This window comes from Lycium barbarum, chromosome 8 (genome assembly GCF_019175385.1).
Source record: "Lycium barbarum isolate Lr01 chromosome 8, ASM1917538v2, whole genome shotgun sequence".
NCBI classification, from domain to species: domain Eukaryota; kingdom Viridiplantae; phylum Streptophyta; class Magnoliopsida; order Solanales; family Solanaceae; genus Lycium; species Lycium barbarum.
In genome coordinates, this window is record NC_083344.1 from 5,382,648 (window position 1) to 5,447,849 (window position 65,202).

A 65,202-nucleotide genomic window follows, 5' to 3' on the forward strand; every position below is an offset into this window, starting at 1 on the left:
TTTTCCTAATAATTAGGTGTGGACTTTTACTGTGAGGACCCACAGCTGGGCGCTGACCATGCTGTGAACCTCTGGGTATCTGACCCCATAACTGACTGCTGTGGCATCTGCGTGCAGCTCAATTGGTGAAAGTCGTCTCCTTCGGGAGGACAAAAGGGGAGAGGTCACGGGTTCGATACCAGCCGCTGCAGCGTATATCGAATTGTCTGTGTTTCTTGCTCATACAATACCTGAGTATGTCATGACTAGTCAGCAGGGCGCAGATGCCACAGCAGTCAGTTATGGGGTCAGATACCCAGAGGTTCACAGCATGGTCAGCGCCCAGCTGTGGGTCCTCACAAAAAAAGGCGACTTGTGTTTGAGGATCCGCAGGTGTAACCCATGCATGCTGCGGGTTGCCCTCCATGACTTGCTCATGTACACTGCATTATTGTGGCAGTGAAATCACACCAGTTCGCTGCGCCCTGCAGAGCTTCGAACCCGTGAGCTCAGGCCCTTTGTCCTCCCGAAGGAAGCGCCTTTTACCAATTGAGCTGCAACTCAATTGGTAAGAGGCGCTCCTTCGGGGGACAAAGAGCTTGAGGTCACGGGTTCGAAGTGCTGCAGCACGCAGCGAACTGGTGTGATTTCCTGCCTACAATAATGCAGTGTACATGAGCAAGTCATGGAGGGCAACCCGCAGCATGCATGGGTTACACCTGCGGATCCTCAAACACAAGTCGTCTAAAGTAAATGTGAGGACCCCACCGCCTGGGTCGCCCAGGACCGGTGAGTAGACCCCTTGCGGGCCCCCTCCATGACATGCATGCTTGACATACTGGGGTATTGTAGCAAGGATACACGTGTCCGCACGATAAACCATCTTCACGCTGCAGCGCTACTGGTATCGAACACGCGACCTCCAAGCCCTTTACATTCCCCAAAGGGAATCGCCTTCTAAAAGTGTATTTTCTAACGTGGTATAGATATATAGCTATTAGGATTGTTGGACCACTGTAGAAACGAAAAAGGAGTAATTTTATTTGGCAAAATTGTGAAAGTACCTTTATGATTAATATAGTATGAAGCCTGGGTATAATTTTTCATGTTTTAATTACGCCATGTGCGGTAGGAAAAATTCAATATTTTCTTTAAAGACTTAAAATAGGTGCTCTAACTTACCATTATGATAGGAGTAATGATTGAGCAAAATATATTAGGGTAACGTATGGCTTTTGGATCTGCATATTTTTTTATGGAGATTGTGTGCACTATGACAAAGTGATCCGGTACATTTGCTTTATATTTCATGTATTTGACTATTATTCTCTTCTTGATAATTAAAACATGCTCAAATCTACTTTTAAATACTTTCAAACAGGACCTTCCGCTAAGCAAGAAAAAAATAAAAATAAAAAATAAAAAGATAGGAACAGTATACAATATGGAAAAAATCAACTGGGAGAAGTTATACAAAATAAAGCATTGTTACTAACTCCCAAATAATTTCATATGGTAGTGTTTTTGTTAAAGTTAAGGATTTATGGTTCCTTTATATTGGATTAAGGGTTGCCCGCTGTTTCTTTAAATAATAAAAACTACTTCTGCTTTCGTCGATCACTGTGTCCAAAAGAATTGCTTCTGGTTTCGTCCTTCACTTAGTGCATTAGGTTGCAACATTAAATTTTAATAAATTAGATATATATAATTGCATATAGGTGTATTAGATTATATGAACAATGGTATTGTAATTCTTAAAATTTTGAGGTATGAAAAATGGTATTGTAATTCTTAAAATTTTGGGAATTGAAGGTTTTGAGCCCTAGCCTTAAGAAGGGAGAATTAATGATTTGAGAGTCCATTATGGATGAAATTGACTAATTTTCTGGATATATGACCCTTAGGTTATGGGTGGAATAATTTTTCAATAAAATTCCAATTTTGCCTTTGTGAGCCGAGATCACTGTTCAGGGTACGTTTTGGGGTTTCGAATATAAGTATAGCGTTATGGGTGTTCTAAGATTCGTATTCTAATGTAGATTATATATTTGATAGACTTTGTCCGTTTGGAAGCACTTCAGAAGGGAAAAGTTTTGGCGTGAGAGTTCGTGGAACCTGTTCGGCATTGAGGTAGGTTACGGTCTACTTTAGTTAGACTCTGATTAGAGAATCGTATGTAGTTGTAGAAAGTGACAGGGATAGCATATAGGCCTTCAGGCATGAAGTGGAGGTGGATTCCAATTAGGTTGGCTCTGTTAGCTGTTATGTGGGCCTGTCGCCATATGTGTTATTTTATGTGATTATCACATGTTTGTATCTCTGTCATATACTAGCTCCCTCATCATATGAAAAGGAATGATAACATTAATACGACTTGTATTTGTTGATTGTACATTGGTGATATTGTTGAGACTGACATCATGTATGACATGCTTTCCATATTACTGTTGTGATGATTGGTGAGGTGAGTGATTGAGAGACTCCGAGGTCTTTGTCGGAGATTGAGAGTGATTGATAGCCTCCGAGGTTTCTGTCGGAGAGCACGAGTGGTACATGGACTTCGCGGGTCCCCCATGGGTCATGGCTTCGAGGCACTGCCCTTAGCATGTGTGTACGAGAGTGGAGTGAGAGAGGTGACGACTGCATTGCATTCATTCACTCATATATTTGACTAATCATCTGGTAAACTATATCTGTCTTGGTTGATTTCATGATTCCTTTACACTTTACTTATATATGATACGTGACCATACCTGTTTGCTCTATGTGCTACTGGTTAGTTTCCACTTCTTCATGCGTTATCTAATCATTGTCGGCCTATGATGCTTATCGGTACTAGTGTTGTACTGATACTACTCTTGCTGCATTTTTTGTTGAGTGCAGAGTACGACCTAGGTTCCAGTTCTACATCCCGTGGCTGATACGCGAGGGTGACATCTTTCAGTCATTCAGGGTGAGCTACTTGGTCATCCGTGGCCCCTGAAGGACCTCCTCTATTTATTTCTGTTTTGTATTTGACAGACAATATGTAGCCTTCAGGTATTTTTAGACTTATACTCCGTACTATGTTAGTACTCTTGTACCCTTTGACCAGATCTTTGGGGTGGTCGTGATATTTCTAGTTGTGATAAGTATTTAAGACTTGATAACTTATTCTTATTTAATTTTTCGCTTATTTAACTTGTTATTAGTAATGTGGTTCGCCTACTCGAAGGGATAGTGTAGGTGTCAGACGACTCGCGAATTGGGTCGTGACATTTAGAGGCACTAAAGCTCCAAGGTTTGCACATATTCTTGAATTTCCCCTTTTATTTAGTTGAAGTATTTTGAATATCTTAAGCTTGGGTAAAACTTGTTTTTACTTTAATTTGCTATTCTATTCGGCTGTTGCTAGTTAAATTCTTATTTCGCTATGTTTAATTGAGTATGAATACTTTGAGTCACTCGGCAACTTTGAATATCATTTGGAATACTTTTGTAAGACAAACTAACTAGACCACCTACACAGATTGCTTGAGCATTATTGCATTCTTGTTAGGACTTTGTCCTTCTTGTGATAGTGACTATGTCACTTATATTGGCATGCCTCTTGATATTATTCGGATCTTGTCTCATCTTGACTTTGGATTCACATTTCTTCTTAATTATGGATCTTGGTTCTTGGTCCATCTTAAATATGAATGGGGAAACCACTTTCAATATGATTCTTGATTCTCTTGATTATTGGGTGGCGACCCTACTTGATTTGGGACTCCGGTCCTTCTTGTTATTCGATTATGCTTTGATGTGATTGCATGATGTATGTGTTGGGAGAAATTAACCAAATTGTGAACTTTATTGGATTTGCTTTGGAAAGCTTCTTAATATTTGAGATTTTGAATATTGATATCTTGAACTATTTTATTATTTGATATTTTATTCACTTCAAAAGTTTGTACCTTCATTTAGTTCTTGATGGTGATTTTGATAAGCTTATTCCTAGAATTTATTATTGTACTCCTTACACATATATTTTTATATTAAGTGTTAGTTAGATTTATGTGCCACTAAGCTTTATGCTTAGCAATAGTTTGTTACTATCGTAGGTGATGTTCCGAGAGAGACTTGAGGATGGCCATTTGACGTAGACTCTATGGAAGCTTAGATAAAGATCACAGTTGCATGATCATGTTCATTTTGTATACTTTTGGGGACTTGTCCGTGATCCATGTGATACACTTAGATATGCATTTTTGAATGAAATTTGGGTCATGATGCTAATATTTTGTAACTTGGTTTTGATGAATGATTTGACTATTTTGGGAGTGTCCATGCCCAAGTCTTGTAATATTTTAAATTCAGTACTTGTGTTGAACTTGAGAAACTTAACTAGTTTGTATTTGAGATTGGAAGTTGAATTTCATTCTTGGTATGAGCTTTGGATGTTGCAGCATGAAAAATCTTTCTCTACTAGTGTTTGATGAATTCTAAAGCATTGATTTAACTCATAATAGGTGTTATCCATTTTTATGATTGAATATTTCTATCTTTTTTAGGAGTTTGTTTAGATCCTACTATGGTGAGATGTTGTATTTTGAAACTTTTTCACATGGGCCTATTTCCGCTATCACCTGATAAAGTTATTGTTTTAAATTTATTCTTCTAAATTTTGTGGTACACTCGAATTACATATGTATTTATTATTTTGTATATGTTATGAAATAAATTTTATCCTTAACTTTAGTTATTAGTCTATTTTGCAAAAATAGTTTCATGGTGAATATTTAAATTAGTTAGTATGGATTAATTTCATTAAGTAGCATCCCCTACCATATTGCTACAATTTCATTTGAAACAGAGCCGCCCCACCCAATCTTCTTCCACCATCTCCATTTTTCTATCATCTCTTCACTGCAATAAACTATCTCCACCATCAACATTTTCAATTCATGTATCAGGAATATAAAAATAGAAATATAAAGTGAAAAAGACAAAAGCAGCAAAATTAATTCACTAATACGTAGTTTAAACAGAGATGGGTCCAATTTCAACATATTTTTGCACTCCAACCAAATTTTAACTTGAACAGAACCATAATTAAATACACTAAAAATTTAACTTTATAGGAAGATCAACAACTCAGTTTGAGAGTTGAAAAAAAAAAAAAACTTATTTCGATATGGTGGATGGAGTTGAAGCTTGTTAAAAAGTCTGGTGGTCATCCTCTCACGCTGCTCCGCCAACCAAGTGGTTTTTTTTGCAGGCGGCATGTCTCCCTCATAACTCTGCCACCTAAAAATTTATCTCTCCTGTACATTTAACAAGAAGAAATTTCTGTATTAATATTGTGTGAAAGTATTATACAATGTTGTTGTAGTTGTATTAAATTCTCAAAAACCTAATATGAACTTTATACAAAGTTTATAAAATTATATACATATTTCATACTCTTTTTATACAATTTTCATATATGTAAAATGTGAGGATTTAAGACTTGAGCAAGATATACATATTTCAGATTAATTTTCATACCCAAAATATTGAGTGAAATTTTTAAGCCTTGAGCGAGATGTACATATTTCATACAGTTTTCATACACAAAATATTGAGCAACATTTTTAAGCCTTGAGCGAAAATTTCACATATATTTTTATAAGAAATCTATTGATATTTTTTGTAAACTGAAAAATATCGTCATCTTTTGTAAATATACTCTATTCTTATGTATATGTACATCATTCTCCCTATTAGAATTGCTATTGATAGTTACGTGTTCTTGAAACTCTCTTTAACACGATGCTGTAGAAAAATTATAAACTATCTTAATGCACATAATATAAACTCTTTCTCTAGCATTTGAGAATGTTGTAAACTAATAGATTAATTATGGGATTCTTTAGTTTATTGCTTTTCAGCCAAACTTAATTACCGGTAGTAGCTCATATGTACAAAACTTATACGCTGATATGTATATCATATGTATATATGTATATTTAAGTATGAATATATAAAACCTATACATTTGCTGCCTGTTTTGTAAACTCGATCACCCAAAGGTATTAAGCTGTAAATATCCCATTAATTATTCTTTTTTCCTTTTCTTTCCACTGTGCTCAAATGCTTCTAATTAACTTTATATTTCTTTGTACATCAGACTCACCGACGGGTTTGAACCCTACTTGTTCGCTATTTCGACTTCTTCCCTTAAAAAGGGTCATCGTTTTCCTTGATAAATAGTGTCATGAACTAAGCAAAGATAGTATTTTTAAAGGAAAGTGATGACGGGTCGGTCAATCGCATTACATTAGAGAAAAAAGATATTTCTTAACCACAAGTGCATGCGCTATTAGATTCCATCCTAAATCTCACTAAATTTGGATCCCAAAGTCTCTCTCTCTTCTTTACCTTTAAATAACTTGGGGGCGACAAAGGATATTTCTTCTCTATGACGTCGTCTCATTAATGTACTTAAATCGCGAAGCCAACCCTTTTGTGCTTGTCAATCCATATCTTATTCTTCAAGTATAATTTTTTATGAGGAATGGAGAAGTTTTGCGGAAAAATTCTTAAGTTATTCCACTAATTGACATACTCAATACAAATCTGAATTAGTCAGACTCAATGAGCTTCAAATATATATATAATGGCTAAACAAAAGAAGTAAAAAGAACATCAAGAAAGAAATTTGAGAAAAAATAAGATGAACAAGAAAGTTGCCCGCAAGTTTTAGAGACAATGTCTACTTACAAACATGGACAGGTGAGCTCTTTAGTGCGAATTAGGCCCAATATAGTTGTAACACAGCCCAAATTATTTATAGAGAAAATTACGTGACTTGTCACCTTTCTAAGAGTTTGAACATAATTAGCACAACTCTTAAAGTTCCACAAAAATAGCAAGTTTTATTACTTTTTAAAAAATATTAGAAAAAAAAACGTACAGTTAATTGAAGATTTAAAAATTGCATCCCACTAAACTAGGGATGTGGTTATATTTCTTCATGGTTATCATATTTTCTCTCTCCTCTTTAACTGGTACACTAACTCTTAATCACTATGAAGATAATTCATCTTAATCAGTATATATATTCTATGCATACTAATGTTTTTATATACGTGGTATAATTCAATTATAAGATAATTTTATTGAGGTATAATATAATATACATGGTATAATCCATTTTAGAGGTATACTGATATATTTTATACATAGTATAATTCAACATATACTCTAATGGTATTAAGGTATAATATTATACACCTGATATAAATATAATATACGTGGAATAATTCATTTTCTGATGTATATAGATGTATTTTATACATAATATAATTCAATAAATATAATATATAGCAAAATCAGATTACTAAAATGGAAAGGAAGTAGGAACACAATTGTTGGTGTGGAAGATAATTTTTTAGCAAAAAGTAGAAAGATAAGCAAGGTTGTTAATGACTCGTCCAACTACATTCCTTTAATATAGAGGAATCCTTAGGATAGGTAACTCCTAATTGCCATTCAATGTTGATTAGATAATTCTGCTAAGATTTTGTAAATATTTTTATATAATTGTACAGTTATGTTTTTTCCCCTTATTTATAAGGAAAGATGGGCACAAGTCACAACCAACTCACTAAGTTGGGCTATGATTAGTGGACTGTAATATTTGGAAAATCAAGACTATACACCATATGTACTCTACAAGACTATAAGGTTTTGTTTCTCATGCAATTTTACAAAGGAACCTTAATATATTTAGCCAGCGACTACATAGTATTGTCACCCGCTTAGCCAAACAATTTTTACTCATCGTCAATGTATATATAATGTATAACAAGTGTATAATGTATGCATACTGATTATATAGTGATTATACCCGGTATACCGACTAAAATTAATACAAATAAATATTAAAATTTCCTTCTCCTTTTGGTATGAGCTTTCTTAGGTTGCTATTTAATGTAAAAACGCCTTTTACAAATTTCTCTTATTTGAAGATTTTGAAGTGTAGTAGGTTCATAGATAAAGGAAGGGGAGAAAATAGAAGAAAGGGATGTGTTTGGTTAAGTTCTTAATTACAGAAGTACATATTAGTTAATTCATATCCAAATATTTATAATGAATTTGAAAGTATATTATTTTGGGACATAGAGGGTAAGCGAAATCGGGTCGTAAAAGGATGCAATAGATGTCTTTGGAGATAAAAGACTTTTAATAAATCAATCACTAGGCTGTAACTTTAATCCGTTTATACATTATAGTTCGTATTTTAACAAGGGGTTCAATTTATGTGCTCTGATGGTGGCCTAATTATTTTTATCCTAATTCGTAACATGAAAAATCAACTAAATAAACTATTACAGTCAGTTAAAATTCATTGATAGTGTACAAATTATTTACTCATCTTGCTGGTCAGATTCCTGGAAACAATAATTGAGTCATAGAATATGATGACATTATCTCTTAGGAGTACCTGAAATTGGTTGATATTTCATAATTTGGGCTTCACTTGGTTTCTGTTTTGGATTATCAAATGTGGCAATTTTTGTACTCTAGAAAAGGCAGAAATTTCATGTGTCCACTTGACTTGTGGCCTAAAAACAAAATGTAAGTTGGTGGTCCAAAATTGAATTAATGCCTTTAGTTTTTTTTTCTCTCTCTTTTGGATAAATTCCTTTTAGACAGTACATCATAATTTATAGTACAAAAGAACGTGCATGAACAGAGTTAGTGGTCACATGTGACTTGTTAACTTCACACGACAATGAACACATCATGACATATCAAGAGTGTCCATTGCATGTTCAGAGTCAATTTTAGGATCTAAAGTCAGTGCATTCAACATGAGTTTGATTTTATTATACATATATAGTTCAGAACTTATCCATACATAATCCGAACCGAAAGAAATGATTTAGAGTGTGTCCGGCCGGTAGGTTAGGAAGAAAAATGTTTTTCAGAAAAAATAAGTAGGTTTCTTACTTATTTTCTTGTGTTCGGTGGGTAAGGGGTATTGGTGGGCTAAAGATGAGGTATGTTAGAGGATGGGGAGGAGATAACCAATGTGGAGTGTCACTTGTGGAACTTATTTTGCCTACTTCCATTATGGAAGTTATTTTCCTCAGTTTTAAGGAATTTAATTTCCTAAAGAAAATATTTTCCAAAAATTTTGACCAACCGAACATGAAAAAACTAAAAAAAAAAAATCAATTTTTTTTCCTTCATACCGAACACACCCCTAGTAGGACACATAAAATTAGCCCTAGACTGCAAAATTTAGAATCCAAAGTCATGAATTCAATACGAGTGTGATTTTGTTATACATTATATAATTTAGAGTGTTTTTTTTTTCCATACATATATAATTCAAGGCGAAAGAAATACCTAAGTTGAAAACAAACTCGTCCAAGATCTATCTTTCAATTTCTATCGAACTAGCTAAATAATATCTGCTTTATGAACCAATGTTTCCACCCCCTAAGTTGCAATAGTTAACTTGTGGATAAATGTCACGATCCAAGTTCATTGCACGTATTGCTCATTTTGATTTAATTGACTTTACATATTTATCCTTCAGGCCATTCCATCATCGGATTTGCGCAATGTGTAAAAGGAACCGTGGCCTTTCTTTAGAAGCTTCCCAGCGTAGAAGCCTTTTAGTCCTTCTCTTTGGCACGCACTCATTAATGATCTGACCTCCATCATGGGCGTCACATACACCCTATATAGAGGTAATGTGTCTTCGTCGAGGTTTGTTCCACCAATATACTGAGAAAGTGCTAAGCTCTACATATACCTTAGTTGCCACGACCGAAGTCCATGACACATATTGTCCGCCTTGGCCCTACAAACTTCACAGAGTTGTCCCTTGGGGTACGCCATCATTGATCTCAAAATTAAGCGCGTATCATGTAAACTTGTGCTATGCTTTATAAATATCTTCATTTACTCTCCCTTTTTGATGTGCTATTCGTCAAAGGTTTAACATGCATATTTTCTTCAAAAATTTGCCTACCTAGAAGCAAGTCCATCATTCTTTTTGGCACACTCCTCTTCATGGGCGTCACAATAAACCCTCATTCATGACTTTAATTTATTAGCTTTTAAAATTATTTTATACTAATGGAGTAGTTCCTTCAGGTTCTCTTGAGCCGAGGGTCTTTTAGAAACACTCATTCATGACTTTAATATATTAGCTTTTAAAATTATTTTATACTAATAGAGTAGTTCCTTCAGGTTCTCTTGAGCCGAGAGTCTTTCAGAAACAGCCTCTCTATCTTCTGAGATGGGGATAAGGTCTGCGTACACTTTATCCTTCTCAGACCTCACACCGTGGGATTTCACTGGGTATGTTGTTGTTGTTGTTGTTGTTGTAGAGTAGTTCCTAAAAGTTTAATCAAGTATAAAATTAATCTTTTGACTTTAGCTCTCTTTCCCAGTACGACATATAAATATTTTAAAAAGAATAAAAAAACAACCTAAACATCGTAATAATGTCAATAACAGCGAACTATGCAGTTAAAAAATTCCTTAGTTATTTATTAGTGTCATTAATTGATTAATAATGTATTATCTGTTCACATTACAAACTCTTTGATAATTGTTCACCTAAATCTTTTTTAATTAAAAATTCATTGACTGATGTGCCCTTATGGTAGCCAATATCACGGTGAAAACGTGTAACTTCCACGTTACAATTTTGATTCATTCCATTATTAGTGCTTGCTGACGCAACTATTCACACAGAAATTATATAACGATAAAAGCATCAATTATCAAAACTTCTTTGATACCCACCCTCATTTGTTCTAATTTTAAAAAAGGTAATTTACAAAAAGTAGACAACATTCAACTTAAAATAGTCTGACCGCCAAAGGTCGTTGCGGAATAGATAAGAATCTCTCCATCTTTAATCAGCCATTTTGAGTTAAGTCCTGAAAAATAAAATTATTTTGGTAAAAAGTGTTTCCCTTTTCATAGGCTTTTTGGTAAAAAGTGTTTTCCCTTTTAATAGGCTTTACACAACGAAAATCTAGATTAATCGAGTTCTAAAATAGATATCCAGACTAACACCAGACAGATAACAAAAAAATAAAATAACAACAACATATTCAGTGTGGTTTCCGATAGACATCGGTTCAAGTAAACAAACAAAACATAAAAATAAAAAATAGTTTGAAAATCGCTTAAATTTAAGTACTTTTCTTTGATGGCTTCTCATCTGATGTCCGATATCCTTATTGAAATCCAATTAAATATGAATTCGCACCGGGACATGTCCGGTATCCATATTGAGACTGGATTAAACACGAATTTGCATCGGAAAATCCCACATTGAGGGATAAGCGCTCCCAACAAAGACAACTCTAGACCTAGAACTCGAACCCGAAACAGATATAAAGATAATGCTTATCACTTTTAACACTAACTTTATTGGTTATATTAAAGTACTTCTGATAATGTAGTACTAGAGTACTGTGTTTTTGGGACCAAACTTTTTTGAATTTTTTCTCGCACATGATCTCTTTCGGATTTCTCTGTATGAATTATTAGTGGTAAGTTTCCTTGTTCACCTAGGACATCTTGTTGTCTTATTTATTGTATCATCTTTTTGGATTTGACAAAGTCCTTTGAACACCAACAAAGATATTTTATATTGACTAGATAGACTGGATAAAGTCGTGTGGTTATTGTAGATCGACGAGGATAGATCATGGCACATTCATTGGTATATGTCTTTTATCTAGACATGGTAAAATAGATAAATCATCTATATTAAATAAAACGTTTTGGATTTGAGTCATATACGAATGAAGGAATTTCTAATATGAAACGCTTTTTATTAAAGTTCTATACTTATGCAATTTATCAAACATATATAATGCATTTTCTTGTTAAAATTTCCCTTTTGGGAAAGTCTGCCTTAACTTAGCTTCAATTTGAGGGACTGTTCAAGTTCTCCATACTCAAGTTCTCAAAAAATCTTCTACGATACCTTCATCTTTTATACATATACTGTGATGGTATCGTGGAGGACTGCTCCAGTCCTTCAATGAGACACTCCTCAGTCCTCCGTGATACCATCGTGGTACATAAATATACTGAGATAATATCATAGAGTACTGTTTCAATTCTTCTCGATCTTAGTCATCAATGATATCATCATGATATATAAATATACTGCGATAGTATCATGAAGGAAGGGTTTTGGGCGACAGGGTACTTGGGTAAATATTTTCGGCCGGTTGGGTAAGAAGCAAATTAGTTTAGAATGAGGCATGGACGGGTAAATATTTTACATTTTAGGGATATTTTGCGTTGTTTTCCCTAAATGATAACCATGCAAAACAGCAAAATTAGTAGGATATTCTAGAATAACTAACCAAGAACTTTCGATCTTTAATTCAAATCCAAATTCAAATTTTGACACGTCTTCTTTCTTCTTTTAATTAGTCCACGTATCAGGAAGGAAAGAAAAAATCGTCGCCGGGTAGCAATCATGTGTTTATTTTCTTATGTTGCCACTATTTTATTTTTATTTTTTGGTGCGTCCTTGGTAATTGCCAAGAGACAAAGAAAAAATAAAAATAAGTTAAAGATTACAAACTTCAAGCTAAATTTAGAGAACGATTTCCTTTTCTGGGCATGTTACCTAATCATGTTAGGTACCATTGCTTTAAATAAAAATATGAGGACTTTTTTGTTTTTTCTTTTATTATATATTTCGTAGATTTATAATTAGAATGGAACAAGCACCAAATAATAGAGAAAGTAGACTAATTTCCATTTAAGACTTATTGACAAATCCATAACATAAAAACAATTCAACGTATTTCATGATAATAACGTAACATAACTCATTAAAGCACAATCTTCAACCCCTTACACTTTTTCCATTTTGAGCATTTTTTTATGTTATGATTATAGAAAAATAAGGCTAGTTTATTTTTCTTATGTTTGGCTATATTTATGTGAAATCTGAAGAAAACCCAATTTGACCATGAAATTAATCCAAATACTTTTTTTCCACACGAAGTATGTGATCATTTTTACCCCTTGGTGTACACTATTGAAAACCCAATTTTTACTTTAGGTAGCTCTTACTGAAAGTTAAATTGACGTCTTATCTACCACAAAAAAATATGATTTTGTAATAACAGCGAGAATTTTCTACAAAGTGTGAGTTTAATTTTTACGGTCACTTCTTTTCTCTTCCCTAATTTCGATTTTTTTTCTTTGAAGTCGTTGTTAGAATTTATGAATTTGCACATATATTGTATTGAGAATAATTGTATGTTGTTTGTTATCGTAAAAAGTTTTGCCCAAATTAAAAGTGGTAAGCTATAGTTTAGACTTGAATGGGCCTAAGACATCTCATAGAACTTTATGCAAGTTTTTGCACCGATTTTACAACTATATAGAAGCATGGGTTTGCACCCATGCTTCGTCGTCCGTTTTCCGCTATATTAAAAAAAACAAAAGTGTGGGCCTCAACTAAACATCAATCAATATTAAAAAAATAAAAAATGAAACTCACTATCTCCAAACTCATGAAAAAAAATGGACTCATATTAACAAAATCAAGCAATATATAAAAAAAATGAATCCCATATTAAAAAAACAAACATGTCAAAAAAAATAGTGCATCCCATATTAAAAGTCAAACAATATTTATGTAATTTCCAAAGTATCTCATTAAATCAATAATGATGGATTCATTGCCACATGCGTATCAATCCATTAGTGGGAGCAAATGAAATTATTGTACAGCAACATACTTAAAATACTTATATATTAAAATAAGATAGAATTTAATTACTTTTTCATTTTTTTCTTACTCTAATAAATGTGAAAAGAGATTAATGTCATAAAATAAAAAATAATATTAAATAGAGATCAAATAATTAATAAGGTAAATTAGTGAAATTTTAATTCTAATTGACGTTTCCTTAAAAAAACCGTGCAAAAGAAAACATGACAAGTAAAATGAGTTAAACCAAAAATATTTACCAAAAATTAAAAAATAGTAGTTCTTCATTTAAATAGAAAATCAAATTTCTACTTTGTTTCATTTTAAACATGTAAAATTAATATAATAATTTGAATTAGAATTATCCAAATCAATTTGATAAAAAATAATAGGTATTGTTTAGGCCCAATCTACATACATTAACAATAGAATATTTTATACCTTTAAATTAATCGAATTAAAATTCAAAGTATCAACTGATGCTTAAATATTGCTATTGTTTTATCTCAAAGGGAAGAAAATGGTTTCCTTTTAAATAAGTCTATTAATAAATCTTTGCCAATTTTGTATTCGTACCAACACTAATATAATAAAGTTTTGGATACAGAGCACAAACTACAATATTATATTAATGTTGTTTTGAACAATATATATATTACTTTACTACTATATAGAAGAGCCGGTTTATAAGCAAGATCGTCGTCCGTCCTTTGGTCCCACTTTTTATTTAAGGGCAAAAAAATGACATTTTATACTTTATATTACCAACTCTTTTAAAAAGTAGATAGAAATGCTTTATTATATTTCTATTTTTCTACTATATAAAAGCATCGGTTTACCCATGTTTCGTCGTCAGCCACTCTTAAAAAAAGATGCATCTATATAGTTTAAAAAAACAAAAAGAAAAAGTGGACCCACCCTCTCCAAACTCATAAAAAAGGTGGACCTCACCCTCTCCAAACTCATAAAAAAAAGTGGACCCCATATTTTAAAAAAAAAAAACTGCACCCCATATATTAAAAAATCAAATAATATTCATATATTTCCTAAAGTATCCCCATCAAGTCAATAATAGTGGATTCATTGCTACATGCGTATTAACCCATTAGTGGGAGCAAATGAAATTATTGCACAGCAAAAAACATGGATCCCATATTATTGTTTTTCTTTAAAAGGTTTAGTAGGAAAATACATACAATTTCTTTTCTTTTATTATATTAGCCTGAGATCTAATCTAGATATTTAATTGTTGTATTTGCTATTCCGCCATGTCATTTATTTGCTATGATTACTAAAATAAATATACTTAAAATATTTATATTTTAAAATAAGATAGAATTTAATTAATTTTTCATTTTTATTGTTACTCTAATAAATGTGAAAAGAGATTAATATCAAATGGAGATCAAATAATGAAGAACGTAAATTAGTCAAATTATAATTCTAATCCACGTTTCCTTAAAAAACCATGCAAAAGACAACATGACAAGTAAGATGAACTAAACCGAGAATATTTACCAAAAATTAAAAAATAGCATTTCTTCGTTTAAATAGAAAATCAATTTCTACTTTGTTTCGTTTTAAACATGTAAAATTAATTTAATAATTCGAATTAGAATTATCCAAATCAAAATTTGATAAAAAATAATAAGTATTTTACACCTTTAAATTAATCGAATTAAAATTGAAAGTATCAACTGATGCTTAAATATTGCTATTGTTTTATCTCAAAGAGAGGAAAATAGTTTTCTTTTAAACAAGTCTTCTCTTTTAAAAAGTATTAATAAATTTTCGTAGCAAACACGAATATAATAAAATTTTAGATACGGAGCACAAAACCCATGCTTCGTGTGTATATATATATACATATTATCACTATCCAAACACAACTACATATACACAGATACACTATAATCTTGCGCACGGGCATAGGCTATCTCGTCCCTTCGGACGAATTGGTCTTTAATTTTGGCTCCTCGTATATGTGGTCTTTAATATTTGCTCTTGCAGCTCATTTAATGAAATTTTGTGGACGAAGGTACCCTTACCTTTTTAGACCCGCTTCGCTTGACATAAGTTTTGTAACATTTATGGAATCATTTTTATCTTTTGAAACTAAACTTTTACTCCGCTCGACATAAGTTTCGTAGGAATTTAAGTTATACTGCATAAGTTGTGTAGCATTATCAGAATTTGTTGTAGTGTTAAGAAATTGGAGTTATGCTTTTGTTCTTTATCCTTTTTAGAGAAAAAAATTTGGTAGCTAATTTGGGATGGTAAAGACTAGAGTATATGTATGAGTCTGTGTGTTGTGTGTTGTGTGTGTGTGTTTTGTTTTTTGAAATACATTACGCCCTCCCGACATAAGTTGTTTAATATTTATAGAGTTCTTTTTAATCTTCTGAAACAAAACTTTTTCTTCGCTGCTCGGTATAAGTTCTCTAGGATTAAGTTATGCAACATAAGTTGTGTAATATTTTCAGAATTTGTTGTAGTGTTCCGCAACCGAATTTCAATGCTTTTTAGGGCATATGTTCTTTATCATTTTTTTGAGTTGAATAACATGTCTATTTTTGTGGAGTTTGATGCATTTTTGCCATTTTTGTGTTGAGTTTTAAAAGTTTTGCCGTGTCACGGCAAAACTTGTGGGATATTATGATGCGAAAATATAAATTTATGCCTCGCGAAAAGTTGTTTGTTATGTCGGTGTCAGGGGTACTTTTGTCCTCTTATTTTTGACTTAAAGTGTTGAAGAGCAAAAATTAATTACCATAGGTTCGAATGGCAAAAATTAAAGACCACCCTGAAACAGGGGCATTTGTGCGAATGACTCGCTTTTATGTATAGATATCCAGATGTAATTTCATATTTAATGATGAGCTAAATTAGAAATAGAGAGACCATGTGCAATTATAAATACTAAATAGGCTTATAGCCAATTTAACATTGAGTTCTTTCCTAATATCTCATAGTTGGAAAAAAGAGTTGTATTTTGTAAAATTTCTATGTCTGGATTTGGAAGATTTAAACCACAAGACTGAAGGATTTCAACCGCTCTCATTAATTTAGGTATTCTTCCGCATCTGATCTATTCTCTACATGATTTGGCATGAAAGGTGAAAGATGATTACAATATTAATCTATAATATTTAATAGCCATGTGGATGATTAATTAATTGTGGTACGACTCTTGTTATCCCTTTTTAGTTCTTTTAGAGACGTAATGTGTTGGCGTTTCATTGAGTTTTTAGGTCGCACTAGTTTAAGCACGCTTAAGAATTTTTATTTAAGCTAGCAAACAACAACTTGTTGGAGTTATTCTCATTTTCCTTTATTTTTAATAATAATAATGCAAAGCCAAAGGTTTGTTGTGGGTCATTTTCTTTCGCTACAAAAAAGGAGTAATTTGTGGAGGTTGAAAATTGCAATTCGCGGAGATTTTAGCCTCCTTTAACAACTAGCGGAGGCTAAAACCTCCGTTGCCCCTTTTTTGTAGTGTTTGTTCATTCGTGTTATGTGAAAGACACTTTGTCCCTTGTTGTTGTGGAAAGAACTTTCTTGCTCATTATATTGAATTATGCATTGTTGGGTCTGTAAAGTGATAGTAAAAGGTCGTGGCCTCGCGCACATGACGACAATTCCTTCTCATTCTCTTTTCTTCTCAACTTATTTTTTGGGCAATTATTTTTGTGCAACTCCAAACTTCCAACCACGAGTGCACATATTTGGAAGTATTTGTGGAATCTTGGGGAACGACCGACTAGAACGATTTGCGGATACATCCCTGTCGGGCCGAAATCCCTTTCAAGACACTGGCTTATCATGACGCAGTGTTTATGATAATTTATTTACTGTTTTTAAGTTTCTTTCTGGTATCAATATTGTTCTATTTTTACTAGCACACTAACTGTCTCTTCAATTTTAATTAAACATCCACGTTCCTAATCACATGACATGATTGATGGAAGGATTTTTAGTTAGTACTTTAAAATATATGCGAGAACCAACTAATATGTTTCTACAATTAATTAATCAGCCACATGGCTATTAATTATATACTAATGACTTAATGATGGAATCTCTCCAAGCAATTGTATAGCACATCTGAGCAGAATCATACCGCATTTTCTGTTTTCTTCCTGATCGTTGCCCTCCTTTTATACTTTTTTTTAAAAAGAGTACGTTTTGATGTATACACGCAAACAAAGGTAATTTAATAATTAATTTTTTCACTATTATTGCAGTTTAATAAGTTATAACAAGTTATTGCTCTATTAGGTAGTAGTGTATATCACAATTGATATGGATAATTAGAGCTAAGTTGTTATAAGCTCAACCAATTCAATTGAATCTTTTTTGTTGAAAAATCGTACTATGTGACTACTAAGGCATCTTTATTTTCCCACTGATTTCCTACTGAAAAAAATGTTCAATGGCTATTTTTCATTGAATGTCGGTAGGAAATATTAAAATAGTAGTGTTTTCACACGGAAAAAAGTAGGAAGTTTGTCAGCGTTTTAATGAGAATCTGTTTCCACCATGCGTTTTCCCAGTAAGTTGGTCCAGTGGAAAATTATGAGATGAAAAAAATCATGTTTTATAACACAAATTTTTCACTATATGTCAGTGGGAAAAACCTGTATTTTTAGTAGTGTGTAAAATAGAATAAAATTAGTTTTTTCATATATCCATAAACTCAATAGGAAGTCCCTCGATCAAGGAAAGTTTTCATTGTAGTGACAAAAATGGTAGTTCAGAATTGCTTTAGGTCTCAGGTTTGAATTCACTTGTTAGAGCCTGTTTGGATGGGCTTATGCCTATAAGCTGCAAACAGCTTATAAGTTAAAAAAAATAAGTTGGGTTAGTCTAACTTATTTTTTTTTTGGCTTATAAGCTATTTTCAGCTTATAAGCTGCTTTAGATAAGTTAAGTTAAATGGGCCAAATTATTTTTTTGAGCTTATTTTAAGCACAAAATGACTTTTAGCTGGCCAGCCAAACACTCAAAAAAGCTGAAAACAGTTTATAAGCAACTTATAAGCCAATCCAAACGGACTCTTATATTCTTGAATTGGCCACTGATTATAAGTCAAATTAACTAATGGTGTGAAAAATTCTCTATATTTTGCCAGGTACTTGCTCGCCTGGGCCCTGGCTAATTCGAATTCGTGCGCATGGCTCATCAAAGAAGGAAGCTCGCTGACCATGATTTTTTCAATTTATCGGATTCCAACCTCAGACCTTTAGTTAAAGGCGGAGAAATTCTATTAATTTCATCAAAATCCTTGGTGGTGCAGAATATAAAGACTTTATTTTAACTTTTAGAACTGTTTGCGTTATGGGAGGAAAGGGAGCATGTCAGTATTAGGTGAAACACAATATATTATGCATGATATCACATTATAATTCAAGTACTCACTAACCTCGTTGCTACAAGAATTTGATATGGCAACTTGCTTAAACCTGCGTAATACTTTAGACTTTAGAGTTACACACGACATGACGTATCAAAAGCTATAATAGACTCATGGAATGCTATTCAATCGTCAATAAACTTTTACAAATACATTTGTCATCATCAGTAGCATACGGAAAATACAAGCAATATCGTTTGTCTTTTATGCACCTCGTACTCCAAAGTGTTACTTATAATTTCAAATTGGTGTTTCTTTACATTGCGTTTCTCTGTCGGTGAAAATACAATAAAAATACAATTACAATTGAAAAATAAAATAAAGAAGTAAAAGTATCTTCAGGCTGAGGCGCGAATATCTCGCTCTGTTTATGGAGATTCAAGCCCACTACAACAAATCTTTACCGGTCCAGCAGTAATCTTCCTGACTTGTCCCTTCCAGGATACAACAACCCGACCACATCATAAAACTCAACAAACTCTGGACAAGATGTTGAGTTCAAAGCTCCACCAAAAGAACATCTGACTTCAACTAAATAAGACTCTTTTTTTTATCTCTCTTTTTCATGCACTCTATCTTTTTTCTCTACCCCACAAAGTAAGGATGACTAACTATTTATAGCTAAGAAAATCATCGTTAAATTGAATAGAATATGAATGGGGTAGTAAAGTGGGTAGATAATGGAAGAATTATTATTTAGAGGTCACATAAATTACAAGAAGAATGTACATGAATAATGAGTTAATGGAGAAAAAAGTCACAAAAATATTATTGCCACATTCTTCCACTAAATGAGTAATGAAGAAGTGGTAATGACAATTGCAAAGAGCAAAGAACGGCCACAGCTACTGCACAACGAATTGGATAAGGAAGCAAACAAATGCACTTTAATATAATATTAAAATGCTCAGTTGCTCACCATGTCCATCATTCTCAAACAGTGTCTATTATATATTGATCTTCATAGCCGAATAAAAACGAAATTTTGGGGTAGGGACTAGGGAGTAGGTGGGGAGGAGTATTCAAGGGATTAATTAGTACAGTATTAATTAACAAGGGGGACACAACCCTTTGTGCATGGAAGGATCATCTTATTAATTAACAAACTTAATGCTTAGTGAATTTTGTATTTTACGAGTATATCAATATCAGATATACATACATACTATGAAGTTTACATTAATAATAAATAATCGCTCGTGTCGTTGTTCTTTACTTGAATAAAACGCTATGATTCCTATTTGCATGTCATATTCAAGATGGAGCAATATAAACTAGTTATTTTTTCTTTTTCTAAGAGCAATGAACTCCTATGCATTGAAATAGAACTAGTCCACCCATTGTTTCCAATTTGTAGCATATATATTTACACCCACTAAGCAGCAATCTCTCCGCACCACTACCTCTATTGCACCAATCTGCCTTTCTTCCTCCTTTGAACCCTGTGCGGCTATACACATGCATTAAAATAGTATTTATATTGCATGTTCAAGTCGTTTAGCCCATTCTTTCACAGTGGTGTTGGAAGGCGAAATTCACGGGTTTCCAATGATCTCAAATTAAAAGAACAAGAAAGAGAAAAGAAAGGCTTGCATGATATGATTTTCTGTATAAAAAAGGCAAAAAACAGGTTAATTATGGTGGCCGAGGGATTCGAGCCCTTGTCAAGGAGGCAGTGACAAAGCTTAATTGGGTTCCACCTTTACTACTAAACCAACAACATACACTTTTGTACTGGCTTTCTAACTAGAAATTTGTTACTCCATCCGTCCTAATTTGTTTGACACTTTTCGCTTTTCGAGAGTCAAACGAGTTGTTGTTTGACCGTAAAATTTCATGTCTCTTAAATATTTTAAATTATTAATATGGTGACTTATAATACTGTGTATGTAGTTTTCAAATATGTAAATTTTATCTCGAAAAATTTAAAGATTCTATGTTCAAACACATGATCAAAATTAAAAAGTTTGACTGTCGAAAAACGAAAGTGTCAAACAAATTATGACGGAGGGAGTATATGTTTAATAGATTCTAAATATAATACAGAGCTCGTCCAAAAGTTACTGGATTCGCGTGAATCCACACCTCATACCCTAAATGCGTTGTGTAGGTGGTGATGGGATGACCGAGAGAGAGAGAGAGAGAGAAAGGAAAGGGGAAGAGAAATGATGGTGGTGGAGAGTGATAAGGAGCAAGGAGGAAGAAAGGGTAATTGGTGGCAGAGGTAGTAGTGGGAAGAGAGAGGTGGAACGAAACAATTTTAAAATTCAAAATTGGGTGAAAGAGTCAAATTCGCCTTTAAACTATGTGAAAATGTCAAATTTTCCCCTGACCCATGTGAAAGGCGAGAAGACAATATAATGGGGTCGGGTTAAAATAGAGACATGGGTAAATCAGGTAATTTAAATGAAATCAGGGAATTGAAGTCGATTTGGGAGAATTCGTAAGATTAGGCGTATATTTTTTGAGTTTCGTAACGATGAAAGTATAAATAGCCAGATAGTATAACTGAGGAAAAATCTAACCAATAAACGAAAGTAGAGGGACAAATTTGATTTTCCAAAAATTAATCTGTAATTGTGTGACATGTGGTAAATCAGGTAATTTAAATGAAATCAGGGAATTGAAGTCGATTTGGGAGAATTCGTAAGATTAGGCGTATATTTTTTGAGTTTCGTAACGATGAAAGTATAAATAGCCAGATAGTATAACTGAGGAAAAATCTAACCAATAAACGAAAGTAGAGGGACAAATTTGATTTTCCAAAAATTAATCCGTAATTGTGTGACATGTGACGTCATCGGGTGCTAAGCTTCTTCCGTTTAACAATAAGGGCATATATGTTCCATTGAATTCTGCTTTTTGAGGATCTATATCAGATATCTAACTAACTTCCTCAAGAGCTCATTTTCGAGATTGTATCAAAGATTAAATTCTACTTTTTCTCTTTGAGTTTTGAACAACCGGATTCATATTTTCTAGTTGGCATATTTTATGTTCTAATAAATAGTTAAAGAGACTATACATATATATTACGTAGTAAATATATAAAAAAGCAAGTTTTAGATGAAAACAATACTAAAAATTTGAAATAATATAAAGAACTTGATAACTCGATTTGAGAATATTTGTTTGGTGCTTCAATACTCCTTTTGCAATATTTGGTGCTCCAGCCAAAACAAAAATAACAAATTCATACACTATAGCTCTTGTCTTTCATAGCAATGTAGTCAAAGATTCTTTTGAAAAAAACAAAGAAGAAATATAAATGCGTAGAAGTATACTAAAGGTTAGAGAAAGGTTTAAAGTTGATAAAGTTGATTGACTATCATAGATAAACCAACTAGGGCCTTCTTTTTTGTCAATATACTAAGAATAGATTCAGATTTGTATACTATACGTTATTTATTGATTTTATGGGCCCTCTTTTTTGTCAATTAATTAATAATTTTCCTTTAATGACAAAAAATACTAAAAATACTTTATAACTTTTCAAAAATAAAAACCTATATTGATGAAAAATGGGCCCTCCAAAAATAAGGGTCTAAAGCCTTGGCTTTAGAGGCTTCACCGAAAAGCTGCCACTAACAGACATGTATTCACATAATAGATTCCTAATTTGGCTAGTATTTCTCTAGTTAACAATCTTTTGTGTGTATAATGATCCAACAAATGAAACTGTGTTTAGAAACATTAGTTGTATTCCACACCCCTCTTTAGCTAGGCCATTGCTCCCCAACTCCTCTTCTGCATGTATATCCACAGTGGATGGTACATTTTCCTGCAGTAGTTAGCTAGTCATTTTGTACATAGGATGGAGAAAATATTTCTTTTCTGTTCACATACCTTCTTTCAATACCAGCAACTATCTATTGGAGCCTTCTACTGCCACCAGCCTTTTTCCTTTAGGGCATGTTTGGAAAGCAGCCAAGTAATTGGAATTGAGTGTAATTACACAGTTTGACCTGTTTGTTTGATCATGTAATTACACAGTTAGATGGAAATTGAGTGTAATTGAGAGGGTATAATTACACTCTCCAATTCTCAAGGGGGGTGGAGGGTGGGGGACTGAGAATTGGGTGTAATTACACACTGTAATTACAAGGTTACCTTTTCATTTATTTCTTTTTAATTTTATTTTAATTTATTTTCTTTTTTAATTTATTTTTATTTTCTATTATTTAATTTATTTTATTTTAATTTATTTTCTTTTCTTTTCAAATTTATTTTTTATTTATATTATTTAATTTATTTAATTTATTTTTACTTTTTAATTATTTTTATTTTTTAAAATATATTTTTCTCTTTATTTATATTTCATTTCCTTTCTTCTCATTCCCAACCTTTACTTTTTGTGCTTCCATGTAATTGCTCATATTTTTTTATTTTATTCATTTAGCATAACCGTGTTAATATTCTAATTTTTGAAACTACATCTCTTAATATTAGAAAGAATAACTCATTAACAAACTTGACATATAATGAGTGACGTTATTAAAGTAAAATTTCATTGTGAATAAGGTTATAGACTTATATTTTCCCTTTCTTTTGAATTATAGGAGTATTTACTTATGTTACGTTGAAACTTACTTATGTAACGTAAGAATTTGACATAAGAGTATTATGTTAAATTTTTTTCTTTTGGATTTTGAATTTGAGTTATATTTTCTATTTTAAAATATTTGCTTTAGTACTATTGACTTGTTATTTCACATTGCATGCTGTTTATTTTTCAGTTACAGTTGATAGAATTATTGTCAAACATTTGAATAATTTTATGGCATTATATTTATAAATATTCTTTTTTTGTCAAACATCCAATCCCATGATGTTCTAAAAAAAAGGTATGCTTTTACATTTTATAATCAATTAAAATTAAAATATTATTAATTTGAAATTATATATCAATTGTTTTTTACAATATTAGTTACAAATATATGATTATTAATTAACATATTTTCAAGAAGCAATGTATTATTAAATAACTAATTTAATATCATTTGTAAAGGCACATATTTTTTAAATATTAATTTTAATTTTTTTATAATCAAATGTTATTTTTTAAATTAAACTAAATGTGTAATTACACTTGTACAACCAAACAACACGCTTGTAATTACACTGTAATTACATTATGACAAACAAACAGGTCATTGTAATAACAATATTGTGTAATTACTAAGCTGTGTAATTACTAAGGTAGTAATTACATCAATTCCAATTACCAAGTGGCTTTCCAGACAGGCTCTTAAATTAATGTGATTGATCCATCTTACCCCGTGGTTTTTTATATTGCGAGCTATGTTCCAGACATACTTGGCCACAACTTCATTTTATGTCAGGCATTCTATTACACTTGGTCCCCTGTCTTTCCTTGGTCTGCACATTCGATCTGTTACGGGCTGCCTTCATTGTGCCTTGGCGCCCGTAACCCTGCATGGCCCGAGCGGGCCAAACGAGTGTCAGCCGCGCTGGCAGTGCCAACCACACAGGCGCACAGGCAGTGCCAGCCCACAGGCAATGTCAGCCACACAGGCAGTGTCAGCCCCGCAGGCAGTGTCAGCCGTGCGGTGCACCAACATGGGTTCCGACGGACCGGAGTCCACAATCATCATAGATATGCCCCATTTCATATCCTAAGAGTAGCGAGGAAGTTCAGCAAGGATCTGAGATAAGCCCACGGGTCGTCGACGCACGAGCGACCCCGTGCGAGCCTGAGTGTCAGTCCCGAGCATCTCCGAGCCACAGATGGAATCTTGGGATTTCGGGTGAACACACCCTTCCTAGGATGTTATTGAATATGCTTACCAAGTTTGGCGTCAGTTGAACATCATTTACCTAAGGGCTTGACTTAGCCAAGGAGCAGTGTCAGTGTCAAAGCTCCTAAGGCCATATCGCGTTCTACGAGCATGGGAATGAGATGAAACTTCATGGAGGAGTGAAGGAAGTCAAGAGAAAGAGTTAGGAACAGACGGCGCTTCATTTGGAGTTCGAATCATCAAGAAAGACCAAGTGTGATTCTCGGGCAGAATCATGTCTAGTGCTAAACCTTGGGCTTTTCTTTTTAAAGCATATATAAGGTGGGCAGAGGTGTCTCAGCTCAGCCAGCCTCCCCCGTACGTGCCACCATCAAGCCGTACTAAGTGAGCATCCTTGGGGGACAACCTCAAGGGCCTGCCTAGGCATCCCCATTGGATCCTAGGTACCCATACGAGTCACGCAACTCTATGGGCGGCGCTCGGCCACAGGCCAGCGTTGGGCGCCCAACGAGGGCCGGAGGCTTGACGTATGGACCGACTATGCCCTGCGGGCTATCCTTGAGAATAAGAAATCCCTCCGTGCCGATTGAACACTCGAGGCATCCATCCTAAGAGCCTCGTGTGTTGACTTGTGAGCTTGGCTCAGGTTCAGCCTAGCGAGCAAGGGTCCGTTGGCCTAGACGTGCAGTCGTAGGGCGACGCTGCACCGTGCAAGATGGAAGTATGTCGCGAGGGCTACATTTAGCAAAGCCGCATCATAGGCATACTACAAAGAACACCCATGACATAGGCCAAGGATTCAAGAGTTGCCCTACTCAGGCGCCGCACCGCTCGGGCGTACAGGCACCCGACCAGTGTCAAGCCAGAGGATTGGACTGTGCGCGCTCCCGCGACGCTCAGCTCCTAGCGAGGGACTGTCATGTCCATAGCCAACCCCAAGTGTGAGTGCAGGCAAAGACAGAACATATGAAACCTGCCACAGGGGCATTCTAGCAAGGCAAGGCCAAAGCCTTGACATCGTCTCAGCAGCACCGTTGAAGCTAAGCCTCCAAAGCCATGGACATAAGATCATGCCATGAGTCCTGGGACTATCATTAGGCTGGCTCGTAGTCCGCCTGGACTACGGGCGCCGCACGGGCCATTAGTGTACCACATACACTATAAAGGAGGCGGCCCGTGACAGATCTCATGCAATTATTGGTGCCTTGGTTGTAAGCAGCTCACCACTCCACATGAAATTTCTATAGATAGCTATTATATTAATCTTGATCACTTTCTTTGATAATATAAACATGGAAGACCAATACGAGTGGATGTGTAAGAAGACAGAGTTGATTAGCTGACCTCTTTCACCATATGATAAATGCTTAGTGTTGGGGGTCGAAATAATCAAGTGTCATGCGGAAGCTTATAATTACAAACCTCAAATGACGATAAATCAAATGACAAAGAAAAAACATACTAAAAGAAACATAATATTTAATATTATTTGGTCAAGTGACCTACATATTGAAAAACTAATACAGAGAAGCATAAACTCTATTGGGAGAATAATCTCCCCTTAAACAAGACTCTTTAATGACTACATTGTGTACGCCATTGTGTTGTGTCATATGAGAAGCTTCAATTTATAGAGATCCAAAACCTTTTCCTCTAAGAAAAGGACTAGCCAAAATATGGAAGAGAATTATATTTTTTCCTTTCAGGAAAAGTAAAACAATTATGGTTATACTTTGACTTTCCTTCCAGCGAAAAGTAAAACTCAAATATGGTATGAAAATCAGGGCAAAACCCTAACACTTAGAACCCCATATCTTAATCATGCATAACCACTACTAAAAAATCTCTATTTTCCCACTGAAAAATATTCAGCGGCTATTTCCCACTGAATGCTGGTGGGAAAAACTTAAATAGTAATATTTTCACACGGAAAAAGTATAAAGTTTTCCAGCATATCAGTGGAAACCTGTTTCCCACTATGCATTTTTCCAGTGAGCTGATTCGGTACGAATGAATTGAAAAATCACGTTTTATAGCACAAATTTTCCACTGAATATGATGGGAAGAACATCTTTTTCTAGTAGTCAACATTTTATCCTCTCACAGTCAATAAAATACAATTTCTTGGATAATAGGAACCCCCAAATACCCGAATGGCATATTCCCTTTTATGCATCTTGTCAATTCACATAAATCTCTTAACACCTCACAGTCAATAAAATACAATTTCTTGGATAATAGGAACCCCCAAATACCCGAATGGCATATTCCCTTTTATGCATCTTGTCAATTCACATAAATCTTCAATTGTCTTCGCTCCCCATATTAGCTGTAAATATATTAGACTTGGCTGCATTATTGGTCAACCCTGAGGCATTGGAAAAATGTCTTAGCCTTCTCACTTCTCAGCATCATATTTAACTCTATTTCTTGAAAAAAATGTGTTCCAAAGTCCAAACAATTTACCCCTTTCTCTGTTTATATATTTTATGGAGTTTTACACACTTCTATAATTAGGGAAAGGGATATTAGTGCTTTTAGTCTTTTAAAATCAACACATTCTAAGTTGAATCTTTGTGATTTCTAGGTAAGATCATTTAACCTTCAATTAATTTATATGTGCACCTTTGATCGCTCAGCTATGGATCTTCACAAATTTAACGAATTATTAATTGGTAAACTATTTAATTATCGATATATTCTGTTAAATTTGTAATTTTACCTCATACGTGAGGTGAGATAGCTCTAAAAATACTCTAGCTACAACAATTTTTTTTTTTTATAAAGAGACCAAAACCACATATTTTAACTAATTAGAGATTAAATATGTTAGTCAAATATTAAAAAAATCAATACCAAAGTTAATCACTAACTGTGGGTCCATAACTGCAATTATCCCAATTTTTTTGATAAGTCTCTTTGGTTATGAGATGCAGGTTTTCTTCGATTATCTTTCATTTGAAAAACTCTTACGGTGCGTATAAACAATTGTATGAATAAATTTATTATGTTACGTAAGAAAAAGAAATATATTATAGTTTTATATGTCTTTGTTGAATTAATAAAAGTTTAACTTAAAAAATAGGAAAGATAACTATCAAACTAACTGTATACAATAGCTTATAATGTCATTTTAGTTTATATTTTCATAAGGTTTGCTTTGCCCATATTTTCTTCTTCTTCATCATCATTATTGTTATTATTATTATTGTTATAAGAATAAGAATTACGAGGAAGTTAGACTTTACATTCACCTCCTCCAAATTTTACGAAGAAAGAACCAATACAATTTATGGCTTGTTTGGAGCTACCAAAAATCATAGTCATAAACACGTAGAACATCGTAGATAATTTGACTTCTGTACCAACGCTAGAAAAAACAAAGTCTTGCTGACTCAGCTCGTATAAATCTAAAACTGGATAAACCCAAACGTGTCTCTTAGGAGGAAAAAGAAAACGAAAAGGAAGAAAGGATAAGAACGCTTGGTCTGTAAATTGACGGTAAAAGATCTTCATCGATGAGCCACTTCTTAGATAAATAGATTCAGTGTACGCGCTTTGCGCGTGATCAAAGTGAGTACCTCATTGATAGCAAATATTATAGAAAAAATTAAATTTAGCAACGAACCTCGTTGTTAATTCGTCGCTAAATTACCTGTAACTAATTCGTTACTAATCCGTCGTTAAATAGGATTGATTATTATATAAAAGTAAATAAAAAAGTATAAATTCATTAAGAAGATATAGGTTTCAAAAGTGCTTGTTCAAAAAAACTTTTTTTCAGTTTTTGAAGTAACAACAAAAGTAAAAATACAAAAACTAATGATGACTTATGCAAATCAAGCTTTTCTTAGAAAAGTATTACTTTACTTAAAAAGAAATCAAAACAGAAAAAGATAGGTTATCAAAAGAGCTAACACAATTATTTTATAAGAAAAATTAACGCTCACGTAAATGTTTCCGAAAGTATTCTTTTCTAGTCTAGTACTAATGCAAACATATTTTCTCCACAATTATTATAAGACATTTAAAAACTATTTTAAAGACTATAATTCAAATTCAAGTACACACAAAAATGATTCATAAACCAAAAAAGAATTTAAAATGGGCAAAGGAAAAAAGAAGGAAACTAAATTGATCGATTTTTTTTAGGGGAAGAAAGACTCGTGTAAGATTTTGCATTCAATTTTTTTTTATCTAATGTTGAATAATGTGAATTTGCAAGTTTTTTCAAAGCTCTTATAATTAATTTTGATACAATTTTATTGCATTCTTTAGTAATAGACTTTATCAACCATTGTCCCTTGGACAAAAATATCAATCTTCTAGAGGTGTTTTAATTTATTTCTACACGAGAATTTCCTCTCAATGATAATATATCCCTAATATATACCATATATCCATCTCAATGGAGAATAAAATAAGCCAATGCCCAGAGTCTTTGCTCAATTTATTCTGACTAAAACTAACTCAATACATTCAATTTTTTCATGTATGACATTAAAAAACACTGTGTAGCCATAATAGATTCTTGCTTCTGCATTCAACATTGTATCTCCGACATGTAATTGAGAGTAAATATATTGTCAATTGCAAACAATTAATATACATTTATGTTGTTTATGATGTCTTTAAGATTACACCAGTAAATTGCTAGGAACGTTATTCCTTTTCATAGATGTGTTTTTGACACAAATCTTTCATGGTGTGTATAACATATATAGTGCTTTTAAGCTAAAATTTATTGGATACTCAAACAATTTGAACCCTAAATTCAAAAAGAAAAATCCAGAAATAACAATAAATTTATTTAAACAAACTTAAAAATAACTTAAATAACATGGCAAAAAATTTGTCTACCATGTACAATTGCTACAGATAATTGTACGAAAAAAGACTAAGTTCGACAATAACCTCAAATCCCACAAATATAAAAGGACAATACTAAAGTTCGGGAAATATCTAACTATCAAAATGGGAAAACTAAAAAACCATAAAAGATTTCGAAAGAATAGTGTTTCAAATTAAAGCAACAACAACACAAAAATTGTTGTCTGGTTGAAATTGATCGATTTTCCTTCCACACACCCTGAAATGAGATCGCTTTGTCTGTTCGTTTTCCTCTTTTAAGTTTCTTTTACAGATTGAGATACTTCTTTGTTTTAGCACAAGTATCTTAATACCTAATTATTTGTCCAATACCAGCAGCCAAAGCAGACTTGCATTAATGTGGGTTGCATGGTACAAGATATATACGTACATACTTGCACCAAAATGATGACCAAACACCTAATGTGCCTACTATCCAACTTTCCAGAGAAGATGTTTGCCCACCGTCAAGTCTAGGCCAAAGTAATTAGGTTTAAACACTGGTATTAACCTAAAAGGATTTTATTGAGAAAAAAAAACCTACGACGAAACTTCCCTATTAGTATGAATTGAAGAGTGCAATTTTCTACTATATGGAGTCAGTCTCCCTTAAACAAAAAAAACAAAAAAATAGGGTGGGCTCCATACTAAAAACACCAAGCAATATAAAAAAAATAAAAAATAAGGTGGGCCTCATACTAAAAACATCAAGCAATATTAAAAAGAAAATATAAGGTGGGAAAAAAAGTGGACCCCACTGTCTCCAAACTCATGTTAAAAAAAAGTGGATCCCATATTACAAAAATCAAGCAATATCAAAAAAAAAAAAAAGTGGACCCCATATTAAAAAAAAAAACAACATCAAAAAAAAAAAAAAACATGCACCCCATATTAAAAAATCAAATAATATTCATGTAATTCCCAAAGTATCCCCATTAAGTCAATAATGGTGGATTCATTGTCACATGCGTATCAACCCATTAGTGGGAGCAAATGAAATTATTGTACAGCAAAAAACATGGATCCCATATTATTGCTTTTCTTCAAAAGGTTAAGTAGCCAAATCATACAATTTCCTTTCTTTTCTTATATTTGCCTGAGATTTAATCTAGATATTTAACTGTTGTATTTGCTATTCCGCCATGTCATTTATTTGTTATGTTTACTAAAATAAATATACTTAAAATATTTATATTTTAAAATAAGATAGAATCTAATTATTTTTTCATTTTTTTCCTTACTCTAATAAATGTGAAAAGAGATTAATGTCGTAAAAGAAAAAATAATATTAAATGGAGATCAAATAATTAATAAGGTAAATTAGTCAAATTCTAATTCTAATTGACGTTTCCTTAAAAAATCGTGCAAAAGACAACATGACAAGTAAAATGAGCTAAACCAAGAATATTTACCAAAAATTTTAAAAAAGTAGTTCTTCGTTTAAATTGAAAATGAAATTTCTACTTTGTTTCGTTTTAAACATGCAAAATTAATTTAATAATTTCAATTAGAATTATCCAAATCAAAATTTGATAAAAAATAATAACTATTGGTTAGATCCAATCTACATACATTAACAATAGAATATTTTACACCTTTAAATTAATCGAATTAAAATTCAAAGTTTCAATTGATGCTTAAATATTGCTATTGTTTTATCTCAAAGAGAGGAAAATAGTTTCCTTTTAAACAAGTATTCTCTTTTAAAAAATATTAATAAATCTTTGCCAACTTTGTATTCGTAGCAAACACTAATATAATAAAGTTTTGGATACGGAGTACAAACTACAATGTTATATTAATCGTGTTTAGAACATAGTGTGTGTGTATATATATATATGCTTAAAAACAGTGCAAACTTATGTATGTTTATTAGCAAAATAAAATATATATATATATATATATATATATATATATATATATATATATATATATATATATATATATATATATATATATATATATATATATATTATCACTATCCAAACACAATTACATATGCATAGATACACTATAATCAAAAGTATTGGGCCCGTGCGCGGCACAGGCATACGCCGTCTGGTAGAAATATAGATGGAAAGGAATGTAAAAACTAAACTCCTAAATAAGAGGGAAATAATTAAATTAAATGACTATTTCCAAATATATATTATTAATTTTTATTGCATATTAACTTGAGGAAAATATTAAATGATAGTTTATCTATTGGAGAGTGTTTTAATGAAAGGCAAAAAGTTTAATCAACATTTTAAAGACCTTTCGTGCTTTTAATATAGTATAGATTATAGATATTTTTTATAATAAGTACTGCTTATGATAAAAATTATATAACTAACAGCCCAACATACCCAGTTAAATCTAATATAATTCTAACATAGTGGGGCCTGATGAGATATTATGCACGCAGACCTTACTCCTACCTTGAGAGGTACTCTAACATATTAAATTAGTATATATAAATTCAATTTAATAGAGTTAAAACTCTATGAATTGATGGTGCTGAAAAATATTTACACAATTATATCACTTATAAATAATTACAGCTAATTTTGATGATAAACATTAATGTATAACATCAAAATTTTGTTGAATAACGCATAATTGTAAGCTAAACTACGTACCGTAATAATGTAAAAAAAAAAGGTTTATACTATCAATGTTTAAAACATAAATTTAATCTAATTTGTATATTCAAAAACTTAAAGATCACTATTAAATAACGCCATCTGTCATTGTAAAGGTGGTCCCAGAATATTCCAGAACCGGAGTACTCAAAGATGCTAAGGTCGATTCCATTCTATTAATTAATTATTAAATTCGTAGAAATCAAAAGATTAATGATGTTAACAAATAGTATTATTAATCAATAAACACAAAAGAAATATAAATGTGAATGCATGGAAAAGAAGAAGATGAAAGCGAAAGAAATTAAAGCAACAAAAACGTCGCCGAGTGAAGTGACGTTTAACTTTTGAGTTTATAATTATATGCATTTGAGAGTAAATTGTTTTTCCATTATTAATAAATTTTAACTTTGATAATATTTGAGTTTATAATTATATGCATTTGAGAGTAAATTGTTTTTACATTATTAATAAATTTTAACTTTGATAATATTTCATCTATTATTTTTATTAAATTGTAAATTAATAAATATTAACCTATTATTTATATATTGATTGACATGATTACATAAGTAATTTTAATAAACATACACATAAAACTTAAAATCAAATAATGTTTATCAAGAAATACTTATAATTATTTAATAACTAATTTAATTTCATAAATATTTTTTATCAGGTTAACGAATTTTTGTATTAATTTTTACCTAGGTATTTAGTAATAATAAATTTATTTTTTATGTTCACTCGGTGTCCGAACTCTCTTTGAGATCCCAATTAATCCGGATTCACATCGAATAAGACTCATTAGAAAGACAACATTTACACGACTCGCTAGATATATTTTAAGCGACACAATAGTGTAAATATTATTTTACACGATCCATGTATATAAATTAAAAACTCGAAAAAGTGAAAAAGCTGAAAGTGAAAGAAAATAAAATCAAAGATGATCTTAGTATCTCAGTTGATTTGTTAACTGAACTTTCACTTTATTGGTAAGGATTTGATTCCCCATTTTATAATATCTCCGTTGTTTTCTCTTCTCCTACCGCCTATGCAATCAATAAATAGTTTCAAAAAAATAAAAAAATAAAAGCAAAGAAAACGTCGCCGCTTGAAATGAATGACGTAGTTAACTTATTGGTCCATGCTTGAGAAATGCCTATAAATTCGTGGCCATTTGGTTCTATCTTTGTATTATCTTTTGATTTGTTGTGCAAATCACTACCTACGTGTTCTCTTGTCCCAAAATCTTGCAAACTTCCCATCATTTTCCTCTCTCATTTTCTCTCTCTTTAATATCTGCTTTGCTTTGTCAGTATTACATCCATTTATAAGTCTCATATATATCCATTTAAAGTTATTTTATCTCTGTATATTAAGTAGTGATCGATCATCATGTGTGGAATCTTGGCTTTGTTGGGTTGTCCTGATGATTCTCAGGCCAAAAGGGTTCGAGTTCTTGAGCTCTCTCGCAGGCAATTTCTCTTTCATTTCTCTTTTAATGATCATTTTATATCAAGGTCCATATATTTAGCAGACGTAACATACTATACTTTCATCCTTTTTTTTTTTTCTTGTTTTAAATATCGATTTGTCAGCTTTTCCACCTTATTTATGTTCTTATATGGCTCTAGTTTTCTTTATTTTATGCATAATAAGCTAAACGAATAAGAGTTTGTGTTGACGAGCCACGGAACGAGAGACAGATTCAGAATTTTAAATTTAAAGATTCTTGATCATGATTTATTTTGCTTACGGGTTCTGGATAAAAGAGAAATTCTTAACGAAAATATAGGGTCTGAAACCAGAGCTATTGGTTTTTGACCTGTGACTTTAAGGTGTAGATCTGCCACTGTACCAGAGACAAATTCAAAACCTGGAGCTTATTTATTTTTAAACTTTTATTTTGCATACTTATATATGTACTTATATTATTTAATTTAAGTTGAAAGTAATGGATTTAGTCCAATCCATAATGATCATGGTAGAGTTTATGTTGCATATTTTTGTCTGTTTTGCACCCTTTGTTTAATGTTCTTGCATTGCTCTAGCTTCTTTATGAATATTCAATACCCCTAGTAAGCTATAGTGGAGTCTATATATGTTGATGTAACTGACTTTAGTTGGCAGTGCTTGTTTGGAAACCTGAATTAAAAACAAGATTAAAACGTTTTGATAGACACAATGATATTAATTATCACGAACGTGGGACCTAAATGATTATTAAAATTTTCTTGGACCGTCCGTTACTATATATGACCTGTTATTGATGCTGATGGGGCGAAAACCTTAATACGACACGTCATTTCTGTGTCACAAGTCCTTTTTATCATTCTTTCATCCCTTATGAACAAGACAAACTCCATATACAACGTTACAGGCGAATTTAAAATTTATCCGTAATAAATTTAATATTTAAATTTTTTGTCACTGAGCTATTGTGCTTTTGAAATTATGAGTTCAAAATTTAATATTTATTCAAAAATATTGCCTTTAGTTGAACTCATTAAACTCGGTGTTACATCAGCCTCTGAGTACACCAAGGGTGGTTAGCATCATCCAAACCCAACAGTTTTGACAAGGGACATATATATATATAATAATCATTGAAACATTCACAAATAGTACTAGATCTGAACCTTTAATTTAGAAGTTTAATGTTGATAATCTTAAAGGTCGAACCTATTAAAATCTCTATTCAACCTTTAAGCACAGATGACATATATAAACATGATATCTTATCAAAAACAAAGTTTAATTTTGGTAACAATATGATCATATAGGTTGAAGCATCGTGGACCAGATTGGAGTGGGATATATCAACATGGGGACTTTTACTTGGCACATCAACGTCTAGCCATTATCGACCCTGCTTCTGGTGATCAACCTCTGTTTAACGAAGACAAAAAGATTGTTGTTACTGTGAGTGCCTCTAATTTTACCTTCCCCCCCCCCCCCCCCCCCCCCTTTCTACTGTTGCGTTGTTTTAGACCTATGTTGCTTGGACCATCTAAAAATATTGTTGCACCCATCGGATTCGTAAAATAAAAACCACTATTTTTGGAGGATCTGACATGCACCCTTCAATATTTTTGAAGAGTCGGAAGCAACGTAGTTTTAGACTATTTAAGGCTGAAAACTTTGAATATTTCATGATTGATTTGTGTGTCATTTTGCAGGTTAATGGAGAGATCTATAATCATGAGCAGCTTCGTAAACTTATGCCTAATCACAAGTTCAGGACTGGAAGTGACTGTGATGTTATTGCTCATCTTGTGAGTATATAGTCTACTTTATCATCAACCAACTTAGGCTAGTGCAAACACCATTGTTTATAGCCCAATTCAACTAAAAGACATAATGGATCTTTACACAAATAGTCGGCTGGATTTCATTGTTTACCTTTTCTAACCAGTATACATAGATTATACACCAATTATATACGATTATATAATATACATGAATTATACATTTGTCGACTATTTTTAGTTTAAGAGATTAGATGAGCGGCTATTTAGGTTGATTTTTCAAGATATAAGTTGGTCAGCCTCGAACTCATGCATTTTCAGCTTATAAGCAGTTTTGGTTCGATCAAGATATTTTCTATTTTTTGTTATTCCCAAAATACCCTTCAATATCAAATCCCTCTCTCTCTCTCTCTCTCTCTCTCCATTCCATTTTCCCCATATTCTCTTTTCCATGTTAAGATACCTTTGAATCTACATTTTTTGTGAATAAATATTAAGGGCTTTTAAGTTATTGTAACAGAAAAGTACTATTCTTGTTATCAAATACACCAGTTGCTTATTACCAATTTGAAAACTTCTATATCCAAACATGTAACTTCTCATTTACTAAATCAGTTTTAGCACGTATAAGTGTTTTTATTAGCACTCCATGTTTATCGGATAGATCAAACAGGCTCATATATAGTGGTAACATCTAGAAAGTACTTTACTGTAAGTTAGAACAAATTATATAGTGTCTGATAGTCAATATGTATTGATCAGTACGAAGAATATGGAGAAAGTTTTGTGGACATGCTGGATGGTGTGTTCTCTTTCGTATTGTTGGATACGCGCGATAACAGCTTTCTTGCTGCCCGTGATGCCATCGGAATTACACCCCTCTATATTGGATGGGGACTTGATGGTAAGTTTTTTCTGTACAATTTTCCAAATAGAAATTAAAACGGAGTTATTCCAATTGACACTACTAAAAACTGGAACTAAAGTGTAGCTAAATAGAAAAATCCATCACTAATCCTATTTAGCAATGCATTATCAAAAAAATCTGTTAGCCACGAGCAATTTAACTATTGAAGAATTTTGATACATGTTATTTATTTGGTATTTATCATGCTATTATGTGTCACAGGATCTGTGTGGATATCATCTGAGCTAAAGGGCTTGAACGATGATTGTGAAAATTTTGAAGCTTTCCCTCCCGGACACTTGTACTCTAGCAAGAATGGCGGGCTTCGTAGATGGTACAATCCCGCTTGGTTCTCCGAGGCTATACCTTCCACTCCTTATGAGCCTTTAGTCCTGAGGCGTGCCTTCGAAAATGTGAGAATTTGTTATTATTTGTATTAGTTTGGGATGAAATGAATCTAGCATATGATCTAGGTTGTTTCCCTTTCGACTTTGGACTCTGTCTGCACAAACGATCTATCGTTATCTCTAACGAGTGGTTATTTTGCAGGCTGTTATCAAACGGTTGATGACCGATGTCCCCTTTGGGGTTCTGCTTTCGGGGGGACTTGATTCGTCTTTGGTTGCTTCTGTCACTGCTCGATACTTGGCTGGAACAAACGCTGCAAAGCAATGGGGAGCACAACTTCATTCCTTCTGTGTTGGTCTCGAGGTCAGTCAATCAGTCTTGAGTGACGAAGATATAGAGCGAGTTTTATAGGTTCAACCGAACTAAGTCCTTTTGGCTCAAGCTATATATAAACATATCCAAAAAAATTATAAGATGGATATATATATAATAAAACACACATTTTGTGCCTATTGACAGTTGATATTGGATTCACCTTTGGTGTTGAGACTTCTATAACAGAAAATAGATTGTAGGTAGTTTGAGCATCTTTAATTCCTCAATTCCAATTTCCGTATTTTTTTGGTGGCTAACAGGGCTCACCAGATCTCAAGGCTGCAAGAGAAGTTGCTGACTTTTTAGGAACTGTTCACCACGAGTTTCACTTCACTGTTCAGGTTTGTAAACCACTGTGTTGCTTTGATTTTGATCGCGGGTTTATCTTCTCTTTTCCTGTTGGCAAACAATGTGTCTCATGTTTGCAGGACGGAATTGATGCTATTGAAGATGTTATTTACCATATCGAGACATATGATGTAACAACGATAAGAGCAAGCACTCCTATGTTCCTTATGTCGCGTAAGATCAAATCACTCGGGGTGAAGATGGTCATATCAGGTGAAGGTGCCGATGAAATTTTCGGTGGCTACTTGTACTTCCATAAGGCTCCCAACAAGGAAGAATTCCACAAGGAAACATGTCGCAAGGTAATAAAACATTTATTGGAATACTGCATTTCTTGTTTCAAACCTCGTTGAGACAGGACAAGATTTTTTTAAAATGCTGATCCTGTTCTTCGTTCATACGCACAGATAAAAGCACTTCACCAATATGACTGCTTAAGAGCAAACAAGGCAACATCAGCGTGGGGCTTAGAAGCTCGAGTACCATTTTTGGATAAAGAGTTCATCAACGTTGCCATGAGTATCGATCCTGAATCCAAGATGGTAAGAAACTAAGCTCGAATCGTTGATGACTAGTAGTATAACTGGATCTGCTCTCTCTATAACTTGTTTTCATCCATTTCAGATTAAACACGATCAAGGTAGGATCGAGAAATGGGTTCTTAGGAAGGCGTTTGATGATGAGGAGCATCCCTATCTCCCAAAGGTCGAAAATCATATTTTTCGTGCTGATTTGTCAATAATTATGGACCAGAATTAACATGTTTCTCCTGTTATGTGCCCTGCAGCATATTCTGTACCGGCAGAAAGAACAATTCAGTGATGGCGTAGGCTATAGTTGGATTGATGGGCTCAAAGCACACGCCGACCAACATGTGAGCTTCCTAACTAAATCTGAAACTATTACAATGTTATCGTTCAATTTTCGTTGTGTTTTTACTGTCAGCTGATCTTGGAAACAATTCGTGTCTCTTAGGTGACCGATAGGATGATGCTTAATGCTGCAAATATCTTCCCTCATAACACTCCGACTACAAAGGAAGGATACTATTACAGGATGATTTTTGAGAGGTTCTTCCCACAGGTAATATTAGGCGAGACCTTAAAATTGAAACACTAATACCATATACGAACATCTTATCAGGAGTAAAGTGGAAAGTTTAAAGTTCCAGATTTCCCAAATGTAGTATGGTGTCGGTTCTTTTTCGAATAGACTATAAACGAAAGAGTATCATACAAAATGGAATAGGAAATAGAGGGAGTCTATTTCTTAAATCGAAACACTAATACCATACCTACAACAACAACCCAGTGAAATCCCACAACGTGGGGTCTGGGGAGGGTAGAGTGTACGCAGACCTTACTCCTACCAAGGTAGGACGGCTGTTTCCGAGAACTAATACCATACCTGTTGTTGGATTTTCAGAACTCGGCAAGCCTAACTGTTCCTGGAGGACCAAGTATAGCTTGCAGCACAGCTAAGGCTATTGAGTGGGATGCTTCTTGGTCGAACAATCTTGATCCTTCCGGTAGGGCTGCCATCGGTGTACATAACTCGGCTTATGATGATCATCTATCGGGTATTTCTAACGGAAATTCGGACCCAACGATCATTGATAAAGTGCCAAGGATGGTAGGAGTGCGCACTGCTGCGGAGCTCACAATAAGGAGCTAACACTATGTTTGAAATATTAAGTATTATTATTGTTATTATTATTACTATTATTGTTATTATAGGAAGGAGCAGCATGTCTTTTAGATAATTCTGCTGCATAAAATTAAAGAGCATTTGGGTCAATGTTAAACTAGAATAAAAGATCACAACCATATGGAGGTTTTAAAGATCTTGAGTGAGCACCACTAATGTTGCAAGTTGTGGGCTCTAGTTGATTCCTAGTTGCTTCTTATGTATAATTGTACTGTTTTTCATTTTACCTTTGACTCTATTTGCACTATATAGAAAGGTGAAATAATGTGGATGGTATGTATTTGTAGATATATATATCAGAATGTCTTTGTGGACTTTTGGAATGTTGGTATATGTGAACTTCTTGTTTTAGTCATCCTGCCTCTGTTCAATCGCTACATAGACACATAATTTCTCACCCTGTGAGGTGGCGTTTGAGTTCAGTTGCTTCTGGTCTAATATGTTATCGATAGCAATAGAGGTTTTTTCAGTTTGTCGGTCCTCGATTGGGCCACTGATTCTTCCTCGCAAACCTTTCATCCTCATTGTCTAGCTCTCTCATAGTCCAAAGCTAATTTAGAGTACATGTCCATTTCTTTGTGACCCCCTCCCCCCTTTCCCCGAACAAAGGTAATTTGTTCATCCTTTAGTTAAACAACAATAACAACATACCCAATGTAGTCCCATAAGTGGGGTCTGGGGCTGTTCATGCTTCAGTTCTGGCTAATTCAATATATAATCATCTTGCTTTCTTCTATTATATGTTAAAGCGAAGGGCGAAAGCCTATTTAATCATATGCGTAACATAAGAATCACACTTGTAAACGGTGGATAATTAGCTAGAGTAGGGTGCTGTGGTGAGACTGACTCCAAAAATGGGGGAAATTGGCCACATCGAAATTTTCCACTATCCATTTCCATGTTTAGTGGCAGCATCGGCCCATGACATAATGGCTGATTCAGAATTTAGAAGTTGTGAGTTCTGAACTGAGAGAATGATCCCTTAAAATTTTATATATACGTTTTTTTCGGACATTCTTGACACTGTTTCGATTTCTTCTTTTCTTTTGAGCCGAGGATCTATTGAAACAACGTCTCTACCCATAAAGGTACATAGAGGTAAGACCTGCGTATATCCTACCCTTCCCAGACCACGCTTGTGAGATTACGCGGGATATGCTGTTGTTGTTGTACTTATTTTTCAGACATATTAGAGGATCGATCTCAAAACAATATGTTTTGTTGGATTTACGAACCCATTGATGGATCTGGCACTGTGTAAGTAATGTCAGTGTGGCTACTTCTAACAAGGCGGCCCATTTTTCTTGGACCACTTGTCAAGGAGCAACAATTCAACCAAAAAAGCTAACAAAGAAAACCATTGTCAAAATCACATTGAATGGATTAGCTCACCAACTGAATGGATATGGATCATATGACCTAAGTTCAATAAATTGGACCACAAATAGTGAATAATAACAAAATGAACAAGATAGTTTTCTTTAGCATTTACACCCCAACAGGAATTAAAACTTTACCAAGTACATGTTTGATCTTTGTAGAGTTAAAATTTTGTACTGTTTCCTAAAATGAATTGCATCAATTGCCAGCAAAACATATAAAGAGGAAAATATTAAAACACTAAGACAAATGACTAGAATTACCTATAACTTCATCGTTAATCCGACGGATTTTGTTGTTTAACTGCAGAATTTGTCCGTCGTTAACTCATGTATTTTTTAGTAGTGGAAGCTAGAAGAAAAGGGCAGTGTAAAAGAGTTGGTTCCAAGTATCAGGCAAACCAGCAATGCACCAATGACTACAATCAGCAGAGTGATCAGGATTTGCTCTTTGCTCTGAAGTGAGTGCACCACTATAGATAGAAGGGTGTGCATCTTTTCTCATAGCTGATAGAAATGTTATGTCCAAGAGAAATGGAGGGTTGTTCATGTCCCTCATCACAGCCTGCATCACCCTCATTTGATCCGGGTACGTGCCCGGATACGTCGTGCCGGTCATCGGCACGGTCTCGCCGTAACAGCTTCTCGCGGAGGACGCCACCGACGCGTCGGTGGTCCAATCGCTTGGGCTGCCATAATTGACAAAGAATTAGTATAGGCCTATGAATTAGTATAGGCCTATAGGGTAAAATTCACAAATACTCACTTTTCAATTCTTAATTCTTGCAATTAAAACATAATCACTATCATGAAGTTTTAATTTCCAGAAGTGAAATTTCATGATAGGGCTATTTTTTGGTTACAAGGCTGGAAGGTGGTTAACCCGCATTATTACTGTGTTAGCATATCATATCATTCATTGTATTGTATAGAGCGTATCAACTAACCGACTATTATTATATCATGCAATATTCTGTTAACTATTAATTGAAGGGAATGTTTGACGCAAACGGTAAGAGCTGTCACCGTGTGATTAAAAGGAGAAGTGTCAAGAAAATAACTACCTTTTTTTATTATAAAATATTGTGCTAACCGCCTCATTGAAATTTCAAATTGTTTAGATAGAAATGGGTTGCTTATTCATTATAGAGCAGCAACATACGGTCAGATCCGATTCTTTCTCATAGATCAGGCACGTAAAATATTTTATCAGTCGAATTATAATATCCTTGCTTATTTAGATACCATATAAGATTAGATTAACAGTTCAACTAAAAAGTTTAAAATTATTTTATATGTTCCCAACTCTCAACGTGATACGTAAATAGTGCATAATTGTCTATCAAGCAGTTTTGAGTAGGGGTGTACAAAGTAAACCGACAAACCGCACCAAATCGATAAACCGAGTCAAATCGAGAAAAAAACCCAACTAGTGGTTTGGTTTGACTTGGTTTGGTGTTAGGAAAAAAAAACCCGACCATAATTGGTTTGGTTTGGTTTTAACTAAAAAAAGTCAAACCGAACCAAACCAACCCGACATTACATGTATTCAATTTTTAAAATATTTTATACATAAAAATATTTATTTGTAAAGTAATTTATAAATATTTCTTAAATTTTATCGTAATTTTTTATCTATTATCATATTATTCAAGCTTGAACTTAGAATTTTGAATGTCAATAAGTTTTATATCCTATGGATGTTAGTAACTCAAATAAAGTCCAAACCAAAACCAACTCAACACTAATCCTAACAAAAGAAATTCAATTTATCACTAGAAATGACAATAATGTTGGATATCTATTCTTTAGTTTTGCACAATTGATTTAGAGAGTAAATATACATAATTTAAGTTTTTTTTTCTTTGTCATATAATTAATACTTATTTTAGCATGACTTAGTATTTTTAGATTATGGTCATTTTCTTTTATGGCTTGTTAATTAGCAATATTTATTTTAACCGATTATATTAGCTTTTGTTGAATGTTTTAATACAATGTCATAACTCTTCTCACATTTTGTGTTATTTTCTTAATGAACACCTTAATTATATAATTGTATCTTACTAGGACTAAAGAAATATTTAAAGTAAAAGTTATATGTTTTGTATCAAAACTATTCCGAAAAAAAACCCGAAAAATCCGAGAAAACCGAACAACCCGAGAAAACCCGAGGTTGAAAAACCCGAATTTTATTGGTTTGATTTGGTGTATAAATTTTAAAACCCGACGCAATTAATTTGATTTAATGTTTAAAAAATCCGAACCAACTCGATCCATGTACCCCTAATTTTGAGTTTTGGAGTTTCCCACATGTGGAAAGCTATAAAATCATATGTCAATATGCCACCAGCAGACAAGTGACAAAACAAGTCATTAACTGCTCCTACAATGGGCCAATAATAATGCTTTATATTTTATGTTGCGATTGTTCTAGTACGATTATTATTATTATTATTATTATGGCCTAACAACTAAACGGTGTGACAACTGACTTTTAACTCTTCTTTTCTCAACATTATCTATGCATCATTTCCTCTATTGTACAAGTACTCTACCCCCACCACACACACATTTTGGCTTCTAACCAGCCGGTATGCTTGTTTTGGAATTTTGATTAATAGATTCACGTGATTATCCATAAAATAAAAAAAAATATTCTCTATCAGAAATATTTATATTCCAAGAATTCAAGTTCTAGACCTTTGATTAAATATGAAAATATTGGTTTAGGATAAATTGTGAAATTATCACAGGGATATTTTTGACATTCATGCAAAACATTAAGGGAACCATAGTAATTAAAGGTTATATAGTGGTATTTGGATTTAAAAATATGTTAGTTCTGTGAACAAACAATAGTTGGAAAACATTCATTTGTTTTGTTTGGAATATAAAGTATTTGAAGCGTTGTTTCGCAAATATTTATGCTGGATTACGTGTTTTCGTGAACAAAATGCTACAGATATAACTGACAAATTTATTAAAGTATCAATCATCAAGAGACATTATCATGTGAAAATTACAATTATTGATGAAATAAATGTATCATAATTGAACTAATCGATTATTATGATAGTCCAATAATATTTGTAGTCAAAGTGCTTATTTTGACTTCTGCTTTAATTCAACTTTTAAAAACAAAATCGCATGTTATACAACTGTGTTTGCTCCAAAACTTTGAAGAGAGGTTTCAATTAATTCATCAATTTTTGCAAAAAATACCATTTGTCAACTGAACGCCAAGAAATTTTCTTCTTCTTTTTCTCTCCAGTTTTTGCAACTAAGTTATATTTGCTGAAAATCCCTTTTTTCCCTTGGCGTTTGGTTCAAAAACAAATTTTGCAAAAGTTGATATTTCATTTCACAAATAAGTTTTTCAAATTTTGAAGAAACTGTTAACTTTCACAAATGTCTTTAAACTTCAAATAATTTTTTTTTCTTTTAATTTCCACTTCACATCTTATCCAAAAGCTTTAAATACTTTTCAAATTATGTCGGGTTGTCCAACTTGGAGTGTGCTACCTAATTTTAAAAGCTATGATGGGGCAAGGTCCCGTAGGACTTATAGCCTATTTGGCCAAACTTATTTTCTCCCTAAAAGTACTTATTTTTTCAATAAGTGCTTATTTGAAAAAAAGTGAAGTGTTTGACCAAGCTTTTGGGAGAAAATAAGTGCTTCTGGGGAGTAGCAGAAGCAGTTTTTCAGAAGCTAAAAAAAACAGCTTTTGCTCAAAAGTATTTTTTTGAAAAGTACTTTTGAGGAAAATACAAATAGAAGCACTTTTTAAAAGCTTGGTCAAACACTAATGACGGCTCAAAAGTACTTTTTAAATTAATTGGTCAAACACATACTGTTTTTCGCCAAAAGTGCTTTTTTTGAAAAGTACTTTTAAAAAAAAGTACTTTTTAAAATAAGTTAATTTTAGAAGCTTGGCCAAACGGGCTATTAATTAACTACTAAAACTTTTTTGTTTTTACCTTGACAATTTACACATCCATTTTTATTTATCAAGCTTATCATTAGACACGATTTAAAATAAAATAAAATTAAAACCATGATCTAAAATATTTCATAATATTCATGTGTTATAATTTTTGAAACTTGTGTCCTTAATATTTCATAATATTTGTTTGATTATAAAAGCTTGTCCTTAAGGTTAAAATAGAAAATTCAAGTTAAATTGTTTCCAAATTGATAAGGATTCCTTTTTCAGAACGGACTAATAAAATAATATTGATTCAAATTCAAGTTAAATTGTTTCCAAATTGATAAGGATTCCTTTTTCAGAACGGAATAATAAAATAATATTGTCATTCTACTTTGAAACGGAGGGAGTACTAAAGTGAGTCGATAAGCAAGTTTACAACTTCCACCTTTAGTTGATGTCTCGGCCTCCAAAGAATGAAAAATATTTTGATAGAGAGGTTTTAATTCGAGAGGAAAAAGTGATTAAATAAAAAATGGCAAATTTGGAGAAGAAAAAGTGAGAGAGGGTTGACATACTTGTAATGTGTAGGTGAAACACCCTGAAAGAAGAGTCTTGTTCTACTTTTGTCAATATTTGCATCAATCCATCTTGCCCATGTCCTTAAGCCTCGTTCTAGTGCCACCAGCCTATCCATATCTTGATACAATTTGCCTCCTAAATCCATGTAGTCCCACCTGCATATTACCACATTTTCACCATTTAATTTCCACCATAATTCATGTCAACCACTGTCACACTTCATTGTCCTAACTTCATTTGATTCTCAACTATACAGTTTGAAAAAGAAAATGTAGTAACATCTTTTCAAAAGTTCACAATAGTAACATCAATTTTTCAGGCATTTACTTATGACAATTGAGAAAAAAAAATTAGCTTTATTTCGGTGAGACTAACATGATATTCAAAGATGTGGAGATTTCAATTATATACGGCGACAGATGGAAGACAGTAGATACCCGATAGACTATTCAAAGTATCCACAAACTGACCCGATTCCCAATGTTATTAAAAAAAATTCTCCCTCTATTTCATTTTACATCTATTAATTAGACTAGACATGAAGTTTAAGTATATAAACTAAGTACTCCTCTAATGTATGAAAATGAATTAATTTTATTGTCTTAATTTAAAAATGTATCAAAATAACCTTAATTTTTTTGGTGATCTTAAGCATATCATGTAGGATATTGGAATTAAAAAATTACTATTTAAACAAACTAAAAATAAAAATATGAGAGATAAATTGCGACTGACAAAGTTTACTAATTGAAATTCTAGAGAAGAGAAGAAAGAAGCAATGAATGGCAAAAAGTGAATCTGGGTCAGTATATTATCCTTCGAGATATATAATGATTGGCAGTAGATATCAAGTATCTATTAGTAGAATATTAGAAGTATGCACAAACCGATCGAAAGGTCATTGTTATTAAAAAGAATACTACCTCTATTTCGTTTTAGGTTTCTTAATTTGACTAACACGAAGTTTAAGAAAATAAAAAATATTTTTAAATATTATAATCTTAAATTAAAGATGTATATAATATATATCAAAAGACCCTTAATTATTTTTGTGATCTTAAATATGTCAGATAGGAATTAAAGTGTTGCTCAGTATACAAGTTTTAAAAGAAACTAAAAATGAAACTAACACAAATAACACCACAAGAAAAATAAGAAAAGTGACGGAAGAATTCATCGCAATTTAATCATAAATTCGACTTTGTAAAGGATTCTCAGCCTTCATATATTCGCTCGTCGTAAAAATTTTGTGACAAAATAATGTCTCTGTCACAAAAATTTGAGTTGAAATGTTCTCTTTGTTAAAGACTAATTTTGCTAATCAGCCCCAAAATATTTGTTATACAATTTTGTATTTTTCTTATAGTTTAAATTGCAACCGACAAAAAATATTTGCCACGGTTTTGTATTTTTCTTTATAGTTTAAATTTAAATTGCAACCGACAAAGTTTAACTCCATATGAGATTCTAAAGAAAGGGAAAAAGTAGAGCAAATGAATGTCAAAAAGTGAATGTGGGATTGTGGGGCAAGTAATATTACCCTTGGAGAGCCCCTTTGTGAGTCCACCAATGGCCAGTATTGAAAGAAAGCACATCTACACCTTTCCAAGCATTGGCATTCTTGGATACATCATCCAATCTTAGAATTCTCTTCCCTTGCACTAAGTCTATGTCCACCAGATAAGGTGTTCTGTAAAATGATACAGATACTCCATAGTCCTGCAGACACATATCAACCAATTTTAAGGCCAAATTGGAGTGTCAACTAGAACACTAATCAATTTGTCAACGATAGAAACATATATTCCTGTCCGTTTTATTTATGTGTTACTCCTATTTTCTAATTAGTAATTCATTCCAAAAGAATGTCATATTTCTAATGAAACATCTCTCCACTTTAATTTAAAATTCATGCCGAGTGAAACTATGTCACATATATTAGAACTTGAAGGAATATATATAAAGATGTACACACTGAGAGTGTAGGAAATGTTTACACTATTTGTATTTTCTGATATGTTATAGCAAGTTATGTGTCCTAATTTCTAAGTTACTAATCCAGCTTATTATGACTAACCTTTTAGGTGATCTCATAGTGTAAGAATTTTGTTTGTACAGTCAACGCACAATATTTAAACTTTTTTTGCATTTAAGAGTTTAAGTGCCACGTTGTGACTGCACAAACTATATTTACGTAATCAGATCACCTATAAGGTAATAACCCTTATAATTGATAACATGATAAACTTTAAAAATAGTTTGTTATCATAAGTTCAACAACATTAATAATATAAAAAAATATTCACTACAAAAAAAAAAAAAATTAGCTATGACCTTCGTCGCTAAATTGCTCGTAGCTAACAGAACTTTTTGATAATCTATGCTAATCCTATTCGCGACGAATTTTTTTGTTTAGGTATAAAATTTGTTAGATGGTAATTTCTATTTTCTTAATAGTGATTATATTATCGATATATATAACTTAAATCCTATATATATAATTAATGAGAGAGAATGAAAAAGACTAACCAGGAATTTGAAAGTAGAGATAGGGTCACCAGTGATCATCTTTGTTTGAGCTCGTGGGACTGCTGCTGATATCATACAAATCAATGACTGCCATTGGTTCCTTCCTAATGAATCTCCCACATACATCACTGTCTTCCTTCTCATTCTCATCAAAAAGTCTATCCCATTGAACCTACCAAAAAAACAAAAACAAACCCAAAAAGTTACAAACTAAAAAAAAAAAAATGTAAATTACACTATTAATCAAAAGTCAAGTACATGGAATTGTCATATTATATACTCTATTTGTCCTAATTGATGTGATACTTTCGCTTTTCGAGATTTAAACTGTATGAACTTTGACTAATATTTTAAGATATATTTTTTCACCAAATTGATATGATAAAAGTTGCAACTTGTAACACTTTTCATGTAGTTTTCAAATATATAGATTTTAATTTTAAAATATTGAGTTAATTTTTTTAAATTAAACTGGCACCCTTTCATTAATCACGAAACATGGTACAGAGCTGAGGGAAAACTTCCCTAATCTACTTTCAGAGACTGGTATAATCTAATTCAATTTGGCTTTAATATTTAGATTGGTATAATCTAATTCAATTTAACTTTAAAATTTAGTCAAAGTGATATACGAAAGCGAATAGTACTAGTATCACATACTTGAGATAAACGGAGTAGTAAGTATGATCTGGTAATAGACGCCAATTACAAATATATCTATGAAAAACTAACAATCAACAAATATTAAACTCGGTAACTCATAATTTGAAAGTACGACGATCGAGTTCAATCATAAGAACCTAATAGCTGAACTCATTATATTTAGATCTTGAATACATTTGTAGTAACATGAAAGAAAAGCTAAGTAAATAGCTAAAATAAGTCAAATTACGTCCACAGTATAAAAACTGTTACATTATCATACTAAGGTAACTTAAATCTATACTAAGGTAAAAACCATTCAAAGACGGAAACCATATTTAAGAACTAAATTTCGAACCCATCAAATTCAAACTATGAATCAGCTCTGATTAGTAACATAAAAAGAAGATAAATAAACAACTAAAACTGGTTAAATTACATCTTCATAAGTAAGAAGTTATTATTGGTGCATATAACTTAAATCTAAAACTATAAAAGAAAAGCATTGAAAGATGGAAACTTTATTCAAGAACTAACATGCTTCTCATTAATGACATGATAATAAGGTTAGTAAACAGCTAAAATCGGTCAAATTACATTGATATCATAAAAAAAGCAGTCAAAGACTGGAACTTTATTCAAGAAATAAAGGTCCAACCCAGCTAATTCAAAACAAAAAAAAAAAAAACACATTCAAAGATTGAAACTTTATTAAAGAAAAAAGATTTTTCCAGTACCTTGGAATTTCACAATTTGCTGGTTTCCATCTATATTTGAGGTAATCAGTATCAGGTCTTCCATACATTTGACAATTAAATTGTGAATCAATAATTGGACAAGAAGAAGATTGATACAATGGATAAGTTTCATCATAAACCCAAGTACCCTTAAACAAAGCACATGAAGTTAAATTTGCCAAAAGCCTTGGCTTTTTATGAATTTGTTTATTTTGGTGGTTCTTTAAAGATGCTAATGAAAATACATAGGAAAATTGTAGTAAAAAAAGACATATTAGAAATCTAAAGGAAAATGATTTAGTTGTAGTAGAAGAGAGAAGATTCATTGGAGAAAATTGAAAGGAAGGGATATAATAGTAGCAGAGAATAACAGAGAAAGAGAAAAAAAAAATGAGGGAAGTTGAAGAAAGAATGTTATAAATGCATGTGCTAGTATACCATATTATAAAGGGAAAGAGGAATGGGCAAGGGAAGGAATGGGAATTTTTGTTGTTTAGTGTGCATGTGAAGATAAAATTGATTCCAAGAATCATAGTGGATTCAGAATTTTAAAGGGATTTTTACATAAATAACCAGTTATATTTACTGTTTACTTTCTTTAGTAGGTATACGTAAATTATACGTTGTTATACACTAATTATACATATATTATATATCACATTCACCGGGTATTATTAGATTAAGGGGTTGGGCGAGCAGCTATTCAGATTAAGGTTAATTCTTCGACTTGTTAAAATAGCAATAAATGCAAAGTATCTCTGCAGAGAGTAATATAGACTTCTTCCATTGTATAATGGTGTTTGACTAAACACAATTTTAAAGAAAAAAAACTTTTTAAAATGTTGTAAAAATATTGATAATTGGAAAATTTACTACTTATTATAGCCTCTTTGCTTTGGTTTTTGTGCCCTTTATCTATGATGTGAGGCTATTCTTGGTGTGTATTGTCATTATTTCAGGTGCATCAAGTCATGAAGAGAATTGAGACCAAACCAAGTGAAAACGAGGCAAAAAGAGCTGAAAAGAAGAACTGAATTTCTGCCCAGTGAAATACCCTTTGTGATCGCGATGTGTACTCGCGTAATCGCAAAGTCACGCGTGTCAAACTTCATGCGTTCCTGTGGGACCTGCCCGCGATCGCGATGAAGGATTTCTGGGTGAATTTGGAAGTCTTGGAATTTCACGATTTTTCATCCCAAACCACATAAAACTCGACCAAACCTCTTGGAAACACATCTTTGGCAGAAAACACAAGTTTTGGAGGCTAGGGTTTTTGCACCACACTTTGGGGTTGAAGATTTTGGTTGAGAACTTTCTTAAACCATTAAAGTGTTTGATTTCTTGTTTTGCTTATGTATTGAATGATTTTTATTGCTAATGAAGTGAGTTAATGTTGTTTTAGTAAATCTTGTTCTTTAATGTTTCTTAAGGGATTAGCTAACCCTAAGACCCGCCCATTTACTTGGATTTGAGCTCGGAAGAGGAAAATTGAGGTTGGGAAAGATAATTAACAAGAATTTGGAGCTTTAAACCTCATCTAACAACTTGAGCTAGGAATAAAAAAGTTACTTGAGATTATATTGATTGTGCTTGATATCACACTCTAAGGCTTGGAAAAGCTTAGAGTAAAATTCATTGATTTGGTTGGAAGACTTTCAATGAGATTTTAGAAATCATTATCTAATTAGCATAAACTCACTCTTAGTTGTAAAGTCGTGAAATACATTGGATCGTCACTTAAGCGTAATTTCCTTTGTAGCCATACTTGTGGCCATTGATCATTTTACCCCCTTTCTAGTTAGTTTTGTGAAACCAAAAAAATCAAATATTGAAAAAGTGTTTGGCTTAGCTTAGTTGGTAATAATTCCTTACTTGTTTAAATCGCCTTTATATTGTTCCCTGTGGATTCGACTTTGATTCATAGTTGGGTAAATTATATTGGGACGATCGTGTACACTTTCTCTTTGAAGAGTGAATTTGGACGTTATCAAATACCTGTCTAACTTATTGTCTTGAATGTACTATTACATTTATATGGTTAATAAGAGCATAACATTTTTTTTGTTCGCAACCCGGTGTCCGATACTCGCATTGGAGTTCGACTAAATTCGAATTCACGCTGTGTAGGGTCCATTCGGGGAAAGCGCTCCTTACCAGGAATTTTTTCATACCCAGAACTCGAACCCCAAATCTGTAGTTAAGGAAGGAGCAACCCCATCTACTGCACCACATCCTTTGGTGGTAATAAGAGCACAACATTTAAGATATAGTTGGAACTCCAAGTTAGAATTTCTAAATATAAAAAATGTATTTCAAATTTTTTAAAACAGATTAAAAGGAAGGGATACCATGCAAATTGAAGCAATAAAATATAAAAAGAAATTTTCCATTAGCAGATCACCTAAGAGATTATTATAGGTAGCGACACATAATAAATGAAACTAATTATCTGTTACAACTAGAGAGAAATCCAAAATTTTAAGTTAATGAGGATTAAATACAAGAAAGGGCATCTTACTGAGTTTTGAATAAATAATTTATATGTCAAGTGATTTTCTTAATATAAGTACAAATTTTTTATCAAAGCTAGTGTATTCGAACGGCTAGAATTCTAGCTCTGCCCTTTATTACAAACACGAATATATAATAAGTTACACTGGTATCATAAAAATGATTTACCTGCCAGACTTTTTATATGTCCTGTCCATAGTTCTCGTGCGTTTTATTACCATAAAGGTGAACTAGCGGTGGCTGCCTAAAATGTGGACTCGTGACTGCCATTTCGTCACAATTATTAATCCTTAAAAGCAGTCGAATATTTGGACCAATACTTGTCATTATTTTAGCAACTTGGATTTGATTTAATTAACCTCTAAATAATTAATATATGAGCCCTACTTTGTGTCTAATTACTCGTGATTACTCTGTTTTGTTTTGATTATCTGTATCAATTTGCGTCTTTATACAACTTGAATCCATTTGACGTTTATTACTCCTTCCAATTCATATTATATGATGCTTTTAGCTTGGATATCTCTTAAGAAATTCACTTATTTCTGAAAAATAAGAGTTGTTTTTCACCAAATTATCCTTAATATTTAATACAATATTTTTACTATGTCCTTAAAGACGAGCTATTTTCACCAAATTATCCATATATATATGAGAAACAATTACTTTTACAGTACTTGCACTCTCATATAAGCATCTTCTTTTCAATTTAAGTTCTATAGATTGACGGAGGTAGTTATTTATAAAAACAAAACATATTATCTGCTATGATATATTAAATTAAATTAACGATATACAACTTCTTTATACTATTAACGTATAAAATCAGATATTTTCTTTTTCTTCTCTTATTGATCTCCAAATTATGTACTAAAATAAAAGAAGTTACCTGTTGCCACGTGTTAATTAGTACACATAAATCAAATCATTTTCTTTTTCTTCTCTTATTGATCTTCAAATAATTTTTAATTTTATTTTTTACCCGGTGTTCGGCATCCATATTGAAGCTCGATAAAATCTGCATTGCGCGTTGAAGGTCGATTTTAGAGGTAGCGCTCCCAACATGTTTTTCTTTTTTCATTTTCAATGCTCGAATTGAAATTTCTGATAAAGGGTGGAGAAATTCTAACCATCCTACGACAACCCATTTGGTGATCTTCAAATAATACTAAAAAGAGCAGTTAGCTGTCTTGCCAACTGTTCTATATAGACACCATACACTTGCAAAAGCCAAGCCTAGCTGTTCGCATTATTTCATGTTTATATAGGTAACCCCAAAATGCAATGAATTTCAAAACAATTACCTTAGTTACTTATCATGTATAAGAAAAAATAATTATTTTTAAAAATAATTGTGGAAAGTGGTTGCTACTTTAGTATCTTTTGCATTAATAATAGTCTTTAGGCCTTTTGAGTTGTCTCGGATAACATTATACCAATAGAAGTTTGGGCACAAAAGCTTTTGCATTGTTGCTATAATATGAAGAAAAGACCAATTTTGGAATGGGGACAAGGAAAATGTTCCATATCAATCCCCCATTTTAACGACATACATTTTTTTATAATATCAGTGTAATATAACTAACTACATATACCAAATTATTACTTTTTTTTTCAAATACCTTATTAGATTTGTTACCGAAAATTACTTAGCATTGTCGATCTACTTAACTTAATGATACAGCTAGAGACTAAGGTACGGTTCGGTTGAACCCAATAACCTTAGTTAAAATATTGTATTTATTTTAAAAAATTCATTCAATATATATAAATTATTAATTTAAAACTCAATAACTTGAAAAAGGACTAAAATTGTAAGTCATAAAATTCAAAACCTTTAAAAATATTTGAACTTGATATAATTGGTTATGTCCTGTACAAAAGATAGAGATGCTAGGTAGAAAGCAAAAGACTAAAATCTTAAAAGTGTGGTCACCTCTTGTCTCCAAGTTGCAACTAAGCGTGGGGTCTGAAATTTGGGAAATTTCAATGTTTGAGGCTCCTCAAAAAAAGAAAAGAGAAATACGCAAGGTTACAAGAAAAGCAGAATTTGATTTCTTCCTTCATTCAACAAAAACCCAAGTTGCAAACTTCTTATCTCACCCACTCCACCCCAACCCCTCTAAAACAATATAAAAAAGAAGACAAAAAGAATATTTTGTTGGTTTACGAGATGTTCGGTACCTGTATTGAGGGCTTGATTAATTCAACTTCGTATCACGTAAAATTCATTAATGGAGGAAGCGCTTACTATGATTTTTTTTCATACCCAGTCACATAGGAGAACCCAGGATTTGAACTTATAGGTTCGAAATTCTAGAATAGCGGGTGTTAGCGCGCATCTGAATTCTAAATTTAATATTTGGACACGTTTAGTGAATTTCTTAACACAAATATAGAGCCTGAACTATAGCTTTTAGGTTCGGCTGAACCCGTACGTTAGCTTCTAGCTCTATGCAAGGCCGGCTAGAGGGGGAAGCAACTAAAGCAATTGCTTTAGGCCCCCCCAAATTCAAGGCCCCAAAAAATTATTATTATGTATTATTTGTACATTATAAAATTATGAGTAAAAGGGGTTAGAGTTTATATTTATCTTTTGAAATGTGATAGAGGTTATTGAAATAAATAATTCAAAGTTTGTACTCTCTCCGTTCATATTTATGTGACATTCTTTCCTTTTTAGTCAGTTTAAAAAAGAATAATTTTTTTTCATATTCAATAAAAATCTAATTTTAAACTTTTCATGTTACCTTAATGAGATGATTTATAGCCACAAAAGTTTCCATTGCTTGTTTTAGACCACAAATTTCAAAAGTCTTTATTTTTCTTTTAAACTCCTTGCCCAGTTAAATACTTTCACATAAATTAGAGACTAACAAACACTATGCAATTTATAAAAATGAATAAATTGATGACGACTTTGATAATTTCAAAAGACGAAGTCTTTTGTAGAGTTGATTATTTCTTATAAATAGTGGATTAAACCATCTTTTTAACTTCAAATTAGACTTTAAATATTTTAAACGTATGAAATTATTTTTGACATCTATTTAGTGGTATAAAATTAAGGTTTTTAGATTATGACAATTTATAAAAATATTATCTTAACCGTCAATATATGTTTCTTATACAATATTTATTTAAATTTTAATGAATATAGGTATTAAATATCTCTAACGGTGAAAACTAGTGATATTTGGCACAAATATCTATGTTTAGTGTCACTTTGCCTCTCGTTCTTAAAATTTTAATCGCTAATTATATGTGAAATCATTGTATTTGTGCTTATGTTGGTATATTGTGTATTCAGGTATAACAAGGACAAACGATGAAAAATCGGGAAACTAGCATGTGATTAAGTGAATAATCAAGATGCATGCAATATGGTATGTATGCCATCTATACAAAAAGAAGAAGAAAGAATTTGAATATACGTATATAAAATTTCATTAGAAAAATTTAACGCCTCTTGTAAAGGTTTGGCTTTAGGCCACCGACTCTGTTGAGCCGCCCCTAGCTCCACCGTGTCTAGAGCTCGAACCTGAGACCTCTGATCTAATTAAAATTAAAGGGATCCTATTCATCTCACGACGACCTAGCGGTGATTAAAAGTAGACTTGTAAAGGGCTGACGTTCTTTGCTTTCCTTCACAAGAACATAGGAAACTTCATAACTATTGGCATCGGATATCTCCACGTCAAAGTTTTGAATTAATTAGACACGAGTTAACATATGGTTTTTGTGATATATTAACTTCTCTTAGCAGCCGTTAGCTTTAAATTTGGATCTCTGGGTAGGTAATGTTATTAACTAAAAGCAAGTCCAAGGTACAAGCAGGGGCAGAGCTAGCCCTTCGGACGTGAGTTCGACCGAACCCAGTAGCTTTTGTCTGGATCTTATATTTGTATTATATTTTTTGTCAAATATTTACAAATTATTAATTTAGAACCCAATAATTTTAAATAATTAGAACCCCGAACCCACAGGCTTCAAATCCTGGCTCCGCCTCTGGGTACAAGAGGGCCATAGCATACCAAGGTAACCAGCTAATAAGTTAGGATTTATTTTTCGCCCTAATTCTTGCCGTAGCATAACCTAATAAGTACGATGGTGCAAAATAATTTGCAATAAGGTAAAACTCGATATCTATTTAAAATAAAACATGAAATTAAGTTCTACCAATAACAACAACAAATAAGTTGGTGTTGACAATACTAGTACCATGATTTTCTTACTAAGGAAATTTAGAATATAAAAAAAGTAAAAACACCAAATCAAGGGGATTTAATAGTAATTTTGTCCTACATATACAATGTAATTTTCCAACGAAGGAATGTCAATTAACCCTTCCTGGACAAGGGCAACTCGTCCCTGGGTGTTGGCTAGCTATATGAACTTTCACTGACCATGTTTTTCCATTTAAATTCATCTGTTATACACCAAAAAAAAAAAAAAAAAAAGAAGTACTAGCTCTTACAATGATGTAACATATATTGATACTTTCAACTTCAAGAAATAGAAATATAATGCATGGGGCATGTGCATATCCAATAATAAACATATTCATTATTAATGGACCCCTTAATCTCTTAGTAAATTGCGCAATTTGCACGATTGCCCTTCGTTGGGGGTCGTCTTTAATTTTTGTCCCTCAAATTGCTGGTCTTTAATTTTTGTCCTTCGCTTAAAATACCCCGAGGTTCTGGGTTCGAACCCCGATTTAGTCATAAAAAAAAATTGCAAGGCAAGACTTTGCCTTAAGATATAACTAAAAGTCTGCCGGATACGGCAGACTTTGTCTTATAAGACAAACTTTTAGTTATGCCTTAAAGAAAAGTCTGTCTTATGCGGCAGACTTTGGTTAAGGCATAACTAAGTCTGCTGAAGACGACAGACTTTGTCTTATAAGGCAGATTTTTAATTTTCGGCCACCTTTTTAAGCGAAAGGAAAAAATTAAAAACCAACAATTTGAGGGACAAAAATTAAAGACCACCCAAAAAGAAGGATAATTCCGCGCAAAAAATGTAGTAAATGCTCACTTATTGGAATGTCTTGGACCAGATAGGGTTGGAGGGAGGGTCAAGAAGAAAATGAAAGTTATTTAAAGCAAATAAATAAAAGAGCTTATAATAAAGACAGAAAAATACTAGACACAAGAGGATCTCTTGTTTTGCACAATGGCATGATGACCCATTTCTGTTTTTCTGGAGGCGTATTGTAGTTGTAACTTGTAAGTTGTACTAACATCTGTAGCCTTTTGGCCTTTTTGATTGAGATGTTTGCAGCTTCCCATGAGTGTATATACGAATAGTTGCGAATACAATATCTCTTCACATTTATGTAAGAAAGATTCTTCATTTGCTTTTAATGTATCCATTCGTGCTCGACAGTAGCGTACGCAAAATTTTATTGAACGGTATCTATAATTAAAAAGTGAACTAGTGAAAAAATCATCGTAATGACATCACTTTAAGAAAAAGAAAAAACACAATTCAAATTTAAATCATTTATAAGTTAAAAAAAAAAATCAAGGACATTACGGTAAATCATCTCCACAGTGTGGTTAATTCTCAAAAAAGAAAATCTCGACTGTGTGGTAGCAATTAAAATGCTCTCTATGGCGTGGATATTATAGTATTGCCCTTTCATATCCCAAATTTAAAAATAAAAAAAAAGCAGCCTAGTGCATGTTCCCGCTAAGGGCCGGACCACAAGGGGGCAACCTTTTCATATCCGAGATTAAAAAAATTCAAGGACATTAGGGTAAATCATCTCGAAAGTGTGGTTAATTCCCCAAAAAGAAAATCTCGACAGTGTAGTAGCAATTAAGATGCTCTCTATGTTGTGGATATTATAGTATTGCCTTTTCATATCCCAGATTAAAAAAAAAAAAAAAAAAGGGCCAGCCTCTTGCACTAAACTCCCGTTAAGGGTCGGACCACAAGAGTCTATTGTACGCAGCCTTATCACCCGGCATTTCTGCAAGAGGCTGTTGCCACGGCTCGAACCCGTGACCTCTTGGTCACATGGCAGCAATTTTGCCAGTTACGCCAAGGCTCGCCTTTTTATATCCTGAATAAATTTGAAAAAATTAAAGGCGTATGTATAAAAAATAGAAACACATTATGTTGGAGTTATTAAAGAAAAGGTAATGAATTAATAAGAGTGGGAGTATTTAATTAGTGGTCAAGTCAATGGTGCCAGCGGATTACAGAAAAGGAATGAGGTTGTCATGATAGCAAATAGGGGTTATCTTTCTCTGTTCTATTTCATATGTATGTTTTCCTTTTCAACTTTAGCTGTCTCACATGACATTTATTTCAAGCTCTTCATGCATGTGAAACAAACCATCAATTATCAAACAGATAAGATTATAAATTAAAGGCCAAACCCATCGGGAGCCACCTGAGGTGCTCCAGATCTTTCACTTAGACACCTCAACTTAGGGGTATTTCTATTGAGCACTTACACTACCTAAAATTTGTTTCAATTAGACACTTTTTGCATAATCAGCCAAATATGTAAAGTGAGTGTGATACACTCGCCGATGACGTGGCAAGGTGACGAATTAAATAAAGACACGTGGCATATGTATTCAAAATAATTATTAAAAATAAAATATGACTAGAAGCAATATTTTTACACTATTTAGTTAATTAAAAAACAAAAAATAAAGAAAAGAAAAATCCTAATTTTCCAAGCACCACCTCGATCCACCTCCCATTTTCTTCGACCTCCATTCCCCTCTGCCATAACCACTACTTCCACAACTTTCAATTGATTACAATTTATGAAATCTAAAAATCTTTCCTTCAATTATGATTTTCCATCTTTAAATGAGCTTTAATGGAGTCATCTCAATTTCTTCAATCTAAACTAACAAAATAGTGATTTTGATGGATCCTTCAATTGATTTTGAATTATGGAAAGGTGAAATTATGTTTTCTCTTTAACTGGGTTTCATTTCTTGAATATAGTGGTGGCCATGGAAACGGAGATAATATTATGTTTTCTCTTTAATTGGGTTTCATTTCTTGAATATAGTGGTGGCCATGGAAACAGAGATAATAATTTCTTGAAAGAGTGATTTCGACAGCTCCATCCTCTTTATATAGATCATTGCATCTACATGTGCCACCAACAATTTGGAGCTAGAGATTGTGGAGTTTGTCTCAATTTTTTGAATTCTTAACCCAATTGGGTCTCAATTAGAAGGATGGAGATTTAGTGATTCTTGTGGGAGATTTAGAGGAAGAAGAAATTGAGTTGAAATTGCAAGAATCTTAAGAATCCTTGTGGTTTTTATGGCCCATTTGGTGGCTTTGAGAGATATGGTGGATATGGTGAAGAAAGTGGTAGGAGGGAGGAAGAAGATGAAGGAGAAAAACAAAACGAAAACAGAAAATTATTCTCTTTCACGCTCCAAAAAAATGTGAAGGACACGCACATTACCACATCTGCAAAAGGTGTCTAATAACACATTTTAAGTTAAGTTCAGGTGTCTAAATGGAACAGGGCGTACTTGAGGTGTCTAAGTGAAAGATCTTGAGCACCTCAAGTGGCTCCCAATGGGTTTGGCCTAAATTAAACATCCCTGTTCGAGTAAAGCTGTTGCACATGCAGATCACAATGTGAATTTTATGAGTTCGAGATACTAATAATATAACTCCTTTGGTTTACTGGATTTCAAATACTCCATCCGTTTCAATTTATGTGAACCTTTTCAAAGCACGTGGGTCAAACTTTATAAATTTGACCGTGAATTTTAGCATAGATTTTTCAAATTTGTAAAAATAAAATTTATATATTTAGACACTACATAAAAAGTACTATAAGTCATGATAATTTATAATTCACATAATTTAGAAAAAATGTAAGAAAAACGTGGTCAAAGAAACACCTCGTAGACTCCCCAAATAGTAAAAGATTCACATAAATTGAAACAGAGTGAGTATATAGTATTTGTATATATATTGGATGTGTTTGGAGACGGTTTGAGGCGAATTTGACCTAAACTCATATTGAAATTTTGAGGTTGAAAATGACAACATTTGTGACCTCCCATTGCATCCCGGTTTAAATTTTCGTATATATCATTGTATATTTGTCTATCTCCTGTTTATCTTGTATATTCATGAAAATTTGTGTGTGATATACACTGAAATGCATGATATACAAAAATATATGCACAAGTTATAGTGTCCATGAAAATTTGCATGCGCGATATACATTGATATACATGATATACCATGTGATACACACATGTCCCAAAATTTAATCTTCCTTAATATTTGAATATAACACTGTGCAAGTGTTTCCAACCATGCCCATTTACTCTGTTCAATCCAACAACAAAAAGAAGAAGACATGGAAATAAAATTGACATCTATTTTTTCTTTTTACTTCTGGTCTCTGATTTGAGATGAAAATGCCTACCTTACTTTTTGGAAGGAAGTACATCTGTTAATCATGAAATCAGGATAAGAATCTTTAGATTACTCCTATTATCTCGTCTCTTTTGGGGGATTCGCCTGTACAATAACAACTTCAGCTCACTGAGGACATGCCCCTTAATAAGAGGGTGCGAAGGTCGAGAATTAGGGTAGAAGGGTAGTGGATAATCGGGCACATTTCTTTTCTATTCCCGGAGTTTTAGCATTATTCTTGTATTTTCTTATTGTTTAGATTCCTATTACTCTATATTGTTCTTTAGCCTCAGTTATCTTATTATCTTGATTGCTATTGTTTTTGCTTGCTACTGCCTACATTTTCGTCTTGCTATGAGCCGAGGTCTCCTAGAAACAACCTCTCTACCTTCCCAAGGTAGAGGTAAAGTCTGTGTACACATTACTCCCCCCAGACTCCACTTGTGGAATTACACTGTGTATACGATATTGTTGTTGTTGCCTATACAATACCATTTTTATTTTGGGTTTGAGTTAATATTTCAGAAGTTGTCAGTTGTATATGTGTGTCAATATCCCAATATCATATTGTCCAATGGGGGAACGTTAGTACACCAATTGGGCTTGCTTGGATTGGAGTTGGTGTCTAACACAACTGGGCTTAGCTCAGGTTAAATTTTGACTGACTAATTGCACCAGTAGCTGCTTTAAGGTTGTTATTTGAAACATAACTATCAGTAGTAATGTATTAAAAATAGAGAAAATTACATTGTATCTTATTGAGGCAACAATGCTGCTAAAATTAATCCATTTTTTTTTTAATTTTTACAAAAAATGACCCAAAGTTTTTTTTCTCTCTCTCTCTGCCTTTGTATATATGTTAGTATATGTTGGTATAAGTGTCTGTATATGTTTGTATATTTTGGGCTATTTTTCGCAATGTAAGTTTTGGACTATTTTTTTTGCAATGTAAGTGACCAACTGGTATATTTCTGAAATTTTCCCTTAAAAATATAGTCACAACTTAAAATTAAAAGAGTGGCATAGACTTGCTCTTCAAACTTCAAGTTATTGGTGTGAAGTTCAGTTCTTGCAAGTTTGTCATAAACCATGAAAAGCCATGCAACACAAAAATTCTTCGCCATAAAAAAAACTCAAACAGATTGGTATAAGTGTGCAAATTATAGAAAATGATTCCTCACTTTGAGAAGATAAAATAATTTGGAGTAGATGGAGAAGCAAAAGAGGACATTTTCGTTGTTATAAACCATGAAAGTAATGCAACAATAATTTTCTTTATCATAAACTCAAACAGGATTAGTTAAAGTCACTACAAAAAAAACCCAAATTACCAACAACAAATTTAGTTGGTAAAATGATAAAATCAGTTGGCAATTTGAATTACCAACGGATATTGATCCGTTGCTAAAAGGCTCGATGGTAAATTTTGGCAACCAATTTGATATTGTTGGTAACATTACCAACTAAAATTCGGTTGGTCAAACCACAAAAAAATTGTTGGCAATTTATGAATCTTGACTCTATGATTTCCGTTGGTAACTTGGCTAACTAAAATTCAGTCGGTATTCCATCAGTAACTTTACTAACGGACAGAGAACAGGTTAGTAAATTTGGTCCTTTATTATTCAAATTTCGTTTGTAATTGGTTGGTAAATGTAGTAACAGAAAAAGTGTCATTGGTATCCTGTTAGAAACTATACTAACACATAACAACTTGGTTGGTAAGTCCGGTAATATTATTTTCAAAATACATTGGTAATCCGTTAGTAATTTTAGTTACGGAAAAGATCTGTTGGTAATTTACCAACAAATTTCAAATTCATTAATAAATATGGTTATTATTACGTTAGTAATAGAAAAACTTCCATTAGTAATTCGTTAGAAAATTTAATATCAGATTCTAAACCTGTTAGGAAATATTACTAACCGAATAGTAATTCAACATTAAAATTGTCATTTTAAATATTCATGTTAATTTAAAGCTTTGAAAAGTCTAAACAACTACAATAAAACAAAAAACAGTAGCTATTTTATAAACAATAACATCCATCATAAAGTTAATAAACAATCCAAAATGTATCTAACGTAAAAGACTCTAAAATAAATCTAAATAGGACTCTTGTCATTATTTGACGACGAGTCACGTCTACGAGAAGGAGGTGTAGGTAAGCCACCTAGGATGAGCGACATGAGTGCTTGGAGTATTTGATCAAACTTGCTCTTGCACCTCTTGTTGCATTTCATGTCTCATTTCTTCACGCAATTCTTGTCGCATTTCTTCTCCCATTTCTTGTCTAATCTCTGCTCTCATCTCATTCTTCATCTCTTCCTTCATTTCTTGCATACGTTGTCCGACACATTCCGTCACCCGAGCATCAAAATCTAGATCTGGAGGCCGAGATGTTGAAGAAGATGATGCACCAACACGGTGCTTGAGAAAACCAAGACCATAAATACGCGTCTTCTTAGCCCCGCCAACTTCATCCAAATAAATTTGTGAGAAATCAACTATAGGAGGCTTACTACCTCCATCTTGTGATTTTAGACATTATAGCATCGTGAAAGCAAAAACAATGATATGAATTCTATAATAGTAATATTTTTTGAAAGAAAAAACCATCAAGAACAGTCTAATAGACTATAAATCAGAATGCTAACAAATTAAAAGGCTTATAATAACTTATAACATGTCAGAACATTGACTAATGGTCTATCTGATTCATTCTATTACACTTAATTCTCAATAAAATCTTTATTCTCCTAGCAAGTGGTGCTCTGTACAACACAAGAAGTTTCAAAGTTTAAACGACTGGAAGGAATGGAAAAGATGAAATGACTGTTATAAATGAAGAGCAATTAAAGTATACATTCTTTCAACAACAGTTCAATAGCAAGCTAGTCAAATGTTTCTTTTTCTATACAGCACCTCAACAGCAAGTTGATCGAACAGTCAGAGTTTAGTATCCACAGCTAAAGCTTATAACGCAGAAAATAAGAACACAAACTGAAGCTTCTCACAGAAAAATAAGAAGGCAACAGAAAAAATCTCCTTCTAAAGCACATCCACTCACTATCGCTAAAGTACTCAACATTTATCTGTTTACCCCGAAATCGGATAATCAATTAAATTTGTAAGTGAGTATAGGATATGTGCTTGGATCTTGATGTATGTTAGATAGGGAAAATGTATATGTGAGAGTTCCTCAATAAAATGGCTAATGATGACGATTTGCTATGAATACAAACGTTTATAAACAATGTGGGATAATTGATGGAATAAACACAATATAAATGTAAACAAATGGCCTCGGCCGAATCAGATATTGAAAAAGAGATTGTATGCATGAACTCTTTTATTATAAATGTTCTTGGAAAGTAAAGGAGCCAACCCTTACAAAGGAGGGGGATATGCCCCATTTATAGTGTGACCTCCATGGGTTTCATACAATATGAATTAATAAAATAATAGTAATAAGGACAACTCTGCACGGATTTGGCGGGATTAGACTGACGGCGCCGTCTGACACACGCATGGTGGGTAGTTGAACATGACAGGACGCTACTGGCACGTGACTCGTGTGTAACGGCCACACGGACCAACGGCCACGAATGCTCGGGTCACCGGGCTTGATCGTTCCAATGACGAAGAAGGTAGATCAGTCGGTCCCCTCGCTCCACCGGTTTGCCTTTCATCCGGTTTTTACCGTATACAGATAGCCCCACACTTCCCGGATCTCCGATTTATCGGAGTAACGGGGAGTGGATAACTTCTGAAACCGGTGGCCCTGTCAGCTTGTCGTTACCTTCTTATTTTGGCGGGAATGGTTGCGTAACACCTCCTCTTTTATCGGCCACGTGTCACACCCCGGGTGGTCTGCTTCTGCCAACCGTCATTTGCACGTCGCTTCGAGTCGCTTCGCATTAATGATGGAAGCAAGTGGCGCCCCTTGATTGGTCGTCCTCGGTAACCGTTCCTCTCTCATGCCTATATAAGACTCCTTACCCCTTCACTTTATCATTTTTACGCATTGCTCTTCTTCAACTTCACTCTATTTCTGCGTTTTCCCATCTGCACCACACACAATTAACTCCATATTTGATTTTCTTGTTGATTCATTGCTTCATACTACGTGCGAAAAGACCGACTCTATCACCATTTCTGTCAGCTATTCTTGCTCGAGTGTTGTTTGTTTTGTAATTTGTCACTGCTCGATCCACCAGTTCCTTCATTTTTCTTAAATTCCTTTCTCGAATCCTCTTTCCTTCATATTTTCGAGATGTCTGAAACCACTTCCCATGATGCTCAACCGGTGTCATCCCCGGGGGCCGAGCCCGCATCTCCGGCTAAGTTCGAGCCCACGGCTTCGGATATCATACCGGCTAAATTCAACTTTAACAAAGACCTCGAGGTCGAAAAGCCCTCCTCCGTTTCAGACAGGGGATTCGACGTGAGGCGGTACCCCTCATCTATTACCGAGGAGAGGCTCTATATAGTCTGGGCCGATTGTAGGTGGGACACTCGTCTAGTTCGGGTTTTCGCCCCCGGACCAGATGAATCTGTCACCGATCATCGTGAAGGGTTTCTATACGTTTACACATATCCTTTCACCCTCAAACTCGACCCTTCGGTGGATCTGGTCATTCTCGACATGTGCCGGACTTACGGTGTTATGTTGGCTCAGATCGGCCCAATTATTTGGAGGGTCGTGGCGTGTCTCCGGTTGTTGGCCAACAACGCCGGAAAGGAGTTCACACTGGCCCACCTGATATACCTATACTCCCCGAGGCTGTTCTGGGGTGGCGTAATGAAATTGGCCAAGAGCAGCCGAAATCCATTTTTCTCAAAAATGGATGAAGACAGAGACCGGGGATGGTTGGAGCGATACGTCCGGGTGAAGACCGAGGACATCATTCCGGCCGATTGCATGCCTTTCCCGGAGAAGTGGAATAACAAGCGTAAGTCCGGAACTTCGAACAATTGCTTTAGCACGCTTCGTCAAATTTTTTATTCCGTTTTCTCACTATTACTTTCTTGCTTTCGTCAGCCAGCGGGTACGTCCCACCGGTCATTCGGAATCTGAGCGACTGGGTCACTGCGCTCCTCGACCAGCATCCTTATGACAACCGGACATGGGCCCACCTATCACGTGGTTG

At 33.2% G+C, this 65,202-nt stretch overlaps 2 protein-coding genes across 2 annotated transcripts; one reads left to right on the top strand and one right to left on the bottom strand.

Annotated features, from left to right (window-relative positions):
• The first annotated feature begins 33,570 nt into the window (after window positions 1–33,570).
• LOC132605798 (asparagine synthetase [glutamine-hydrolyzing]) lies at window positions 33,571–39,626 on the top strand. Its single transcript, XM_060319039.1, has 13 exons — window positions 33,571–33,854; window positions 35,163–35,301; window positions 35,559–35,654; window positions 36,390–36,531; window positions 36,757–36,947; window positions 37,084–37,245; window positions 37,518–37,598; window positions 37,686–37,907; window positions 38,013–38,147; window positions 38,230–38,310; window positions 38,393–38,479; window positions 38,581–38,688; window positions 39,031–39,626. The coding sequence occupies exons 1-13, from the start codon at window positions 33,775–33,777 to the stop codon at window positions 39,277–39,279; spliced, it is 1,773 nt and encodes a 590-aa protein (XP_060175022.1). The 5' UTR covers window positions 33,571–33,774; the 3' UTR covers window positions 39,280–39,626.
• Window positions 39,627–40,775: 1,149 nt separating this feature from the next.
• On the bottom strand, window positions 40,776–49,526 carry LOC132605799 (protein PMR5-like). The gene is made up of 5 exons (XM_060319040.1): window positions 49,111–49,526; window positions 47,732–47,903; window positions 46,743–46,921; window positions 45,199–45,357; window positions 40,776–41,380 (listed from the first exon to the last, which is right to left on the bottom strand). The coding sequence occupies exons 1-5, from the start codon at window positions 49,434–49,436 to the stop codon at window positions 41,044–41,046; spliced, it is 1,173 nt and encodes a 390-aa protein (XP_060175023.1). The 5' UTR covers window positions 49,437–49,526; the 3' UTR covers window positions 40,776–41,043.
• Between the last annotated feature and the right edge of the window lie 15,676 nt (window positions 49,527–65,202).

Coding starts and splice junctions, on each gene's coding strand:
- LOC132605798 (XM_060319039.1), top strand. CDS start 33,775: ATGTGTGGAATCTTGGCTTTGTTGGGTTGTCCTGATGATTCTCAGGCC. Junction 36,532..36,756: donor TATTGGATGGGGACTTGATG/GTAAGTTTTTTC, acceptor TATGTGTCACAG/GATCTGTGTGGATATCATCT. Junction 37,908..38,012: donor ACAAGGAAACATGTCGCAAG/GTAATAAAACAT, acceptor TCATACGCACAG/ATAAAAGCACTTCACCAATA.
- LOC132605799 (XM_060319040.1), bottom strand. CDS start 49,436: ATGAATCTTCTCTCTTCTACTACAACTAAATCATTTTCCTTTAGATTT. Junction 47,904..49,110: donor GCAAATTGTGAAATTCCAAG/GTACTGGAAAAA, acceptor TTTTTTTGGTAG/GTTCAATGGGATAGACTTTT. Junction 41,381..45,198: donor GTTTCACCTACACATTACAA/GTATGTCAACCC, acceptor CAATTATGGCAG/CCCAAGCGATTGGACCACCG.